Raw genomic sequence first — 72089 nt, forward strand, 5'->3', positions numbered from 1 at the left:
GGGATCGGGGGTTTAGAGAGGGACAGGTCCCTAATGGTGATCGGGGGTTTAGAGAGGGACAGGTCTCTAATGGGGATCAGGGGTTTAGAGAGGGACAGGTCACTAATGGGGATCAGGGGTTTAGAGAGGGACAGGTCTCTAATGGGGATCAGGGGTTCAGAGAGGGACAGGTCCCTAATGGGGATCGGGGGTTTAGAGAGGGACAGGTCCCTAATGGTGATCGGGGTTTAGAGAGGGACAGGTCACTAATGGTGATCGGGGGTTTAGAGAGGGACAGGTCACTAATGGTGATCGGGGGTTTAGAGAGGGACAGGTCTCTAATGGGGATCAGGGGTTTAGAGAGGGACAGGTCACTAATGGTGATCGGGGGTTTGGAGAGGGACAGGTCACTAATAAATCGGGGGTTTAGAGAGGGACAGGTCACTAATGGTGATCGGGGGTTTAGAGAGGGAGAGATCTCTAATGGGGATCGGGGGTTTAGAGAGGGACAGGTCTCTAATGGTGATCGGGGGTTTAGAGAGGGACAGGTCACTAATGGTGATCGGGGATTTAGAGAGGGACAGGTCTCTAATGGGGATCGGGGTTTAGAGAGGGACAGGTCTCTAATGGTGATCGGGGGTTTAGAGAGGGACAGGTCTCTAATGGGGATCAGGGGTTTCGAGAGGGACAGGTCTCTAATGGTGATCGGGGGTTTAGAGAGGGACAGGTCCCTAATGGTGATCGGGGGTTTAGAGAGGGACAGGTCCCTAATTTTGATCAGGGGTTTAGAGAGGGACAGGTCTCTAATGGGGATCAGGGGTTTCGAGAGGGACAGGTCACTAATGGTGATCGGGAGTTTAGAGAGGGACAGGTCCCTAATGGTGATCGGGGGTTTAGAGAGGGACAGGTCTCTAATGGTGATCGGGGGTTTAGAGAGGGACAGGTCTCTAATGGGGATCGGGGGTTTAGAGAGGGACAGGTCTCTAATGGTGATCGGGGGTTTAGAGAGGGACAGGTCTCTAATGGGGATCAGGGGTTTAGAGAGGGACAGGTCACTAATGGTGATCGGGAGTTTAGAGAGGGACAGGTCCCTAATGGTGATCGGGGGTTTAGAGAGGGACAGGTCCCTAATGGTGATCGGGTGTTTCGAGAGGGACAGGTCTCTAATGGTGATCGGGGGTTTCGAGAGGGACAGGTCTCAAATGGTGATCAGGGGTTTAGAGAGGGACAGGTCCCTCATGGTGATCGGGGGTTTAGAGAGGGACAGGTCTCTAATGGGGATCTGGGGGTTTAGAGAGGGACAGGTCCCTAATGGGGATCGGGGGTTTAGAGAGGGACAGGTCTCTAATGGGGATCAGGGGGTTTAGAGAGGGACAGGTCTCTAATGGTGATCGGGAGTTTAGAGAGGGACAGGTCTCCAATGGTGATCGGGAGTTTAGAGAGGGACAGGTCTCTAATGGTGATCGGGGGTTTAGAGAGGGACAGGTCTCTAATGGTGATCGGGAGTTTAGAGAGGGACAGGTCGCTAATGGGGATCGGGAGTTTAGAGAGGGACAGGTCTCTAATGGGGATCAGGGGTTTAGAGAGGGACAGGTCTCTAATGGGGATCGGGAGTTTAGAGAGGGACAGGTCCCTAATGGTGATCGGGGGTTTAGAGAGGGACAGGTCTCTAATGGGGATCAGGGGTTTAGAGAGGGACAGGTCTCTAATGGGGATCGGGGGTTTCGAGAGGGACAGGTCTCTAATGGTGATCGGGGGTTTAGAGAGGGACAGGTCCCTAATGGAGATCGGGAGTTTAGAGAGGGACAGGTCCCTAATGGTGATCGGGGGTTTAGAGAGGGACAGGTCTCTAATGGGGATCAGGGGTTTAGAGAGGGACAGGTCTCTAATGGAGATCGGGGGTTTAGAGAGGGACAGGTCCCTAATGGGGATCGGGGGTTTAGAGAGGGACAGGTCTCTAATGGTGATCGGGAGTTTAGAGAGGGACAGGTCTCTAATGGGGATCGGGGGTTTAGAGAGGGACAGGTCCCTAATGGAGATCGGGAGTTTAGAGAGGGACAGGTCCCTAATGGTGATCGGGTGTTTAGAGAGGGACAGGTCTCTAATGGGGATCGGGAGTTTAGAGAGGGACAGGTCCCTAATGGTGATCGGGAGTTTAGAGAGGGACAGGTCTCTAATGGTGATCGGGAGTTTAGAGAGGGACAGGTCCCTAATGGGGATCGGGAGTTTAGAGAGGGACAGGTCCCTAATGGTGATCGGGGGTTTAGAGAGGGACAGGTCTCTAATGGGGATCAGGGGTTTAGAGAGGGACAGGTCTCTAATGGTGATCGGGGGTTTAGAGAGGGACAGGTCTCTAATGGGGATCCGGGGTTTAGAGAGGGACAGGTCCCTAATGGGGATCTGGGGTTTAGAGAGGGACAGGTCTCTAATGGTGATCAGGGGTTTAGAGAGGGACAGGTCACTAATGGGGATCGGGAGTTTAGAGAGGGACAGGTCTCTAATGGGGATCAGGGGTTTAGAGAGGGACAGGTCCCTAATGGGGATCTGGGGGTTTAGAGAGGGACAGGTCCCTAATGGGGATCGGGGGTTTAGAGAGGGACAGGTCTCTAATGGTGATCGGGAGTTTAGAGAGAGAAAGGTCCCTAATGGGGATCTGGGGGTTTAGAGAGGGACAGGTCTCTAATGGGGATCGGGGGTTTAGAGAGGGACAGGTCTCTAATGGTGATCGGGGGTTTAGAGAGGGACAGGTCCCTAATGGGGATCGGGGGTTTAGAGCGGGACAGGTCCCTAATGGGGATCGGGGGTTTAGAGAGGGATAGGTCCCTAATGGTGATCGGGAGTTTAGAGAGGGACAGGTCCCTAATGGGGATCTGGGGGTTTAGAGAGGGACAGGTCTCTAATGGTGATCGGGGGTTTAGAGAGGGACAGGTCCCTAATGGGGATCGGGGGTTTAGAGATGGACAGGTCCCTAATGGGGATCGGGGGTTTAGAGAGGGACAGGTCTCTAATGGTGATCGGGGGTTTAGAGAGGGACAGGTCTCTAATGGTGATCGGGAGTTTAGAGAGGGACAGGTCTCTAATGGGGATCGGGGGTTTAGAGAGGGACAGGTCTCTAATGGTGATCGGGAGTTTAGAGAGGGACAGGTCCCTAATGGTGATCGGGAGTTTAGAGAGGGACAGGTCCCTAATGGTGATCAGGGGTTTAGAGAGGGACAGGTGTCTAATGGGGATCGGGGGTTTAGAGAGGGACAGGTCTCTAATGGGGATCGGGAATTTAGAGAGGGACAGGTCTCTAATGGTGATCGGGAGTTTAGAGAGGGACAGGTCCCTCATGGTGATCGGGAGTTTAGAGAGGGACAGGTCACTAATGGGGATCGGGGGTTTAGAGAGGGACAGGTCTCTAATGGTGATCGGGAGTTTCGAGAGGGACAGGTCCCTAATGTGGATCGGGAGTTTAGAGAGGGACAGGTCCCTAATGGTGATCGGGGGTTTAGAGAGGGACAGGTCTCGAATGGGGATCAGGGGTTTAGAGAGGGACAGGTCTCTCATGGTGATCGGGAGTTTAGAGAGGGACAGGTCTCTAATGGTGATCAGGGGTTTAGAGAGGGACAGGTCTCTAATGGGGATCGGGAGTTTAGAGAGGGACAGGTCTCTAATGGGGATCGGGAGTTTAGAGAGGGACAGGTCCCTAATGGGGATCGGGAGTTTAGAGAGGGACAGGTCTCTAATGGGGATCGGGGGTTTAGAGAGGGACAGGTCAATAATGGTGATCGGGGGTTGAGAGAGGGACAGGTCCCTAATGGGGATCGGGAGTTTAGAGAGGGACAGGTCTCTAATGGTGATCGGGAGTTTAGAGAGGGACAGGTCTCTAATGGTGATCGGGAGTTTAGAGAGGGACAGGTCACTAATGGAGATCGGGGGTTTAGAGAGGGACAGGTCCCTAATGGGGATCGGGGGTTTAGAGAGGGACAGATCGCTAATGGGGATCGGGAGTTTAGAGAGGGACAGGTCTCTAATGGGAATCGGGGGTTTAGAGAGGGACAGGTCCCTAATGGGGATCGGGGGTTTAGAGAGGGACAGGTCCCTAATGGGGATCGGGGGTTTAGAGAGGGACAGGTCTCTAATGGGGATCGGGGGTTTAGAGAGGGACAAGTCCCTAATGGGGATCGGGGGTTTAGAGAGGGACAGGTCTCTAATGGTGATCGGGAGTTTAGAGAGGGACAGGTCACTAATGCGGATCGGGAGTTTAGAGAGGGACATGTCTCTAATGGTGATCGGGAGTTTAGAGAGGGACAAGTCTCTAATGGGGATCGGGAGTTTAGAGAGGGACAGGTCTCTAATGGGGATCGGGGGTTCAGAGAGGGACAGGTCCCTAATGGGGATCGGGAGTTTAGAGAGGGACAGGTCTCTAATGGGGATCGGGAGTTCAGGGAGGGACAGGTCTCTAATGGTGATCGGGGGTTTAGAGAGGGACAGGTCCCTAATGGGGATCGGGAGTTTAGAGAGGGACAGGTCTCTAATGGTGATCAGGGGTTTAGAGAGGGACAGGTCACTAATGGGGATCGGGAGTTTAGAGAGGGACAGGTCCCGAATGGTGATCGGGGGTTTAGAGAGGGACAGGTCCCTAATGGGGATCGGGAGTTTAGGGAGGGACAGGTCTCTAATGGTGATCGGGAGTTTACAGAGGGACAGGTCCCTAATGGTGATCGGGGGTTTAGAGAGGGACAGGTCCCTAATGGGGATCGGGAGTTTAGAGAGGGACAGGTCCCTAATGGTGATCGGGGGTTTAGAGAGGGACAGGTCCCTAATGGTGATCGGGGGTTTAGAGAGGGACAGGTCTCTAATGGGGATCAGGGGTTTAGAGAGGGACAGGTCTCTAATGGTGATCGGGAGTTTAGAGAGGGACAGGTCCCTAATGGGGATCGGGGGTTTAGAGAGGGACAGGTCCCTAATGGTGATCTGAGGTTTAGGGAGGGACAGGTCCCTAATGGGGATCGGGAGTTTAGAGAGGGACAGGTCCCTAATGGGGATCGGGAGTTTAGAGAGGGACAGGTCTCTAATGGTGATCTGGGGTTTAGAGAGGGACAGGTCTCTAATGGGGATCGGGAGTTTAGAGAGGGACAGGTCTCTAATGGGGATCAGGGGTTCAGAGAGGGACAGGTCTCTAATGGGAATCGGGGGTTTCGAGAGGGACAGGTCACTAATGGGGATCGGGGGTTTTGAGAGGGACAGGTCTCTAATGGTGATCTGGGGTTTAGAGAGGGACAGGTCTCTAATGGGGATCGGGAGTTTAGAGAGGGACAGGTCTCTAATGGGGATCGGGGGTTTAGAGAGGGACAGGTCACTAATGGGGATCGGGGGTTTAGAGAGGGACAGGTCTCTAATGGTGATCGGGGGTTTAGAGAGGGACAGGTCTCTAATGGTGATCGGGGGTTTAGAGAGGGACAGGTCTCGAATGGGGATCGGGGGTTTAGAGTGGGACAGGTCTCTAATGGGGATCGGGAGTTTAGAGAGGGACACGTCTCTAATGGGGATCGGGGGTTTAGAGAGGGACAGGTCTCTAATGGGGATCGGGGGTTTAGAGAGGGACAGGTCCCTAATGGTGATCGGGGGTTTAGAGAGGGACAGGTCTCTAATGGGGATCGGGGGTTTAGAGTGGGACAGGTCTCTAATGGGGATCGGGAGTTTAGAGAGGGACAGGTCTCTAATGGGGATCGGGGGTTTAGAGAGGGACAGGTCCCTAATGGTGATCGGGAGTTTAGAGAGGGACAGGTCTCTAATGGGGATCGGGGGTTTAGAGAGGGACAGGTCTCTAATGGTGATCGGGGGTTTAGAGAGGGACAGGTCTCTAATGGTGATCGGGGGTTTAGAGAGTGACAGGTCTCTAATGGGGATCTGGGGTTTCGAGAGGGACAGGTCCCTAATGGTGATCGGGGGTTCAGAGAGGGACAGGTCTCTAATGGGGATCGGGGGTTTAGAGAGGGACAGGTCCCTAATGGTGATCGGGAGTTTAGAGAGGGACAGGTCTCTCATGGGGATCGGGGGTTTAGAGAGGGACAGGTCTCTAATGGGGATCGGGGGTTTAGAGAGGGACAGGTCTCTAATGGGGATCGGGGGTTTAGAGAGGGACAGGTCCCTAATGGTGATCGGGGGTTTAGAGAGGGACAGGTCTCTAATGGGGATCGTGGGTTTAGAGAGGGACAGGTCTCTAATGGTGATCGGGGGTTTAGAGAGGGACAGGTCCCTAATGGGGATCGGGGGTTTAGAGAGGGACAGGTCTCTAATGGGGATCGCGGGTTTAGAGAGGGACAGGTCACTAATGGTGATCGGGGGTTTAGAGAGGGACAGGTCCCTAATGGTGATCGGGGGTTTAGAGAGGGACAGGTCCCTAATGGTGATCGGGGGTTTAGAGAGGGACAGGTCTCAAATGGTGATCGGGGGTTTAGAGAGGGACAGGTCCCTAATGGTGATCGGGAGTTTAGAGAGCGACAGGTCTCTAATGGTGATCGGGGGTTTAGAGAGGGACAGGTCCCGAATGGGGATCGGGGGTTTAGAGAGGGACAGGTCTCTAATGGTGATCAGGGGTTTAGAGAGGGACAGGTCTCTCATGGGGATCGGGGGTTTAGAAAGGGACAGGTCTCTAATGGTGATCGGGGGTTTAGAGAGGGACAGGCCTCTAATGGTGATCGGGGGTTTAGAGAGGGACAGGTCACTAATGGTGATCAGGGGTTTAGAGAGGGACAGGTCCCTAATGGGGATCAGGGGTTTAGAGAGGGACAGGTCTCTAATGGGGATCGGGGGTTTAGAGAGGGACAGGTCCCTAATGGTGATCGGGGGTTTAGAGAGGGACAGGTCTCTAATGGGGATCGGGAGTTTAGAGAGGGACAGGTCTCTAATGGGGATCGGGGGTTTAGAGAGGGACAGGTCTCTAATTGTGATCAGGGGTTTAGAGAGGGACAGGTCCCGAATGGTGATCGGGGGTTTAGAGAGGGACAGGTCTCTAATGGTGATCGGGGGTTTAGAGAGGGACAGGTCCCTAATGGTGATCGGGGGTTTAGAGAGGGACAGGTCCCTAATGGGGATCAGGGGTTTAGAGAGGGACCAGTCTCTAATGGTAATCGGGGGTTTAGAGAGGGACAGGTCTCTAATGGTGATCAGGGGTTTAGAGAGGGACAGGTCTCTAATGGTGATCGGGGGTTTAGAGAGGGACAGGTCTCTAATGGGGATCGGGGTTTTAGAGAGGGACAGGTCTCTAATGGGGATCATGGGTTTAGAGAGGGACAGGTCTCTAATGGGGATCGGGAGTTTAGAGAGGGACAGGTCTCTCATGGGGATCGGGAGTTTAGAGAGGGACAGGTCTCTAATGGTGATCGGGGGTTTAGAGAGGGACAGGTCTCTCATGGTGATCGGGAGTTTAGAGAGGGACAGGTCTCTAATGGGGATCAGGGGTTCAGAGAGGGACAGGTCTCTAATGGGGATCGGGGGTTTCGAGAGGGACAGGTCTCTAATGGGGATCGGGGGTTTAGAGAGGGACAGGTCACTAATGGGGATCGGGGGTTTAGAGAGGGACAGGTCTCTAATGGTGATCGGGGGTTTAGAGAGGGACAGGTCTCTAATGGTGATCGGGGGTTTAGAGAGGGACAGGTCTCGAATGGGGATCGGGGGTTTAGAGTGGGACAGGTCTCTAATGGGGATCGGGAGTTTAGAGAGGGACAGGTCTCTAATGGGGATCGGGGGTTTAGAGAGGGACAGGTCTCTAATGGTGATCGGGGGTTTAGAGAGGGACAGGTCCCTAATGGTGATCGGGGATTTAGAGAGGGACAGGTCTCTAATGGGGATCGGGGGTTTAGAGTGGGACAGGTCTCTAATGGGGATCGGGAGTTTAGAGAGGGACAGGTCTCTAATGGGGATCGGGGGTTTAGAGAGGGACAGGTCCCTAATGGTGATCGGGAGTTTCGAGAGGGACAGGTCTCTAATGGGGATCGGGGGTTTAGAGAGGGACAGGTCTCTAATGGTGATCGGGGGTTTAGAGAGGGACAGGTCTCTAATGGTGATCGGGGGTTTAGAGAGTGACAGGTCTCTAATGGGGATCTGGGGTTTCGAGAGGGACAGGTCCCTAATGGTGATCGGGGGTTCAGAGAGGGACAGGTCTCTAATGGGGATCGGGGGTTTAGAGAGGGACAGGTCCCTAATGGTGATCGGGAGTTTAGAGAGGGACAGGTCTCTCATGCGAATCGGGGGTTTAGAGAGGGACAGGTCTCTAATGGGGATCGGGGGTTTAGAGAGGGACAGGTCTCTAATGGGGATCGGGGGTTTAGAGAGGGACAGGTCCCTAATGGTGATCGGGGGTTTAGAGAGGGACAGGTCTCTAATGGGGATCGTGGGTTTAGAGAGGGACAGGTCTCTAATGGTGATCGGGGGTTTAGAGAGGGACAGGTCACTAATGGGGATCGGGGGTTTAGAGAGGGACAGGTCTCTAATGGGGATCGGGGGTTTAGAGAGGGACAGGTCACTAATGGTGATCGGGGGTTTAGAGAGGGACAGGTCCCTAATGGTGATCGGGGGTTTAGAGAGGGACAGGTCCCTAATGGTGATCGGGGGTTTAGAGAGGGACAGGTCTCAAATGGTGATCGGGGGTTTAGAGAGGGACAGGTCTCTAATGGTGATCGGGGGTTTAGAGAGGGGCAGGTCCCTAATGATGATCGGGAGTTTAGAGAGCGACAGGTCTCTAATGGTGATCGGGGGTTTAGAGAGGGACAGGTCCCTAATGGGGATCGGGGGTTTAGAGAGGGACAGGTCTCTAATGGTGATCAGTGGTTTAGAGAGGGACAGGTCTCTAATGGGGATCGGGGGTTTAGAGAGGGACAGGTCTCTAATGGTGATCGGGGGTTTAGAGAGGGACAGGTCACTAATGGTGATCAGGGGTTTAGAGAGGGACAGGTCCCTAATGGGGATCAGGGGTTTAGAGAGGGACAGGTCTCTAATGGGGATCGGGGGTTTAGAGAGGGACAGGTCCCTAATGGTGATCGGGGGTTTAGAGAGGGACAGGTCTCTAATGGGGATCGGGAGTTTAGAGAGGGACAGGTCTCTAATGGGGATCGGGGGTTTAGAGAGGGACAGGTCTCTAATTGTGATCAGGGGTTTAGAGAGGGACAGGTCCCGAATGGTGATCGGGGGTTTAGAGAGGGACAGGTCTCTAATGGTGATCGGGGGTTTAGAGAGGGACAGGTCCCTAATGGTGATCGGGGGTTTAGAGAGGGACAGGTCCCTAATGGGGATCAGGGGTTTAGAGAGGGACCAGTCTCTAATGGTAATCGGGGGTTTAGAGAGGGACGGGTCTCAAATGGTGATCAGGGGTTTAGAGAGGGACAGGTCTCTAATGGTGATCGGGGGTTTAGAGAGGGACAGGTCTCTAATGGGGATCGGGGGTTTAGAGAGGGACAGGTCTCTAATGCGGATCAGGGGTTTAGAGAGGGACAGGTCTCTAATGGGGATCGGGAGTTTAGAGAGGGACAGGTCTCTAATGGGGATCGGGAGTTTAGAGAGGGACAGGTCTCTAATGGTGATCGGGGGTTTAGAGAGGGACAGGTCTCTAATGGTGATCGGGGGTTTAGAGAGGGACAGGTCTCTAAAGGTGATCGGGGGTTTAGAGAGGGGCAGGTCCCTAATGGTGATCGGGAGTTTAGAGAGGGGCAGGTCCCTAATGGTGATCGGGAGTTTCGAGAGCGACAGGTCTCTAATGGTGATCGGGGGTTTAGAGAGGGACAGGTCCCTAATGGGGATCGGGGGTTTAGAGAGGGACAGGTCTCTAATGGTGATCAGGGGTTTAGAGAGGGACAGGTCTCTAATGGGGATCGGGGGTTTAGAAAGGGACAGGTCTCTAATGGTGATCGGGGGTTTAGAGAGGGACAGGTCTCTAATGGTGATCGGGGGTTTAGAGAGGGACAGGTCACTAATGGTGATCAGGGGTTTAGAGAGGGACAGGTCCCTAATGGGGATCAGGGGTTTAGAGAGGGACAGGTCTCTAATGGTGATCGGGGGTTTAGAGAGGGACAGGTCCCTAATGGTGATCGGGGGTTTAGAGAGGGACAGGTCTCTAATGGGGATCGGGAGTTTAGAGAGGGACAGGTCTCTAATGGGGATCGGGGGTTTAGAGAGGGACAGGTCGCTAATTGTGATCAGGGGTTTAGAGAGGGACAGGTCCCGAATGGTGATCGGGGGTTTAGAGAGGGACAGGTCTCTAATGGTGATCGGGGGTTTAGAGAGGGACAGGTCCCTAATGGTGATCGGGGGTTTAGAGAGGGACAGGTCCCTAATGGGGATCAGGGGTTTAGAGAGGGACTAGTCTCTAATGGTGATCGGGGGTTGAGAGAGGGACAGGTCTCTAATGGTGATCAGGGGTTTAGAGAGGGACAGGTCTCTGATGGTGATCGGGGGTTTAGAGAGGGACAGGTCTCTAATGGGGATCGGGGGTTTAGAGAGGGACAGGTCTCTAATGGGGATCAGGGGTTTAGAGAGGGACAGGTCTCTAATGGGGATCGGGAGTTTCGAGAGGGACAGGTCTCTAATGGGGATCGGGAGTTTAGAGAGGGACAGGTCTCTAATGGTGATCGGGGGTTTAGAGAGGGACAGGTCTCTAATGGTGATCGGGGGTTTAGAGAGGGACAGGTCTCTAATGGGGATCGGGGGTTTAGAGAGGGACAGGTCTCTAATGGGGATCGGGGGTTTAGAGAGGGACAGGTCCCTAATGGTGATCGGGGATTTAGAGAGGGACAGGTCTCTAATGGTGATCGGGAGTTTAGAGAGGGACAGGTCTCTAATGGTGATCGGGAGTTTAGAGAGGGACAGGTCTCTAATGGGGATCGGGAGTTTAGAGAGGGACAGGTCTCTAATGGTGATCGGGAGTTTCGAGAGGGACAGGTGTCTAATGGTGATCAGGGGTTTAGAGAGGGACAGGTCTCTAATGGGGATCGGGGTTTTAGAGAGGGACAGGTCTCTAATGGTGATCGGGAGTTTAGAGAGGGACAGGTCCCTAATGGTGATCGGGAGTTTAGAGAGGGACAGGTCCCTAATGGTGATCGGGAGTTCAGAGAGGGACAGGTCTCTAATGGTGATCGGGAGTTTAGAGAGGGACAGGTCTCTAATGGTGATCGGGAGTTTAGAGAGGGACAGGTCTCTAATGGTGATCGGGAGTTTAGAGAGGGACAGGTCCCTAATGGTGATCGGGGGTTTAGAGAGGGACAGGTCACTAATGGTGATCGGGGGTTTTGAGAGGGACAGGTCCCTAATGGGGATCGGGGGTTTAGAGAGGGACAGGTCTCTAATGGTGATCAGGGGTTTAGGGAGGGACAGGTCTCTAATGGTGATCAGGGGTTTAGAGAGGGACAGGTCCCGAATGTTGATCGGGGGTTTAGAGAGGGACAGGTATCTAATGGGGATCAGGGGTTCAGGGAGGGACAGCTCTCCAATGGGGATCAGGGGTTTAGGGAGGGACAGGTCTCTAATGGTGATCGGGAGTTTAGAGAGGGACAGGTCCCTAATGGGGATCAGGGGTTTAGAGAGGGACAGGTCTCTAATGGTGATCGGGGGTTTAGAGAGGGACAGGTCTCTAATGGTGATCGGGGGTTTAGAGAGGGACAGGTCTCTAATGGTGATCGGGAGTTTAGAGAGGGACAGGTCTCCAATGGCGATCGGGGGTTTAGAGCGGGACAGGTCACTAATGGGGATCTGGGTTTAGAGAGGGACAGGTCCCTAATGGTGATCGGGAGTTTAGAGAGGGACAGGTCTCTAATGGGGATCGGGGGTTTAGAGAGGGACAGGTCCCTAATGGGGATCGGGGGTTTAGAGAGGGACAGGTCCCTCATGGTGATCGGGAGTTTAGAGAGGGACAGGTCTCTAATGGGGATCGGGGGTTTAGAGAGGGGCAGGTCCCTAATGGTGATCGGGGGTTTAGAGAGGGACAGGTCTCTAATGGTGATCGGGAGTTTCGAGAGGGACAGGTCTCTCATGGGGATCGGGGGTTTAGAGTGGGACAGGTCTCTAATGGGGATTGGGAGTTTAGAGAGGGACAGGTCTCTAATGGGGATCGGGGGTTTAGAGAGGGACAGGTCCCTAATGGTGATCGGGAGTTTAGAGAGGGACAGGTCTCTAATGGGGATCGGGGGTTTAGAGAGGGACAGGTCTCTAATGGTGATCGGGGGTTTAGAGAGGGACAGGTCTCTAATGGTGATCGGGGGTTTAGAGAGGGACAGGTCTCTAATGGGGATCTGGGGTTTAGAGAGGGACAGGTCTCTAATGGTGATCGGGGGTTTAGAGAGGGACAGGTCTCTAATGGTGATCTGGGGTTTAGAGAGGGACAGGTCTCTAATGGTGATCTGGGGTTTAGAGAGGGACAGGTCTCTAATGGTGATCGGGGGTTTAGAGAGGGACAGGTCCCTAATGGTGATCGGGGGTTCAGAGAGGGACAGGTCTCTAATGGGGATCGGGGGTTTAGAGAGGGACAGGTCCCTAATGGTGATCGGGAGTTTAGAGAGTGACAGGTCTCTAATGGTGATCAGGGGTTTAGAGAGGGACAGGTCTCTAATGGGGATCGGGGGTTTAGAGAGGGACAGGTCTCTAATGGGGATCGGGGGTTTAGAGAGGGACAGGTCCCTAATGGTGATCGGGGGTTTAGAGAGGGACAGGTCTCTAATGGGGATCGTGGGTTTAGAGAGGGACAGGTCTCTAATGGTGATCGGGGGTTTAGAGAGGGACAGGTCCCTAATGGGGATCGGGGGTTTAGAGAGGGACAGGTCTCTAATGGGGATCGGGGGTTTAGAGAGGGACAGGTCACTAATGGTGATCGGGGGTTTAGAGAGGGACAGGTCCCTAATGGGGATCGGGGGTTCAGAGAGGGACAGGTCCCTCATGGTGATCGGGGGTTTAGAGAGGGACAGGTCTCAAATGGTGATCGGGGGTTTAGAGAGGGACAGGTCTCTAATGGTGATCGGGGGTTTAGAGAGGGGCAGGTCCCGAATGGTGATCGGGAGTTTAGAGAGCGACAGGTCTCTAATGGTGATCGGGAGTTTAGAGAGCGACAGGTCTCTAATGGTGATCGGGGGTTTAGAGAGGGACAAGTCCCTAATGGTGATCGTGGGTTTAGAGAGGGACAGGTCTCTAATGGTGATCAGGGGTTTCGAGAGGGACAGGTCTCTCATGGGGATCGGGGGTTTAGAAAGGGAAAGGTCTCTAATGGGGATCGTGGGTTTAGAGAGGGACAGGTCTCTAATGGTGATCGGGGGTTTAGAGAGGGACAGGTCCCTAAGGGGGATCGGGGGTTTAGAGAGGGACAGGTCTCTAATGGGGATCGGGGGTTTAGAGAGGGACAGTTCACTAATGGTGATCGGGGGTTTAGAGAGGGACAGGTCCCTAATGGTGATCGGGGGTTCAGAGAGGGACAGGTCCCTCATGGTGATCGGGGGTTTAGAGAGGGACAGGTCTCAAATGGTGATCGGGGGTTTAGAGAGGGACAGGTCTCTAATGGTGATCGGGGGTTTAGAGAGGGGCAGGTCCCTAATGGTGATCGGGAGTTTAGAGAGCGACAGGTCTCTAATGGTGATCGGGGGTTTAGAGAGGGACAAGTCCCTAATGGTGATCGTGGGTTTAGAGAGGGACAGGTCTCTAATGGTGATCAGGGGTTTCGAGAGGGACAGGTCTCTCATGGGGATCGGGGGTTTAGAAAGGGACAGGTCTCTAATGGTGATCGGGGGTTTAGAGAGGGACAGGTCTCTAATGGTGATCGGGGGTTTAGAGAGGGACAGGTCACTAATGGTGATCAGGGGTTTAGAGAGGGACAGGTCCCTAATGGGGATCAGGGGTTTAGAGAGGGACAGGTCTCTAATGGGGATCGGGGGTTTAGAGAGGGACAGGTCCCTAATGGTGATCGGGGGTTTAGAGAGGGACAGGTCTCTAATGGGGATCGGGAGTTTAGAGAGGGACAGGTCTCTAATGGGGATCGGGGGTTTAGAGAGGGACAGGTCTCTAATTGTGATCAGGGGTTTAGAGAGGGACAGGTCCCTCATGGTGATCGGGGGTTTAGAGAGGGACAGGTCTCTAATGGTGATCGGGGGTTCAGAGAGGGACAGGTCCCGAATGGTGATCGGGGGTTTAGAGAGGGACAGGTCCCTAATGGGGATCAGGGGTTTAGAGAGGGACAGGTCTCTAATGGTGATCGGGGGTTTAGAGAGGGACAGGTCTCTAATGGTGATCGGGGGTTTAGAGAGGGACAGGTCCCGAATGGGGATCGGGGGTTTAGAGAGGGACAGGTCTCTAATGGGTATCAGGGGTTTAGAGAGGGACAGGTCTCTAATGGGGATCGGGAGTTTAGAGAGGGACAGGTCTCTAATGGTGATCGGGGGTTTAGAGAGGGACAGGTCCCTAATGGTGATCGGGGGTTCAGAGAGGGACAGGTCTCTAATGGGGATCGGGGGTTTAGAGAGGGACAGGTCCCTAATGGGGATCGGGGGTTTAGAGAGGGACAGGTCCCTAATGGTGATCGGGGGTTTAGAGAGGGACAGGTCTCTAATGGGGATCGTGGGTTTAGAGAGGGACAGGTCTCTAATGGTGATCGGGGGTTTAGAGAGGGACAGGTCCCTAATGGGGATCGGGGGTTTAGAGAGGGACAGGTCTCTAATGGGGATCGGGGGTTTAGAGAGGGACAGGTCACTAATGGTGATCGGGGGTTTAGAGAGGGACAGGTCCCTAATGGGGATCGGGGGTTCAGAGAGGGACAGGTCCCTCATGGTGATCGGGGGTTTAGAGAGGGACAGGTCTCAAATGGTGATCGGGGGTTTAGAGAGGGACAGGTCTCTAATGGTGATCGGGGGTTTAGAGAGGGGCAGGTCCCTAATGGTGATCGGGAGTTTAGAGAGCGACAGGTCTCTAATGGTGATCGGGAGTTTAGAGAGCGACAGGTCTCTAATGGTGATCGGGGGTTTAGAGAGGGACAAGTCCCTAATGGTGATCGTGGGTTTAGAGAGGGACAGGTCTCTAATGGTGATCAGGGGTTTCGAGAGGGACAGGTCTCTCATGGGGATCGGGGGTTTAGAAAGGGAAAGGTCTCTAATGGGGATCGTGGGTTTAGAGAGGGACAGGTCTCTAATGGTGATCGGGGGTTTAGAGAGGGACAGGTCCCTAATGGGGATCGGGGGTTTAGAGAGGGACAGGTCTCTAATGGGGATCGGGGGTTTAGAGAGGGACAGGTCACTAATGGTGATCGGGGGTTTAGAGAGGGACAGGTCCCTAATGGTGATCGGGGGTTCAGAGAGGGACAGGTCCCTCATGGTGATCGGGGGTTTAGAGAGGGACAGGTCTCAAATGGTGATCGGGGGTTTAGAGAGGGACAGGTCTCTAATGGTGATCGGGGGTTTAGAGAGGGGCAGGTCCCTAATGGTGATCGGGAGTTTAGAGAGCGACAGGTCTCTAATGGTGATCGGGGGTTTAGAGAGGGACAAGTCCCTAATGGTGATCGTGGGTTTAGAGAGGGACAGGTCTCTAATGGTGATCAGGGGTTTCGAGAGGGACAGGTCTCTCATGGGGATCGGGGGTTTAGAAAGGGACAGGTCTCTAATGGTGATCGGGGGTTTAGAGAGGGACAGGTCTCTAATGGTGATCGGGGGTTTAGAGAGGGACAGGTCACTAATGGTGATCAGGGGTTTAGAGAGGGACAGGTCCCTAATGGGGATCAGGGGTTTAGAGAGGGACAGGTCTCTAATGGGGATCGGGGGTTTAGAGAGGGACAGGTCCCTAATGGTGATCGGGGGTTTAGAGAGGGACAGGTCTCTAATGGGGATCGGGAGTTTAGAGAGGGACAGGTCTCTAATGGGGATCGGGGGTTTAGAGAGGGACAGGTCTCTAATTGTGATCAGGGGTTTAGAGAGGGACAGGTCCCTCATGGTGATCGGGGGTTTAGAGAGGGACAGGTCTCTAATGGTGATCGGGGGTTCAGAGAGGGACAGGTCCCGAATGGTGATCGGGGGTTTAGAGAGGGACAGGTCCCTAATGGGGATCAGGGGTTTAGAGAGGGACAGGTCTCTAATGGTGATCGGGGGTTTAGAGAGGGACAGGTCTCTAATGGTGATCGGGGGTTTAGAGAGGGACAGGTCCCGAATGGGGATCGGGGGTTTAGAGAGGGACAGGTCTCTAATGGGTATCAGGGGTTTAGAGAGGGACAGGTCTCTAATGGGGATCGGGAGTTTAGAGAGGGACAGGTCTCTAATGGGGATCGGGAGTTTAGAGAGGGACAGGTCTCTAATGGTGATCGGGGGTTTAGAGAGGGACAGGTCTCTAATGGTGATCGGGGGTTTAGAGAGGGACAGGTCTCTAATGGGGATCGGGGGTTTAGAGAGGGACAGGTCTCTAATGGGGATCGGGGGTTTAGAGAGGGACAGGTCCCTAATGGTGATCGGGGATTTAGAGAGGGACAGGTCTCTAATGGTGATCGGGAGTTTAGAGAGGGACAGGTCTCTAATGGTGATCGGGAGTTTGGAGAGGGACAGGTCTCTAATGGGGATCGGGAGTTTAGAGAGGGACAGGTCTCGAATGGTGATCGGGAGTTTAGAGAGGGACAGGTCTCTAATGGTGATCGGGAGTTTAGAGAGGGACAGGTCTCGAATGGTGATCGGGAGTTTAGAGAGGGACAGGTCTCTAATGGGGATCGGGGGTTTAGAGAGGGACAGGTCCCTCATGGTGATCGGGAGTTTAGAGAGGGACAGGTCTCTAATGGGGATCGGGGGTTTAGAGAGGGACAGGTCCCTAATGGTGATCGGGGGTTTAGAGAGGGACAGGTCTCTAATGGTGATCGGGAGTTTAGAGAGGGACAGGTCTCTCATGGGGATCGGGGGTTTAGAGTGGGACAGGTCTCTAATGGGGATCGGGAGTTTAGTGAGGGACAGGTCTCTAATGGGGATCGGGGGTTTAGAGAGGGACAGGTCCCTAATGGTGATCGGGAGTTTAGAGAGGGACAGGTCTCTAATGGGGATCGGGGGTTTAGAGAGGGACAGGTCTCTAATGGTGATCGGGGGTTTAGAGAGGGACAGGTCTCTAATGGTGATCGGGGGTTTAGAGAGGGACAGGTCTCTAATGGGGATCTGGGGTTTAGAGAGGGACAGGTCCCAAATGGTGATCGGGGGTTCAGAGAGGGACAGGTCTCTAATGGGGATCGGGGGTTTAGAGAGGGACAGGTCCCTAATGGTGATCGGGAGTTTAGAGAGGGACAGGTCTCTAATGGTGATCAGCGGTTTAGAGAGGGACAGGTCTCTAATGGGGATCGGGGGTTTAGAGAGGGACAGGTCTCTAATGGGGATCGGGGGTTTAGAGAGGGACAGGTCCCTAATGGTGATCGGGGGTTTAGAGAGGGACAGGTCTCTAATGGGGATCGTGGGTTTAGAGAGGGACAGGTCTCTAATGGTGATCGGGGGTTTAGAGAGGGACAGGTCCCTAATGGGGATCTGGGGTTTAGAGAGGGACAGGTCTCTAATGGTGATCGGGGGTTTAGAGAGGGACAGGTCCCTCATGGTGATCGGGGGTTCAGAGAGGGACAGGTCTCAAATGGTGATCGGGGGTTTAGAGAGGGACAGGTCTCTAATGGTGATCGGGGGTTTAGAGAGGGGCAGGTCCCGAATGGTGATCGTGGGTTTAGAGAGGGACAGGTCTCTAATGGTGATCAGGGGTTCAGAGAGGGACAGGTCCCTAATGGTGATCGTGGGTTTAGAGAGGGACAGGTCTCTAATGGTGATCAGGGGTTTCGAGAGGGACAGGTCTCTAATGGTTATCGGGGGTTTAGAGAGGGACAGGTCTCTAATGGTGATCGGGGGTTTAGAGAGGGACAGGTCTCGAATGGTGATCGGGGGTTTAGAGAGGGACAGGTCACTAATGGTGATCAGGGGTTTAGAGAGGGACAGGTCCCTAATGGGGATCAGGGGTTTAGAGAGGGACAGGTCTCTAATGGGGATCGGGGGTTTAGAGAGGGACAGGTCCCTAATGGTGATCGGGGGTTTAGAGAGGGACAGGTCTCTCATGGGGATCGGGAGTTTAGAGAGGGACAGGTCTCTAATGGGGATCGGGGGTTTAGAGAGGGACAGGTCTCTAATTGTGATCAGGGGTTTAGAGAGGGACAGGTCCCTAATGGTGATCGGGGGTTTAGAGAGGGACAGGTCCCTAATGGGGATCGGGGGTTTAGAGAGGGACAGGTCTCTAATGGGTATCAGGGGTTTAGAGAGGGACAGGTCTCTAATGGGGATCGGGAGTTTAGAGAGGGACAGGTCTCTAATGGGGATCGGGAGTTTAGAGAGGGACAGGTCTCTAATGGTGATCGGGGGTTTGGAGAGGGACAGGTCTCTCATGGTGATCGGGGGTTTAGAGAGGGACAGGTCTCTAATGGGGATCGGGGGTTTAGAGAGGGACAGGTCTCTAATGGGGATCGGGGGTTTAGAGAGGGACAGGTCCCTAATGGTGATCGGGGATTTAGAGAGGGACAGGTCTCTAATGGTGATCGGGAGTTTAGAGAGGGACAGGTCTCTAATGGTGATCGGGAGTTTAGAGAGGGACAGGTCTCTAATGGGGATCGGGAGTTTAGAGAGGGACAGGTCTCTCATGGTGATCGGGGGTTTAGAGAGGGACAGGTCTCTAATGGTGATCGGGGGTTTAGAGAGGGACAGGTCCCTAATGGTGATCGGGGGTTTAGAGAGGGACAGGTCCCTAATGGTGATCGGGGGTTTAGAGAGGGACAGGTCTCTAATGGTGATCGGGAGTTTAGAGAGGGACAGGTCTCTCATGGGGATCGGGGGTTTAGAGTGGGACAGGTCTCTAATGGGGATCGGGAGTTTAGAGAGGGACAGGTCTCTAATGGGGATCGGGGGTTTCGAGAGGGACAGGTCTCTAATGGTGATCGGGAGTTTAGAGAGGGACAGGTCACTGATGGGGATCAGGGGTTTAGAGAGGGACAGGTCCCTAATGGTGATCGGGAGTTTAGAGAGGGACAGGTCTCTAATGGGGATCGGGGGTTTAGAGAGGGACAGGTCTCTAATGGTGATCGGGGGTTTAGAGAGGGACAGGTCTCTAATGGTGATCGGGGGTTTAGAGAGGGACAGGTCTCTAATGGGGATCTGGGGTTTAGAGAGGGACAGGTCCCAAAAGGTGATCGGGGGTTCAGAGAGGGACAGGTCTCTAATGGGGATCGGGGGTTTAGAGAGGGACAGGTCCCTAATGGTGATCGGGAGTTTAGAGAGGGACAGGTCTCTAATGGTGATCAGGGGTTTAGAGAGGGACAGGTCTCTAATGGGGATCGGGGGTTTAGAGAGGGACAGGTCTCTAATGGGGATCGGGGGTTTAGAGAGGGACAGGTCCCTAATGGTGATCGGGGGTTTAGAGAGGGACAGGTCTCTAATGGGGATCGTGGGTTTAGAGAGGGACAGGTCTCTAAAGGTGATCGGGGGTTTAGAGAGGGACAGGTCCCTCATGGGGATCGGGGGTTTAGAGAGGGACAGGTCTCTAATGGGGATCGGGGGTTTAGAGAGGGACAGGTCACTAATGGTGATCGGGGGTTTCGAGAGGGACAGGTCCCTAATGGTGATCGGGGGTTTAGAGAGGGACAGGTCTCTAATGGTGATCAGGGGTTTAGAGAGGGACAGGTCCCTCATGGTGATCGGGGGTTTAGAGAGGGACAGGTCTCAAATGGTGATCGGGGGTTTAGAGAGGGACAGGTCTCTAATGGTGATCGGGGGTTTAGAGAGGGGCAGGTCCCGAATGGTGATCGGGAGTTTAGAGAGCGACAGGTCTCTAATGGTGATCGGGGGTTTAGAGAGGGACAGGTCCCTAATGGTGATCGTGGGTTTAGAGAGGGACAGGTCTCTAATGGTGATCAGGGGTTTCGAGAGGGACAGGTCTCTAATGGGGATCGGGGGTTTAGAAAGGGACAGGTCTCTAATGGTGATCAGGGGTTTAGAGAGGGACAGGTCTCTAATGGGGATCGGGGGTTTAGAAAGGGACAGGTCTCTAATGGTGATCGGGGGTTTAGAGAGGGACAGGTCTCGAATGGTGATCGGGGGTTTAGAGAGGGACAGGTCACTAATGGTGATCAGGGGTTTAGAGAGGGACAGGTCCCTAATGGGGATCAGGGGTTTAGAGAGGGACAGGTCTCTAATGGGGATCGGGGGTTTAGAGAGGGACAGGTCCCTAATGGTGATCGGGGGTTTAGAGAGGGACAGGTCTCTCATGGGGATCGGGAGTTTAGAGAGGGACAGGTCTCTAATGGGGATCGGGGGTTTAGAGAGGGACAGGTCTCTAATTGTGATCAGGGGTTTAGAGAGGGACAGGTCCCTAATGGTGATCGGGGGTTTAGAGAGGGACAGGTCCCTAATGGTGATCGGGGGTTTAGAGAGGGACAGGTCCCTAATGGGGATCAGGGGTTTAGAGAGGGACAGGTCTCTACTGGTGATCGGGGGTTTAGAGAGGGACAGGTCTCTAATGGTGATCAGGGGTTTAGAGATGGACAGGTCTCTAATGGTGATCGGGGGTTTAGAGAGGGACAGGTCCCTAATGGGGATCGGGGGTTTAGAGAGGGACAGGTCTCTAATGGGTATCAGGGGTTTAGAGAGGGACAGGTCTCTAATGGGGATCGGGAGTTTAGAGAGGGACAGGTCTCTAATGGGGATCCGGAGTTTAGAGAGGGACAGGTCTCTAATGGTGATCGGGGGTTTAGAGAGGGACAGGTCTCTAATGGTGATCGGGGGTTTAGAGAGGGACAGGTCTCTAATGGGGATCGGGGGTTTAGAGAGGGACAGGTCTCTAATGGGGATCGGGGGTTTAGAGAGGGACAGGTCCCTAATGGTGATCGGGGATTTAGAGAGGGACAGGTCTCGAATAGTGATCGGGAGTTTAGAGAGGGACAGGTCTCTAATGGTGATCGGGAGTTTAGAGATGGACAGGTCTCTAATGGTGATCGGGAGTTTAGAGAGGGACAGGTCTCTCATGGTGATCGGGAGTTTAGAGAGGGACAGGTCCCTAATGGTGATCGGGGGTTTAGAGAGGGACAGGTCACTAATGGTGATCGGGGGTTTAGAGAGGGACAGGTCCCTAATGGGGATCGGGGGTTTAGAGAGGGACAGGTCTCTAATGGTGATCAGGGGTTTCAGGGAGGGACAGGTCTCTAATGGTGATCAGGGGTTCAGAGAGGGACAGGTCCCTAATGGTGATCGGGGGTTTAGAGAGGGACAGGTCTCTAATGGGGATCAGGGGTTTAGGGAGGGACAGGTCTCTAATGCGGATCAGGGGTTTAGGGAGGGACAGGTCTCTAATGGGGATCGGGGGTTCAGAGAGGGACAGGTCACTAATGGTGATCGGGGGTTTAGAGAGGGACAGGTCTCTAATGGGGATCGGGGGTTTAGAGAGGGACAGGTCACAAATGGGGATCGGGGGTTTAGAGAGGGACAGGTCTCTAATGGGGATCAGGGGTTTAGAGAGGGACAGGTCTCTAATGGTGATCGGGGGTTTCGAGTGGGACAGGTCACGAATGGGGATCAGGGGTTTAGAGAGGGACAGGTCTCTAATGGGGATCAGGGGTTTAGAAAGGGACAGGTCCCTAATGGGGATCAGGGGTTTAGAGAGGGTCAGGTCTCTAATGGTAATCGGGGGTTTAGAGAGGGACAGGTCTCTAATGGTGATCAGGGGTTTCGAGAGGGACAGGTCTCTAATGGGGATCGGGGGTTTAGAGAGGGACAGGTCTCTAATGGGGATCAGGGGTTTAGAGAGGGACAGGTCTCTAATGGGGATCAGGGGTTTAGAGAGGGACAGGTCTCTAATGGTGATCGGGAGTTTAGAGAGGGACAGGTCCCTAATGGGGATCAGGGGTTTAGAGAGGGACAGGTCTCTAATGGTGATCGGGGGTTCAGAGAGGGACAGGTCTCTAATGGAGATCGGGGGTTTAGAGAGGGACAGGTCCCGAATGGGGATCGGGAGTTTAGAGTGGGACAGGTCTCTAATGGTGATCAGGGGTTGAGAGAGGGACAGGTCTCTAATGGTGATCGGGAGTTTAGAGAGGGACAGGTCTCTAATGGCGATCGGGGGTTTAGAGAGGGACAGGTCACTAATGGGGATCTGGGTTTAGAGAGGGACAGGTCCCTAATGGTGATCGGGAGTTTAGAGAGGGACAGGTCTCTAATGGGGATCGGGGGTTTAGAGAGGGACAGGTCCCTAATGGGGATCGGGGGTTTAGAGAGGGACAGGTCCCTCATCGTGATCGGGAGTTTAGAGAGGGACAGGTCTCTAATGGTGATCGGGAGTTTAGAGAGGGACAGGTCTCCAATGGGGATCAGGGGTTTAGAGAGGGACAGGTCTCTAATGGGGATCGGGGGTTTAGAGAGGGACAGGTCCCTAATGGGGATCGGGAGTTTAGAGAGGGACAGGTCTCTAATGGGGATCGGGGGTTTAGAGAGGGACAGGTCTCTAATGGGGATCGGGAGTTTAGAGAGGGACAGGTCTCTAATGGGGATCAGGGGTTTAGAGAGGGTCAGGTCACTAATGGTGATCGGGAGTTTAGAGAGGGACAGGTCTCTAATGGGGATCGGGGGTTCAGAGAGGGACAGGTCACTAATGGGGATCAGGGGTTCAGAGAGGGACAGGTCCCTAATGGTGATCAGGAGTTTTGAGAGGGACAGGTCCCTAATGGTGATCGGGGGTTTCGAGAGGGACAGGTCTCTAATGGTGAGGAGGAGTTTAGAGAGGGACAGGTCTCTAATGGGGATCGGGGGTTTAGAGAGGGACAGGTCTCTAATGGGGATCGGGGGTTTAGAGAGGGACAGGTCTCTAATGGGGATCGGGGGTTTAGAGAGGGACAGGTCTCTAATGGTGATCGGGGGTTTAGAGAGGCACAGGTCTCTAATGGTGATCAGGAGTTTAGAGAGGGACAGGTCTCTAATGGTGATCGAGGGTTTAGAGAGGGACAGGTCTCTAATGGGGATCGGGAGTTTAGAGAGGGACAGGTCTCTAATGGGGATCAGGGGTTTAGAGAGGGACAGGTCTCTAATGGGGATCAGGGGTTTAGAGAGGGACAGGTCTCTAATGGTGATCGGGGGTTTAGAGAGGGACAGGTCTCTAATGGTGATCGGGGGTTTAGAGAGGGACAGGTCACTGATGGGGATCGGGGGTTTAGAGAGGGATAGGTCTCTAATGGGGAGCGGGGGTTTAGAGAGGGACAGGTCTCTAATGGTGATCGGGGGTTTAGAGAGGGAAAGGTCTCGAATGGGGATCGGGAGTTTAGAGAGGGACAGGTCTCTAATGGGGATCGGGAGTTTAGAGAGGGACAGGTCTCTAATGGTGATCGGGAGTTTAGAGAGGGACAGGTCTCTTATGGGGATCGGGAGTTTAGAGAGGGACAGGTCTCTAATGGGGATCAGGGGTTTAGAGAGGGACAGGTCTCTAATGGTGATCGGGGGTTTAGAGAGGGACAGGTCACTAATGGGGATCGGGGGTTTAGAGAGGGACAGGTCTCTAATGGGGATCGGGAGTTTAGAGAGGGACAGGTCTCTAATGGGGATCAGGGGTTTTAGAGAGGGACAGGTCTCTAATGGTGATCGGGGGTTTAGAGAGGGACAGATCACTAATGGTGATCGGGGGTTTAGAGAGGGTCAGGTCTCTAATGGTGATCGGGGGTTTAGAGAGGGACAGGTCTCTAATGGGGATCAGGGGTTTAGAGAGGGACAGGTCTCTAATGGGGATCGGGAGTTTAGAGAGGGACAGGTCTCTAATGGGGATCGGGAGTTTAGAGAGGGACAGGTCTCTAATGGTGATCGGGGGTTTAGAGAGGGACAGGTCTCTAATGGAGATCGGGAGTTTAGAGAGGGACAGGTCACTAATGGTGATCGGGGGTTTAGAGAGGGACAGGTCTCTAATGGTGATCGGGAGTTTAGAGAGGGACAGGTCACTAATGGGGATCGGGGGTTTAGAGAGGGACAGGTCTCTAATGGTGATCGGGGGTTTAGAGAGGGACAGGTCTCTTATGGTGATCGGGGGTTTAGAGAGGGACAGGTCTCTAATGGTGATCGGGGGTTTAGAGAGGGACAGGTCTCTAATGGGGATCGGGGGTTTAGAGAGGGACAGGTCTCTAATGGTGATCGGGGGTTTAGAGAGGGACAGGTCTCTAATGGGGATCGGGGGTTTAGAGAGGGACAGGTCTCTAATGGTGATCGGGGGTTTAGAGAGGGACAGGTCTCTAATGGGGATCAGGGGTTTAGAGAGGGACAGGTCCCTAATGGGGATCAGGGGTTTAGGGAGGGACAGGTCCCTAATGGGGATCGGGAGTTTAGAGAGGGACAGGTCTCTAATGGTGATCGGGGGTTTAGAGAGGGACAGGTCACTAATGGTGATCGGGGGTTTAGAGAGGGACAGGTCTCTCATGGTGATCGGGAGTTTAGAGAGGGACAGGTCTCTAATGGGGATCGGGAGTTTAGAGAGGGACAGGTCACTAATGGGAATCTGGGGTTTAGAGAGGGACAGGTCTCTAATGGTGATCGGGGGTTTAGAGAGGGACAGGTCTCTAATGGTGATCGGGGGTTTAGAGAGGGACAGGTCTCTAATGGTGATCGGGGGTTTAGAGAGGGACAGGTCTCTAATGGGGATCGGGGGTTTAGAGAGGGACAGGTCTCTAATGGTGATCGGGGGTTTAGAGAGGGACAGGTCCCTAATGGTGATCGGGGGTTTAGAGAGGGACAGGTCTCTAATGGTGATCGGGGGTTTAGAGAGGGACAGTCTCTAATGGGGATCGGGAGTTTAGAGAGGGACAGGTCTCTAATGGTGATCGGGGGTTTAGAGAGGGACAGGTCACTAATGGTGATCGGGAGTTTAGAGAGGGACAGGTCTCTAATGGTGATCGGGGGTTTAGAGAGGGACAGGTCACTAATGGTGATCGGGAGTTTAGAGAGGGACAGGTCTCTAATGGTGATCGGGAGTTTAGAGAGGGACAGGTCTCTAATGGTGATCGGGGGTTTAGAGAGGGACAGGTCTCTAATGGTGATCGGGAGTTTAGAGAGGGACAGGTCCCTAATGGTGATCAGGGGTTTAGAGAGGGACAGGTCTCTAATGGGGATCGGGAGTTTAGAGAGGGACAGGTCTCTAATCGTGATCAGGGGTTTAGAGAGGGACAGGTCCCTAATGGGGATCAGGGGTTTAGAGAGGGACAGGTCTCTAATGGGGATCGGGGGTTTAGAGAGGGACAGGTCACTAATGGTGATCAGGGGTTTAGAGAGGGACCGGTCTCTAATGGTGATCAGGGGTTTAGAGAGGGACAGGTCCCTAATGGTGATCAGGGGTTTAGAGAGGGACAGGTCCCTAATGGTGATCAGGGGTTTAGAGAGGGACAGGTCACTAATGGTGATCGGGGGTTTAGAGAGGGACAGGTCCCTAATGGGGATCAGGGGTTTCGAGAGGGACAGGTCACTAATGGGGATCAGGGGTTTAGAGAGGGACAGGTCTCTAATGGTGATCGGGGGTTTAGCGAGGGACAGGTCCCTAATGGTGATCAGGGGTTTAGAGAGGGACCGGTCACTAATGGGGATCAGGGGTTTAGAGAGGGACAGGTCCCTAATGGTGATCGGGGGTTTAGAGAGGGACAGGTCCCTAATGGTGATCAGGGGTTTAGAGAGGGACCGGTCTCTAATGGTGATCGGGGGTTTAGAGAGGGACAGGTCTCTAATGGGGATCTGGGTTTAGAGAGGGACAGGTCTCTAATGGTGATCGGGAGTTTAGAGAGCGACAGGTCTCCAATGGTGTTCGGGAGTTTAGAGAGGGACAGGTCTCTAATGGGGATCAGGGGTTTAGAGAGGGACAGGTCTCTAATGGTGATCGGGGGTTCAGAGAGGGACAGGTCTCTAATGGTGATCAGGGGTTTAGAGAGGGACAGGTGTCTAATGGGGATCAGGGGTTTAGAGAGGGACAGGTCCCTAATGGTGATCAGGGGTTTAGAGAGGGACAGGTCACTAATGGTGATCGGGGGTTTAGAGAGGGACAGGTCCCTAATGGTGATCAGGGGTTTAGAGAGGGACAGGTCACTAATGGGGATCAGGGGTTTAGAGAGGGACAGGTCTCTAATGGGGATCGGGGGTTTAGAGAGGGACAGGTCTCTAATGGTGATCGGGGGTTTAGAGAGGGACAGGTCCCTAATGGTGATCGGGGGTTTAGAGAGGGACAGGTCTCTAATGGTGATCGGGGGTTTAGAGTGGGACAGGTCTCTAATGGTGATCAGGGGTTTAGAGTGGGACAGGTCCCTAATGGGGATCGGGGGTTTAGAGAGGGACAGGTCTCTAATGGTGATCAGGGGTTTAGAGTGGGACAGGTCCCTAATGGGGATCGGGGGTTTAGAGAGGGACAGGTCACTAATGGTGATCAGGGGTTTAGAGTGGGACAGGTCCCTCATGGGGATCGGGGGTTTAGAGTGGGACAGGTCTCTAATGGGGTTCGGGGCTTAGGGTGGGACAGGTCCCTAATGGGATCGTGGGTTCGGGCGGGACGGGTCCATTGACTCCACGTGCTCTGAAATTAGCCATGAGTCTACAATGTGGTACTTTATCGAAGGTGTTTTGAAAATCCAAATATATTATATCTACTCCATTACTCTTGTCTACTCTTTCTGTTACTTCAAAGAATTCAATCAGTTTGGTCAAACATGACCTTCCCTTTCTGAAATCAGTGTTGACTATTCTTTATTATGTTTTCCGTTTCTCGGTGCCTTTCTATTATATCTTTGAGTAAAGATTCCACTATCTTTCCTACCACCAACGTTAATCTAACTGGTCTATAGTTCCCTGGACTTGTTCTATCTCCCCTTTATCGCATTAACTGTCCACCAGTCCTCTGGCACTGTTCCCTTTTCTAGTTATTTTTATATATAACAGTGCCTCTGCTATCTCGTCCCTAATTTATTTTAATATTCGTGGATACAATCCACCTGGACCAGGGGTTTTATCCTCCCTAAGTTTGATTTGTTTATCAATTATCTCCCCCCTCTCTATCTTAAATGTTATAATATCTTTTTTGATCTCTTCTTCTAATGTCCTGCCCACCGTGTTAGTCTCTCTGGTAAATACAGAGGCAAAATAACTATTTCATATTTCTGCCGTTTCGCTGTCATTTCACTGTGGGTTTATCTTGTGCATCCCTTAATGGGCCTATCCCTATCCTGATTTTTCTTTTGTTATTTATATGTCTGTCGAATAGTTTACTATTTCTTGTTATATTCCTTGATAATTTAATCCCGTAGTTCCTCTTTGATTTCCGAAATGTTTTTTTGACTTCTTTCCCAACCTCTTCATATTCCCTTTTGTCATCCTCTCTTGTATTGTTCATGTACTGAGAGTATGACTTTTTCTTTCGTGTCAAAGTTAAACATATCTCTTTGTTCATCTATGGTGTTTCATTGTTGGCTATTTTGTTCTTGCTATTTCGAGGAATATATTTCACCTGAACTCTACTGTGGAGTGGAGGTGATCTCAGCGAGATACTGTGAGAAACACTGAGGACTGGTACAGATAGGAATTGGGGCCCTTCATTCTTACAGTTTCCTGTCAAAACCAGTCATGTGACAACAGCCGAAACAGTGACAGATAAGGAGATAAAGAAGCTGTGTTCCGAGAAAATTATAAATATGTAATGAAATGTTTTGAACAAGCTCGACTGGTGCTGCTCCTGATCCCCGATGGGTCTCCTGCTGGTGAGTGTACAGAGTATCCTTGATTGCGTTCTTCAAGCCTGCTGTCCCATAAAATCTCTATCAAGTTGCTTTGACACCCGGGTCTTCCGGAGTACAGAAACTGTGACAACAGTGTACAGCTCTTAATTACACAAACACTGATTCCTCAGGTTACAAGTGCAACCAATAAGTCACAAAACCCAACCAGATGTACTTCTGATCTGAATCCAAAATCTGCTATAGGTGGGAGATTATTCTGCAGCACAGGGTACAGACGATCGAAGGGCCACGCTCACTGGTGGATTAATTTTAGGGGAAAAATTCAACACTGGAGGTGCGTAAAATGGGCAGGAGCAGGTTGGCTACCTGTTACACACCACTCCTGATTTTATTCATTGAAGTCAATCAGGCTGGTTGTAATAGGGGGGGGTCCATTACTGCCTGTTTCGGGCTGGTTGTATTAGGGGTGGGTCCATTGCGGCCTGTTTCGGGCTGGTTGTATTAGGGGGGGTCCATTACCGCCTGTTTCCGGCTGGTTGTATTATGGGTGGGTCCATTACGGCCTGTTTCGGGCTGGTTGTATTAGGGGGGGTCCATTACGGCCTGTTTCGGGCTGGTTGTATTAGGGGGGGTCCATTACGGCCTGTTTCGGGCTGGTTGTATTAGGGGGGGTCCATTACGGCCTGTTTCAGGCTGGTTGTATTAGGGGGGAGTCCATTACGGCCTGTTTCGGGCTGGTTGTATTAGGGGCGGGTCCATTACGGCCTGTTTCGGGCTGGTTGTAATAGGGGGGAGTCCATTACGGCCTGTTTCGGGCTGGTTGTATTAGGGGCGGGTCCATTACGGCCTGTTTCGGGCTGGTTGTAATAGGGGGGAGTCCATTACAGCCTGTTTCGGGCTGGTTGTATTAGGGGCGGGTCCATTACGGCCTGTTTCGGGCTGGTTGTATTAGGGGGGGAGTCCATTACTGCCTGTTTCGGGCTGGTTGTATTAGGGGGGGTCCATTACGGCCTGTTTCGGGCTGGTTGTATTAGGGGGAGTCCATTACGGCCTGTTTCGGGCTGGTTGTATTAGGGGGGGGTCCATTACTGCCTGTTTCGGGCTGGTTGTAATAGGGGGGAGTCCATTACGGCCTGTTTCAGGCTGGTTGTATTAGGGGGGAGTCCATTACGGCCTGTTTTGGGCTGGTTGTATTAGGGGCGGGTCCATTACGGCCTGTTTCGGGCTGGTTGTAATAGGGGGGAGTCCATTACGGCCTGTTTCGGGCTGGTTGTATTAGGGGCGGGTCCATTACGGCCTGTTTCGGGCTGGTTGTATTAGGGGGGAGTCCATTACGGCCTGTTTTGGGCTGGTTGTAATAGGGGTCGGTCCATTACGGCCTGTTTCGGGCTGGTTGTATTAGGGGGGAGTCCATTACGGCCTGTTTCAGGCTGGTTGTATTAGGGGCGGGTCCATTACGGCCTGTTCCAGGCTGGTTGTATTAGGGGGGAGTCCATTACGGCCTGTTTCGGGCTGGTTGTAATAGGGGTCGGTCCATTACGGCCTGTTTCGGGCTGGTTGTATTGGGGGAGTCCATTACGGCCTGTTTCAGGCTGGTTGTATTAGGGGGGAGTCCATTATGGCCTGTTTTGGGCTGGTTGTATTAGGGGGGAGTCCATTACGGCCTGTTCCAGGCTGGTTGTATTAGGGGCGGGTCCATTACGGCCTGTTCCAGGCTGGTTGTATTCGGGGGGAGTCCATTACGGCCTGTTTCGGGCTGTTTGTATTAGGGGGGAGTCCATTACGGCCTGTTTCAGGCTGGTTGTATTAGGGGGGAGTCCATTACTGCCTGTTTCGGGCTGTTTGTATTTGGGGGAGTCCATTACTGCCTGTTTCGGGCTGGTTGTATTCGGGGGAGTCCATTACGGCCTGTTTCGGGCTGGTTGTATTCGGGGGGTCCATTACTGCCTGTTTCGGGCTGGATTTATTAGGGGGGGGTCCATTACTGCCTGTTTCGGGCTGGTTGTATTAGGGGGGGGTCCATTACTGCCTGTTTCAGACTGGTTGTATTGGGGGGGTCCATTACGGCCTGTTTCGTGCTGGTTGTATTGGGGGGGTCCATTACTGCCTGTTTCGGGCTGGTTGTATTAGGGGTGGGTCCATTACTGCCTGTTTCGGGCTATTTCTTTTAGGGGTGTGTCCATTACGGCCTGTTATGGGCTGGTTATATTCGGGACGGGTCTATTAACAACCGTTTCAGGCCCTCGCCCGTGTTAAATTTAACCCCAAGCATTCCGGAGAAGAATTCCCATTAAAAAGAGTGACCTTGTCATTCATTAAACTGAGACCAGTGATCGGCGCTGTATCAATCAAGACTAACATGTACACTACAAGCAGAAAGCTAGAACAGGAACAATTAAAGACTAGTAACTAGTTTGAGCCCCTAACCAGTAACACTAATGTCTGCAAGAGAAAGAAGGCAGATTTGCAAAGTGTGTAACTAGTTGCATAACTTACCAACAAGACCAAAAGCTGCAAGAACAGGGTTGGAAGTTTGGACAGTGCGCTCAGTAACCACATATCCCATCTTATCCATCAAGTCGCAAAGTCTGGGACTGCCACAACTCTCCCTCCCACCTTGGTTATACCCACAGAGAATTAGTGGGAGTCCCTAACAGTTGCATTCGATCAAACACGTAGAATCAACAATTGTTTCTCCAAAGATTTATTATGCAATACAATTTAGACTGACAGGATATTCCGAGACAAAATATACTGGTTGAAAAGCAAAGGGCACAGATTTAAGAAATTGAAATCAAGGAAGTGAATATCAGGTGGGCCTGTAACTGGCGGCGGATGTGATACCATCCGAAAGGAATTTAGATTTGAAGTGACAGTGTATTTAATGATTTGTCCAGTTGTGTATTAACATTATATCAATGGTCTGCCATGTGACAGTGTAGGTGATCGCCATGATATGACTTACAGCGAGTTGTTCTGATCTGGAATTCACTGCCTGAAAGGGTGTTGGGAACAGACTCAATAATAACTTTCAAAAGGGAATTGGATAAATACTTGGAGGGAAAAAAGTTACAGGGCTCTGGGGAAAGAGCAGGGGAGTGGGACTGATTAGATAGCTCTTTCAAAGAGCCGGTACAGGCACGATGGGCCAAATGGCCTCATTCTGTGCTGTACCATGCTATGATACTATGATACGGGAGGGCAGTCAGTTTGGGGCAAGGTCAGTGATATGACTGGATAGGAAGTGACAAGGTTGCTGGTTTCTGTTCCATTTTATTGATCATTGGTACTGAATTTCAGGCCAGGCCTGTAAAAGGTGTTCGATGCCCTGCTGCCCAATGTGAATATCGAGCTGGGCCTGTAACGGGTGTTCGATGCCCTGCTGCCCAATGTGAATATCGGGCTGGGCGTACAACGGATGTTCGATGCCCTGCTGCCCAATGTGAATATCGAGCTGGGCCTGTAACGGGTGTTCGATGCCCTGCTGCCCAATATGAATATCGGGCTGGGCCTGTAACGGGTGTTCGATGCCCTGCTGCCCAATGTGAATATCGGGCTGGGCCTGTAACGGGTGTTCGATGCCCTGCTGCCCAATGTGAATATCGGGCTGGGCCTGTAACGAGTGTTCGATGCCCTGCTGCCCAATGTGAATATCGGGCTGGGTGTATAACATGTGTTCGATGCCCTGCTGCCCAACATGAATATCGGGCTGGGCCTGTAATGGGTGTTCGATGCCTTACTGCCCAATGTGAATATCGGGCTGGGCGTATAATGGGTGTTCGATGCCCTGCTGCCCAATGTGAATATCGGGCTGGGCGTATAATGCGTGTTCGATGCCCTGCTGCCCAATATGAATATCGGGCTGGGCCTGTAATAGGTGTTCGATGCCCTGCTGGTTTCTGTTCCATTTTATTGATCATTGGTACTGAATTTCAGGCCAGGCCTGTAAAAGGTGTTCGATGCCCTGCTGCCCAATGTGAATATCGGGCTGGGCCTGTAACGGGTGTTCGATGCCCTGCTGCCCAATGTGAATATCGGGCTGGGCCTGTAACGAGTGTTCGATGCCCTGCTGCCCAATGTGAATATCGGGCTGGGCGTATAACGCGTGTTCGATGCCCTGCTGCCCAATATAAACATCGGGCTGGGCCTGTAATGGGTGTTCGATGCCCTGCTGCCCAATGTGAATATCGGGCTGGGCGTATAACGAGTGTTCGATGCCCTGCTGCCCAATATGAATATCGGGCTGGGCCTGTAACGGGTGTTCGATGCCCTTCTGCCCAATGTGAATATCGGGCTGGGCGTATAACGAGTGTTCGAAGCCCTGCTGCCCAATGTGAATATCGGGCTGGGCGTATAACGAGTGTTCGAAGCCCTGCTGCCCAATGTGAATATCGGGCTGGGCGTATAAAGAGTGTTCGATGCCCTGCTGCCTAATATGAATATCGGGCTGGGCCTGTAATGGGTGTTCGATGCCCTGCTGCCCAATGTGAATATCGGGCTGGGCGTATAATGAGTGTTCGAAGCCCTGCTGCCCAATATGAATATCGGGCTGGGCGTATAACGAGTGTTCGATGCCCTGCTGCCCAATGTGAATATCGGGCTGGGCGTACAACGGGTGTTCGATGCCCTGCTGCCCAATGTGAATATCGGTCTGGGCGTATAACGGGTGTTCGATGCCCTGCTGCCCAATGTGAATATCGGGCTGGGCCTGTAACGGGTGTTCAATGCCCTGCTGCCCAATGTGAATATCGGGCTGGGCGTATAACGGGTGTTCGATGCCCTGCTGCCCAATATGAATATCGGGCTGGGCCTGTAATGGGTGTTCGATGCCCTGCTGCCCAATGTGAATATCGGGCTGGGCCTGTAATGGGTGTTCGATGCCCTGCTGCCCAATGTGAATATCGGTCTGGGCCTGTAACGGGTGTTCGATGCCCTGCTGTCCAATGTGAATATCGGGCTGGGCTTATAACGAGTGTTCAAAGCCCTGCTGCCCAATATGAATATCGGGCTGGGCCTGTAATGGGTGTTCGATGCCCTGCTGCCCAATGTGAATATCGGGCTGGGCGTACAACGGATGTTCGATGCCCTGCTGCCCAATGTGAATATCGGGCTGGGCGTATAACGCGTGTTCGATGCCCTGCTGCCCAATATAAACATCGGGCTGGGCCTGTAATGGGTGTTCGATGCCCTGCTGCCCAATGTGAATATCGGGCTGGGCGTATAACGAGTGTTCGATGCCCTGCTGCCCAATATGAATATCGGGCTGGGCCTGTAACGGGTGTTCGATGCCCTTCTGCCCAATGTGAATATCGGGCTGGGCGTATAACGAGTGTTCGAAGCCCTGCTGCCCAATGTGAATATCGGGCTGGGCGTATAACGAGTGTTCGAAGCCCTGCTGCCCAATGTGAATATCGGGCTGGGCGTATAACGAGTGTTCGATGCCCTGCTGCCTAATATGAATATCGGGCTGGGCCTGTAATGGGTGTTCGATGCCCTGCTGCCCAATGTGAATATCGGGCTGGGCGTATAATGAGTGTTCGAAGCCCTGCTGCCCAATATGAATATCGGGCTGGGCGTATAACGAGTGTTCGATGCCCTGCTGCCCAATGTGAATATCGGGCTGGGCGTACAACGGTTGTTCGATGCCCTGCTGCCCAATGTGAATATCGGTCTGGGCGTATAACGGGTGTTCGATGCCCTGCTGCCCAATGTGAATATCGGGCTGGGCCTGTAACGGGTGTTCAATGCCCTGCTGCCCAATGTGAATATCGGGCTGGGCGTATAACGGGTGTTCGATGCCCTGCTGCCCAATATGAATATCGGGCTTGGCCTGTAATGGGTGTTCGATGCCCTGCTGCCCAATGTGAATATCGGGCTGGGCCTGTAATGGGTGTTCGATGCCCTGCTGCCCAATGTGAATATCGGTCTGGGCCTGTAACGGGTGTTCGATGCCCTGCTGTCCAATGTGAATATCGGGCTGGGCTTATAACGAGTGTTCAAAGCCCTGCTGCCCAATATGAATATCGGGCTGGGCCTGTAATGGGTGTTCGATGCCCTGCTGCCCAATGTGAATATCGGGCTGGGCGTACAACGGATGTTCGATGCCCTGCTGCCCAATGTGAATATCGAGCTGGGCCTGTAACGGGTGTTCGATGCCCTGCTGCCCAATATGAATATCGGGCTGGGCCTGTAACGGGTGTCCGATGCCCTGCTGCCCAATGTGAATATCGGGCTGGGCCTGTAACGGGTGTTCGATGCCCTGCTGCCCAATGTGAATATCGGGCTGGGCCTGTAACGAGTGTTTGATGCCCTGCTGCCCAATGTGAATATCGGGCTGGGTGTATAACGTGTGTTCGATGCCCTGCTGCCCAATATGAATATCGGGCTGGGCCTGTAATGGGTGTTCGATGCCCTGCTGCCCAATGTGAATATCGGGCTGGGCGTATAATGGGTGTTCGATGCCCTGCTGCCCAATGTGAATATCGGGCTGGGCGTATAATGCGTGTTCGATGCCCTGCTGCCCAATATGAATATCGGGCTGGGCCTGTAATAGGTGTTCGATGCCCTGCTGGTTTCTGTTCCATTTTATTGATCATTGGTACTGAATTTCAGGCCAGGCCTGTAAAAGGTGTTCGATGCCCTGCTGCCCAATGTGAATATCGGGCTGGGCCTGTAACGGGTGTTCGATGCCCTGCTGCCCAATGTGAATATCGGGCTGGGCCTGTAACGAGTGTTCGATGCCCTGCTGCCCAATGTGAATATCGGGCTGGGCGTATAACGCGTGTTCGATGCCCTGCTGCCCAATATAAACATCGGGCTGGGCCTGTAATGGGTGTTCGATGCCCTTCTGCCCAATGTGAATATCGGGCTGGGCGTATAACGAGTGTTCGAAGCCCTGCTGCCCAATGTGAATATCGGGCTGGGCGTATAACGAGTGTTCGAAGCCCTGCTGCCCAATGTGAATATCGGGCTGGGCGTATAACGAGTGTTCGATGCCCTGCTGCCTAATATGAATATCGGGCTGGGCCTGTAATGGGTGTTCGATGCCCTGCTGCCCAATGTGAATATCGGGCTGGGCGTATAATGAGTGTTCGAAGCCCTGCTGCCCAATATGAATATCGGGCTGGGCGTATAACGAGTGTTCGATGCCCTGCTGCCCAATGTGAATATCGGGCTGGGCGTACAACGGGTGTTCGATGCCCTGCTGCCCAATGTGAATATCGGTCTGGGCGTATAACGGGTGTTCGATGCCCTGCTGCCCAATGTGAATATCGGGCTGGGCGTATAACGGGTGTTCGATGCCCTGCTGCCCAATATGAATATCGGGCTGGGCCTGTAATGGGTGTTCGATGCCCTGCTGCCCAATGTGAATATCGGGCTGGGCCTGTAATGGGTGTTCGATGCCCTGCTGCCCAATGTGAATATCGGTCTGGGCCTGTAACGGGTGTTCGATGCCCTGCTGTCCAATGTGAATATCGGGCTGGGCTTATAACGAGTGTTCAAAGCCCTGCTGCCCAATATGAATATCGGGCTGGGCCTGTAATGGGTGTTCGATGCCCTGCTGCCCAATGTGAATATCGGGCTGGGCCTGTAATGGGTGTTCGATGCCCTGCTGCCCAATGTGAATATCGGGCTGGGCCTGTAATGGGTGTTCGATTCCCTGCTGCCCAATGTGAATATCGGGCTGGGCCTGTAACGGGTGTTCGATGCCCTGCTGCCCAATGTGAATATCGGGCTGGGCCTGTAACGGGTGTTCGATGCCCTGCTGTCGAATGTGAATATCGGGCTGGGCCTGTAACGGATGTTCGATGCTCTGCTGTCCAATGTGAATATCGGGCTGGGCATGTAATGGGTGTTCGATGCCCTACTGCCCAATGTGAATATCGGGCTGGGCCTGTAATGGGTGTTCGATGCCCTGCTGCCCAATGTGAATATCGGGCTGGGCCTGTAATGGGTGTTCGATGCCTTGCTGCCCAATGTGAATATCGGGCTGGGCCTGTAATGGGTGTTCGATGCCCTGCTGCCCAATGTGAATATCGGGCTGGGCCTGTAACGGGTGTTCGATGCCCTGCTGCCCAATGTGAATATCGGGCTGGGCCTGTAACGTGTGTTCGATGCCCTGCTGTCCAATGTGAATATCGGGCTGGGCCTGTAATGGGTGTTCGATGCCCTGCTGCCCAATTTGAATTTCGACCCCATCTTCAATAACCTGCTGCGTTAGAAACCTTCGGTATTTCTTTAGGTGAACACGATGGCACAGAATTTCATCTAAAGGGCTACAAGAGATTCAGAAAGGGGAGAGTTGGTCAAACTGTAGAAGTGTTGCTGTATTTTTCAAAGAGACTCGAACCTCTCTAGAGAGATGTGGGCCCGGGATTTGCTCCACAAATAACGGAGAGCTGACCAGTGCTCACCCTGTTGTTTAAGGGCAAATGGAAGAGGAGCTTCTGGTGAGTTGATATGTGCAATCAAGCGTGGAAATCTGGACATTGCTCTACCAGATGCGCTGCTCCTCTGAAAGCTGCACGGGAAGGACAGCTCGCCGGCTGTAATGAATGGACCAGCACAAAGTTGCTCTGCTGCCCAGCTGGAAACATACTAATCTACAGAGAGAAAGGTAAGCTGAGTTTTTTTAGATCTAAGCTAACTTTTAATGGCCATGGTAAATATTAATGACTGTCAAACAACTTGGTAAATGGCGAATGAATTTCAATATAAGTAAGTGTGAGGTGGTAACATTTTGGTAGGAAGAATAAGGAGGCCACAAACTCCAGCATGGACTTGTTGGGCCGAATGGCCTGTTTTTGTGCTGTACATTCGATGTAATTCTATGTAACCTCTCTGGCACTGAAAATTAACTTTTAAAAATGTGGAGTCTCATCCCTTCCGATTTTAATTGTAGTTGGTCGAATTCCTACCCCCATGAGTTCCAACCTCACTCTGGAGATTTCAGCACATAATCTAACTTGACACTTCCTTGGAGTATTGATGAAATGTTAAATCAAGCTTCCATCTCTCTGCTCAGCTAAAGAGGAGCCGAGCATATGTCCAATATTAACCCCTCAAACAACATTACCAAAATTGGTTAATAATCTTTTCTCTGTTGGTGCCTTTATGTGCACAGGATGGTCCTACAGAGCCTGCGATTCACAAGTAATTCATTGATTGTGAATCACTTTGGAATGCCCTGGGAATGTGAAAGGCTCAGTGGGAGAGTTCTTACACTCTTAAGGTTATGGAGCTGTGCTGAGGGATCGGCACGGCCATTTAAAGCATAGAATATTCTACCCAAGGATTGCAAAGTCACAAAAAACCCACCCTGAAAGTGCAGCAAAACTGGCGGAGCTTATTTCCTTATTTTCGAAGGCGGGCACATATTCGATAGGGGGATGGAGCGAGTGTGGACCCATAGACTCCACTGAGATCCAAAGGGCAATCTCCTTCTGGTGTTTCGATGTGAAAACATTGCATGAGGACGGTGAAGAATAAGAAGAGCTCCATCTGAGCCAGGTTTACTCCAATGCACATACGGTGACCTGGGAATGGGAAAGAGAGAAGGTCAGGAGATGTAGTTCCGTGGAGGAGCTGAGTCACAATTATTCCCACCCCAGCTCTCTTACATGTCCTTTTATCGACATACTCACCTCTCTGTATCTCTTGCTTGCTTTGTCTCTTACATAGAATTATCCGGAATTTACAGCACAGAAACAGGTGATTCAGCAGATACTCCACACGAGTCTCCTCCCTCCCGACTTCATCTCACCCTATCTGCATATCCTTCTATTCCTTTCTCCCTCATGTGTTTATCGAGCTTCCCCTGAAATGTATCTATGCTATTCACCACAACTACTCCCTGTGGTAGTGAGTTCCACATTCTCACCACTCCCTAAAGAAGTTTCTCCTAAATTCCCTATTGGATTTATTAGTGACTATCTTATATTTATGGACCCTAATTTTGGTCTGCCCCACAAGTGGAAACATCTTCTCCAACTCTACCCTATCGATCCCCTTCATAAGGTAAGGAACTCTATCAGGTCACCCCTCAGCCTTCTAGAGAAAACAGCCACAGCCCAGTTCAATTTTTCCTGATAAGGATATCCTCTCAGTTCTGGTATCATCCTTGTAAATCTTTTTTACACCTTCTCCAGAGCCACCATATCCTTTTTATAATATGGAGACCAGAACTGTGAACAGTACTCCAAGTGTGGTCTAACCAAGGTTAGATACAAGTTTAAAAATATAAGAACATAAGAAATAGGAGCAGGGGTAGACCATACGGCCCCTCGAGCCTGCTCCACCATTCAATAAGGTCATGGCTGATCTTCAACCTCAACTCCACTTTCCCGCCCAATCCCCATATCCCTTGATCCCCTAGAGTCCGAAAATCTATTGATCTCAGTCTTGAATATACTCAACGACTGAACATCCACAGCCCTCTGGGGTGGAGAATTCCAAAGATTCACAACCCCGAGTGTAAAAAGTTTTCCTCATCTCAGTCTTAAATGGCCGACCCCATAACTTCACTGCTTTTCAATTCTTTCCCTCTAGAAATGTGCCCCTGGGCTAATTTCTAGTTTCTGATTTTTTATCACTCTCAAACACAAACTATATAAAACACCACGGATATAAACACCTCTAACACATTCTGAGCCCACCTGTTTCTCCCTGTTTCTTTCTCAATTACATTCCTCCCACTTTCTGCTCCTTAGCTTTCATAAGAACATAAGAACATAAGAAATAGGAGCAGGAGTAGGCTAATCGGCCCCTCGAGCCTGCTCCGCCATTCAATAAGATCATGGCTGATCTGATCCCAACCACAAATCTAAAGAACACAAGAAGTCGGAGCAGGACCCGGCTACACAGCCCCTGGGCCCTCTCCGCCACCCACAGGGCATTGACCGATCCGAACTCAGCTTCATGTCCAATTTCCTGCCCGCTCCCCATAACCCCTAATTCCCTTTACTTCTAGGAAACTGTCTATTTCTGTTTTAAATTTATCTAATGATGTAGCTTCCACAGCTTCCTGGGGCAGCAAATTCCACAGACCTACCACCCTCTGAGTGAAGAAGTTTCTCCTCATCTCAGTTTTGAAAGAGCAGCCCCTTATTCTAAGATTATGACCCCTAGTTCTAGTTTCACCCATCTTTGGGAACATCCTTACTGCATCCACCCGATCAAGACCCTTCACAATCTTATATGTTTCAATAAGATCGCCTCTCATTCTTCTGAACTCCAATGAGTAGAGTCCCAATCTACTCAACCTCTCCTCATATGTCCGCCCCCTCATCCCCGGGATTAACCGAGTGAACCTTCTTTGTACTGCCTCGAGAGCAAGTATGTCTTTTCTTAAGTATGGAGACCAAAACTGTATGCAGTATTCCAGGTGCGGTCTCACCAATACCTTATATAACTGCAGCAATACCTCCTTGTTTTTATATTCTATCCCCCTAGCAATAAAAGCCAACATTCCGTTGGCTTTCTTGATCACCTGCTGCACCTGCATACCAACTTTTTGATTTTCTTGCACTAGGACCCCCAGATCCCTTTGTACTGCAGTACTTTCCAGTCTCTCGCCATTAAGAAAATAACTTGCTCTCTGATTTTTCCTGCCAAAGTGCATAACCTCACATTTTCCAATATTATATTGCATCTGCCAAATCTCCGCCCACTCACCCAGCCTGTCTATATCCCCTTGCAGGTTTTTTATGTCCTCCTCACTCTCTACTTTCCCTCCCATCTTTGTATCATCTGCAAATTTTGATATGTTGCACTCGGTCCCCTCCTCCAAATCGTTAATATAGATTGTAAAGAGTTGGGGACCCAGCACCGACCCCTGCGGAACACCACTGGTTACTGGTTGCCAGTCCGAAAATGAACCATTTATCCCAACTCTCTGCTTCCTGTTCGATAACCAATCCTCCACCCATGCCAGAATATTACCCCCAATCCCGTGATTTTTTATCTTAAGTAATAATCTTTTATGTGGCACCTTGTTGAATGCCTTCTGGAAGTCTAAATACACTATGTCCACTGGTTCCCCTTTATCCACCCTATACGTTATATCCTCGAAGAACTCAAGCAAATTTGTCAGACATGACTTCCCCTTCATAAAGCCATGCTGACTTTGTCCTATTAAATTATGCTTATCTAAATGTTCCGTTACTGTCTCCTTAATAATAGACTCCAAAATTTTACCCACCACAGATGTTAAGCTAACTGGCCTATAATTTCCAGCCTTCTGCCTACTACCCTTTTTAAATAACGGTGTTACATTAGCAGTTTTCCAATCTGCCGGGACCTCTCCTGAGTCCAGGGAATTTTGGAAAACTATCACCAAAGCATCCACAATCCCGACTGCCACTTCCCTCAAGACCCTCGGATGGAAGCCATCAGGTCCAGGGGATTTATCCGCCTTGAGTCCCATTATTTTACTGAGTACCATCTCCTGAGTGATTTTAATCGTATTTAGCTCCTCCCCCCCGAGAGTCCCCTGTTTGTCCAGTGTTGGGATATTCTTAGTGTCCTCTACTGTAAAGACTGAAACAAAATATTTGTTCAGCATTTTTGCCATCTCCATGTTTCCCACCATTAATTTCCCGGTCTCATCCTCTAAGGGACCTACGCTTGCCTTAGCCACCCTTTTTCTTTTTATATAACTATAGAAACTCTTGCTATCTGTTTTTATATTTTTTGCTAATTTCTTTTCATAATCTAACTTCCCTTTCTTAATCAATCCTTTAGTTACTTTTTGCTGTCTTTTGAAGAATTCCCAATCTTCTATCCTCCCACTAAGTTTGGCTACCTTATATGTCCTTGTTTTTAGTCGGATACTATCCTTGATTTCTTTACTTAGCCACGGATGGCTGTCGTTTCTTTTACACCCTTTTTTCCTCAGTGGAATATATTTATTTTGAAAGTTGTAAAATAACTCCCTAAATGAACACCACTGCTCATGTACCGTCTTACCTTTTAATCTATTTTCCCAGTCCACTTTAATCAATTCCGCTCTCATACCATCATAGTCTCCTTTATTCAAGCTCAGTACGCTTGTTTGAGAATCAACCTTCTCACCCTCTAATTGGATATGGAATTCATCCATGTTGTGGTCGCTCGTTCCAAGGGGATCCTTAACTAGGACATTATTAATTAATCCTGACTCATTACACAGGACCAGGTCCAAGGTTGCCTGCCCCCTTGTAGGATCAGTTACATCCTGCTCAAGAAATCCATCCCTGATGCACTCAATGAACTCGTCCTCAAGGCTGCTCTGCCCAATTTGATTTGTCCAGTTAATATGATAATTAAAATCCCCCATAATTATGGCTGTTCCCTTATTACATGCCCCGACTATTTCCTGATTAATACTTCTTCCAGCAGAGTTGCAACTATTAGGAGGCCTATATACTACGCCCACTAATGTTTTTTTTCCCTTATTATTCCTTATCTCCACCCAAACTGTTTCATTATCTTGATGCTTTGTCCCAATATCATTTCTCTGTATTACAGTGATTCCTTCCTTTATTAACATAGCCACCCCACCTCCCCTTCCTTCCTGCCTGTCCTTCCTGATTGTTAAATACCCTGGCATATTTAATTCCCAGTCGTTGTCACCCTGCAGCCATGTTTCTGTAATGGCCACAAGATCATACCCATACGTAGTTATTTGTGCCGTTAACTCGTCCATTTTATTACGAATGCTACGTGCATTCAGATAAAGAACTTTCAAATCTGTTTTGTGACGCTTAGTTCCTGCTTTTTCCTTTTTTAACACTTTACCTATTACTCCATACCTTCTGTCCCTTCCTGTTACACTTTCCTCTCTCTCCCTGCTCAGGTTCCCAACCCCCTGCCACTTTAGTTTAAACCCTCCCCAACAGCACTAGCAAACACTCCTCCTAGGACAGCGGTCCCGGCCCTGCCCAGGTGCAGACCATCCGGTTTGTACTGGTCCCACCTCCCCCAGAACCGTTTCCAGTGTCCCAGGAATTTGAATCCCTCCCCCTTGCACCATTCCTCTAGCCACGTATTCATTTGAAATATCCTCCTATTTCTACTCTGACTAGCACGTGGCACTGGCAGCAATCCTGAGATTACTACCTTTGAGGTCCTATTTTTTAATTTACCTCCTAACTCCCTATATTCTGCTTTTAGGACCTCATCCCCTTTTTTACCTATATCGTTGGTGCCTATGTGCACCACGACAGCTGGCTGTTCGCCCTCCCCCTCCAAAATGTTCTGTAGCCGCTCCGAGACATCCTTGATCCTTGCACCAGGGAGGCAACACACCATCCTGGAGTCTCGGTTGCGGCCGCAGAAACGCCTGTCTATTCCCCTTACAATTGAGTCCCCTATCACTATAGCTCTGCCACTCTTTTTCCTCCCAGCCTGTGCAGCAGAGCTACCCATGGTGCCAGGAAGTTGGCTGCTGCTGCCTTCCCCTGATAAGTCATCCCCCCCAACAGCATCCAAAGTGGCATATCTGTTTGAGAGGGGGATGGACACAGGGGACCCCTGCACTACCTGCCTGCATCTCTTACTCTTCCTGGTGGTCACCCATTCACTTCCTGCCTGTATACCCTTTACCTGCGGTGTGACCAACTCGCTAAACGTGCTATCCACGAGTTTCTCTGCATCGCGGATGCTCCACAGTGAGTCCACCCGCAGCTCCAGCTCCGAGATACGATCGGTCAGTAGCTGCAGGTGGACACACTTCCCGCACACATGGTCGGCAGGGACACTGGTACTTTCACTTCCCTGATTTCATCCAACACCATCCTGTCCCAGGTTTATCTTTACACCCTCCAGGTATCACTTTCTTTCTCTCTGTCTCTAATTTTTTGATTGTATTCTCTTGCTCCCTTCCTTTTGTTTCTTACTATTCCGTTTTTCCATCTCTCTGTTCCGCTGTGTCTCCCAGCACCCGTTCTCTCTCGTTTCCTTTCTTTTTAGGTGGCCTTTGCTTCTGTCTTTTACTCTGCTCCTCTCCTTTGCCTCCCTCTGCTATTATCTCTATTCTTTCTCTGTCTCCCTCATTCGTTACTCCACATTAAATCACGTACCTGTAGAAAATGGAAGATGTGCATCAACTGGACGGAATTGTCCATTTTCAGCCAGGTACCGGTTCGGGTTAAAGAGGGTGGGAGATTCCCATTGTGTCCCATCCATGAGCACGCCAGTGAGGGACGGGATGACCGTAGTGCCCTGTGTGAGATACAGCCTTCAGTCTAAGACATCTTAGGCAATTTGAGAGAAACAGAGCCAACGAAAAACTTCAAACACTCAATAACAACTCCCTCAACAGCTCAGTGTTAGCCGATGCTCAGTGGTAACACTCTCGTCTCTGAGTCAGGAAGGTCGTGGGTTCAAGTCCCATGCCAGAGATTTGAGCTCATAATCCAGACTGACACTTCAGTACAGGACTGAGGGAGCGCTGCACTGTCGGAGGGTCAATACTGAGGGAGCGCTGCACTGTCGGAGGGTCAGTACTGAGGGAGCGCTGCACTGTCGGAGGGTCAGTACTGAGGGAGTGCTGCACTGTCGGAGGGTCAGTACTGAGGGAGTGCTGCACTGTCGGAGGGTCAGTACTGAGGGAGTGCTGCACTGTCGGAGGGTCAATACTGAGGGAGCGCTGCACTGTCGGAGGGTCAGTACTGAGGGAGCACTGCACTGTCGGAGGGTCAGTACTGAGGGAGCGCTGCACTGTCGGAGGGTCAGTACTGAGGGAGCGCTGCACTGTCGGAGGGTCAGTACTGAGGGAGCGCTGCACTGTCGGAGGGTCTGTACTGAGGGAGCGCTGCACTGTCGGAGGGTCAGTACTGAGGGAGCGCTGCACTGTCGGAGGGTCAGTACTGAGGGAGTGCTGCACTGTCGGAGGGTCAGTACTGAGGGAGCGCTGCACTGTCGGAGGGTCAGTACTGAGGGAGCGCTGCACTGTCGGAGGGTCAGTACTGAGGGAGTGCTGCACTGTCGGAGGGTCAGTACTGAGGGAGTGCTGCACTGTCGGAGGGTCAGTACTGAGGGAGTGCTGCACTGTCGGAGGGTCAGTACTGAGGGAGTGCTGCACTGTCGTGGGGTTAGTATTGAGGGAGTGCTGCACTGTTGAGGTGGAGTGCTGCATTGTTGGAGGTGCCTTCTGCCCTTTCAGATGGATGTAAAAGATCTGATCGCATTGTTTGACGACGAGTAAAGGAATTCTCTCTGGTGTTCTGGCCAATATTTATCCCTCAACCAAAACCCCTAAAAATCAGGTGATCCAGTCATTATCACATTGCTGTTTATGGGATCTTGCTGTGCGAATATTGGCTTCTATCTTTCTTACGTTACACCAGTGACTACACTTCAAAAGTTCTTCATTGGCTGTAAAAGTGCTTTGGGACATCCTGAGATTGTGAAGGTGCTGCTTTGAGGCATAGCATAACTACCAGAAGTGGCATTAACTACACCTCCTGAGGAATAATTAAATATTATTTCCACGACAGACGACGATGGAGATGGGAGTTGATCATCTTCTCGCTCCCGAGGAAGAAACAGCTTCTCAACGCAGAACAAAAAATGATTTGAGTTCTTCAAAATTGAATCCCGAATTGAATGACATCTTTCACTCTCTCAATGGTTCAGTGGGCAGATGCGGAGTATCCAGCTTAGAAAATTCAATGGCAGATACCTGGTCTGCGTTGAGTGCTCACACCGGGGAGCCAACCTTTAGCGCAATGGTAGATTTACAGCTTCTGAATGTGTCGGGTTTGAACCCCACTTCAGACAGTCCCGTGAGTGGATACTGGAACTCTGGCTCTGAATTCTAAGTTGACATCCAGTGGGATACTTGTGGCTGGTGGGTTTTGGTACCCCACTCATACGAACAGCAGGAGGCCATTCAGCCCCTCTAAGCTCTTCTACCATTCAATTGCAACATGGCTGATCAGTATCTTAACTCCATCTACCTGCTTTGGTTCCTTAATACCCTCTCCTAACAAAAATAAATGGATTATGGTTTGTTTTATGAAAACAAAGAAAATAATAATTTTCTCTGTTCGAGACATGAAGATCCTCCAGTCTCTCCACGTAACGGAAGTCCCTCATCCCTGGTCCCATTCTGGTAAATCTCCTCTGTACCCTCTCCAAGGCCTACCGTTCAATTAGATTGATTTAACCATTTGTTACCCAAATAACTGATGGCTTTCTTTCAAAATTACTCCCCTGTTCAAATTGGATGGTAAGATCAGGAAGGCAGAGTACCAAAAACTGGAAGAGGAAGCTCCAATTTTAACCCCCTGCCTCAGGCAGGATTTGAACGCTGGTATCAGAGAGAAGCGTGGGGACCTTGTGATGTCAAGCGTACAAGTCAACATTTGAATCTAAAGGTCCCACTCTCTGCCACGCCAAATCCCCTGGCAGTTTCTACTCTAACTGTTAAAGGTTGGAAGGCAGCACCTGAAACATTGGGACAACTTTCCCGGGATTGGATTTATATCTCTGGCCTGGATTGTATCACTGATTACATCGTTGGGATTATCCCTATTCACCCCATCCCACCCTACCACATCCTCAAGATGCATTGACTCAGGAATCGTAGGGTTTTCACCTTTGGGATCCGATATCCTTTAAGCTCCACATCCTTGGTGGTCTGCCGTGGAACGTTCAAAGGAATGACGTTGCCCAGTCTCAGCACCTCGTGTATCACGGCGTTTGTGTACGGCAGTTTCACCCGATCTGTCCAAGATGGCTGCTTGTCAGGCCCAATCATGATGTCAATCTCATGGTGAACCTTGTCTGTAACACATACAGGACAGGAAGAAAATCATCAAAACTAACACCCAATCATAATATCCAATAGTGTCATATTTCATTTCAAATAATGGCCCTTCATGTTTGACACCATTACCTTATTATCATAGGATGATGCAGGCACAGGAGGAGGCCATTCAGCCCATCGTGCCTGTGAAAGAACTACCAATTAGTCCCATTCTCTGCTCCTTCCCCACAGCCCTGTAAATTTCTCCTTTTCAAGTATTTATCCAATTTGAAAGTTATGATTGAATCTGCTTCCATCGCCCTTTGAAGCAGCACATTCCAGATCATTACATTTAGTTGCATGAATAAATTGCATGAATAAATTTCTCCTGATCTCCCCATTGGCTCTTTTGCCAATTATCTTAAATCTGTGTCCTCTGATTGTAGACTCTCTTGCCAGTGGAAACACTGTTTATTCTGTCAAAATCCTTCATAATTTTTCATACCTATATTAAATCTCCCCTTAACCGTCTCTACACTGAGGAGAACAATCTCAGCTTCTCCAATCTCTCCACAGAACTGAAGTCCCTCATCCCTGGTATCATCCCACTTACCCTCCTCTGTACCCTCTCCAAGGGCTACCATTCAATACGGGGTCAGTGCCAGAGGACTGGAGGATTGCAAATCTTACCCCCCTGTTCAAAAAAGGGGAGAGGGATAAACCCGGTAATTCCAGGCCGGTCAGCCTAACGTCGGTGGTGGGGAAACTTTTAGAGACAATAATTCAGGACAAAATTAATTGGTATTTAGAAAAGTATGGACCAATAAATGAAAGTCAGCATGGATTTGTTAAAGGAAAATCATGTTTGACTGACTTGATTGAGTTCTTTGATGAAGTAACGGAGAGGGTTGATGAGAGTAGTGTGGTTGATGTGTATATGGACTTTCAAAAGGCATTTGATAAAGTGCCTCATAATAGACTTGTTTAAAGGGACAGTGGCTGCGTGGATACAAAATTGTCTAAGGGACAGAAAGCAGAGAGTAGTGGTGAACGGTTGTTTCTCAGACTGGAGGGAAGTATACAATGGTGTTCCCCAGGGGTCAGTATTAATGTATATTAATGACCTTGACTTGGGTATAGGGGGCATAATTTCAAAGTTTTCAGATAACTCAAAACTCGGAAATGTAGTAAACAATGTGGAGGATAGTAACAGACTTCAGGAGGACACAGACAGACTGGTGAAATGGGCAGACACACGGCAGATAAAAATTAACACAGAGAAGTGTGAAGTGATACATTTTGGTAGGAAGAATGAGGAGAGGCAAAATAAACTAAATGGTACAATTTTAAAGGGGATGCAGGAACAGAGAGACCTGGGGGTGTATGTACACAAATCATTGAAGGTGGCAGGACAAGTTGAGAAGGCTGTTAAAAAGGCATATGGGATCCTGGGCTTTATTAACAGAGGCACAGAGTACAAAAACAAGGAAGTTATGCTCAACCTTTATAAATCACTGGTTAGGCCCCAGCTGGAGTATTGTGTCCAATTCTGTGCACCACACTTTAGGAAGGATGTCAAGGCCTTAGAGAGGGTGCAGAGGAGATTTACTAGAATGGTACCAGGGATGAGGGACTTCAGTTATGTGGAGAGACTGGAGAAGCTGGGATTGTTCTCATTACAACAGAGAGGGTTAAGGGTAAATTTAATAGAGGTGTTCAAAATCATGGACAGTTTTGATAGAGCAAATAAGGAGAAACTGTTTCCAGTGGCAGAAGGGTCGGTAACCAGAGGACACAGATTTAAGGTGATCGACAAAAGAGACAGAGGTGACATGAGGAAAATTTTACGCAGTGAATTATTATGATCTGGAATGCACTGTCCGATACGGGGATGGAAGCAGATTCAATAGTAACTTTCAAAAGGGAATTGGATAAATATTTGGGGAAAGAGCAGGGGAATGGGAACAATTTTATGGCTCTTTCATAGACTCAGCGCAGGCACGATGGGACGAACAGTCTCCTCCTGTGCTGTAACCACTCTGATACAATGAAATACTTAGAAGCTGTAACATGGAAACAGGCCATTTGGCTCAACCAGTCCAAATCTGAATTTACCTGCACACCAGCAAATAGTTCCAATCACCTTTACACTCCCAGTTCCTATATCCATTCCATCCCTTTTTCATTATCCACCTATCCAATCTCACCTTGACTTGGAACAGTTTCTGCATCAACCACTAACCCCAGAAATGAATCCCACAGTCTCACAACCTCCTGTGTGATGAAGTCACCATCACTCTCTGCTCTAAATCTCTTACATTTAATCTTGTGACTATGGCCCCTTGTTCTAGACCCATCAATGTTCCCTCAGATAGTTTCTTTCCTGTAACACAATACTTTAAGGCCAATTTCTCATTAACAACAACCTGCATTTATATAGTGCCTTTAACGTAGTAAAATGTCCCAGGGCGCTTCACAGGAGCGATTATCAAACAAACTATGACACTGAGCCATATAAGGAGATATCAGGACAGGTTTGGTCAATGTGGTAGCTTTAAGGAGCATCTTAAAGGAGGAGAGAGAGGTAGAGAGACGGAGAGGTTTGGGGAGAGTATCCCCGAGCTCAGGGTCCAGACAGCTGAAGGCAGGCATTGGATGAGGAAATGTATACTACACGTTCACTGAGGTCCCGACACATTGTGCGTCCAGGAAATGTTTGTTTTATAACCTTAAATGATACAAACGACAATAACTTTATTTTTAATCCATTACTCTCTAGTTTGCTGTGACGGGGACTCCTATAGTTCCAACAGAGCTGCTGTCCTGGAGATAGTGTCAGCCATCTCTCAACGGGGAGCACTCGCGTTTGAGTCAGAAGGTCATGAGTGCAAGTCCCACTCCAGGGACATGGTCAAATAATCCAGACTGACACTTCAGTGCAGTACTGAGGGAGTGCTGAACTGTCGGAGGGTCAGTACTGAGGGAGTGCTGCACTGTCGTGGGGTTAGTATTGAGGGAGTGCTGCACTGTCGGAGGGTCAGTACTGAGGGAGTGCTGCACTGTCGGAGGGTCAGTACTGAGGGAGCGCTGCACTGTCGGAGGGTCAGTACTGAGGGAGTGCTGCACTGTCGGAGGGTCAGTACTGAGGGAGTGCTGCACTGTCGGAGGGTCAGTACTGAGGGAGCGCTGCACTGTCGGAGGATCAGTACTGAGGGAGTGCTGCACTATCGGAGGGTCAGTACTGAGGGAGTGCTGCACTGTCGGAGGGTCAGTACTGAGGGAGTGCTGCACTGTCGGAGGATCAGTACTGAGGGAGTGCTGCACTATCGGAGGGTTAGTACTGAGGGAGTGCTGCACTGTCGGAGGGTCAGTACTGAGGGAGTGCTGCACTGTCGGAGGATCAGTACTGAGGGAGTGCTGCACTATCGGAGGGTTAGTACTGAGGGAGTGCTGCACTGTCGGAGGGTCAGTACTGAGGGAGTGCTGCACTGTCGGAGGGTCAGTACTGAGGGAGCGCTGCACTGTCGGAGGATCAGTACTGAGGGAGTGCTGCACTATCGGAGGGTCAGTAATGAGGGAGCGCCGCACTGTCGGAGAGTCAGTACTGAGGGAGTGCTGCACTGTCGGAGGGTCAGTACTGAGGGAGTGCTGCACTGTCGGAGGGTCAGTACTGAGGGAGCGCTGCACTGTCGTGGGGTTAGTATTGAGGGAGTGCTGCACTGAGAGAGTGCTGCACTGTTGAGGTGGAGTGCTGCATTGTTGGAGGTGCCTTCTGCCCTTTCAGATGGATGTAAAAGATCTGATCGCATTGTTTGACGACGAGTAAAGGAATTCTCTCTGGTGTTCTGGCCAATATTTATCCCTCAACCAAAACCCCTAAAAATCAGGTGATCCAGTCATTATCCAGTCATTGGAGATAAGGAATAATAAGGGAAAAAAAACATTAGTGGGCGTAGTATATAGGCCTCCTAATAGTTGCAACTCTGCTGGAAGAAGTATTAATCAGGAGATAGTCGGGGCATGTAATAAGGGAACAGCTATAATTATGGGGGATTTTAATTATCATATTAACTGGACAAATCAAATTGGGCAGAGCAGCCTTGAGGACGAGTTCATTGAGTGCATCAGGGATGGATTTCTTGAGCAGTATGTAACTGATCCTACAAGGGGGCAGGCAACCTTGGACCTGGTCCTGAGTAATGAGTCAGGATTAATTAATAATGTCCTAGTTAAGGATCCCCTTGGAACGAGCGACCACAACATGGTTGAATTCCATATCCAATTAGAGGGTGAGAAGGTTGATTCTCAAACAAGCGTACTGAGCTTGAATAAAGGAGACTATGATGGTATGAGAGCGGAATTGATTAAAGTGGACTGGGAAAATAGATTAAAGGGTAAGACGGTACATGAGCAGTGGTGTTCATTTAGGGAGTTATTTTACAACTTTCAAAATAAATATATTCCACTGAGGAAAAAAGGGTGTAAAAGAAATGACAGCCATCCGTGGCTAAGTAAAGAAATCAAGGATAGTATCCGACTAAAAACAAGGACATATAAGGTAGCCAAACTTAGTGGGAGGATAGAAGATTGGGAATTCTTCAAAAGACAGCAAAAAGTAACTAAAGGATTGATTAAGAAAGGGAAGTTAGATTATGAAAAGAAATTAGCAAAAAATATAAAAACAGATAGCAAGAGTTTCTATAGTTATATAAAAAGAAAAAGGGTGGCTAAGGCAAACATAGGTCCCTTAGAGGATGAGACCGGGAAATTAATGGTGGGAAACATGGAGATGGCAAAAATGCTGAACAAATATTTTGTTTCAGTCTTTACAGTAGAGGACAATAAGAATATCCCAACACTGGACAAACAGGGGACTCTCGGGGGGGAGGAGCTAAATATGATTAAAATCACTCAGGAGATGGTACTCAGTAAAATAATGGGACTCAAGGCGGATAAATCCCCTGGACCTGATGGCTTCCATCCTAGGGTCTTGAGGGAAGTGGCAGTAGGGATTGTGGATGCTTTGGTGATAGTTTTCCAAAATTCCCTGGACTCAGGAGAGGTCCCGGCAGATTGGAAAACTGCTAATGTAACACCGTTATTTAAAAAGGGTAGTAGGCAGAAGGCTGGAAATTATAGGCCAGTTAGCTTAACATCTGTGGTGGGTAAAATTTTGGAGTCTATTATTAAGGAGACAGTAACGGACATTTAGATAAGCATAATTTAATAGGACAAAGTCAGCATGGCTTTATGAAGGGGAAGTCATGTCTGACAAATTTGCTTGAGTTCTTCGAGGATATAACGTATAGGGTGGATAAAGGGGAACCAGTGGACATAGTGTATTTAGACTTCCGGAAGGCATTCGACAAGGTGCCACATAAAAGATTATTACTTAAGATAAAAAATCACGGGATTGGGGGTAATATTCTGGCATGGGTGGAGGATTGGTTATCGAACAGGAATCAGAGAGTTGGGATAAATGGTTCATTTTCGGACTGGCAACCAGTAACCAGTGGTGTTCCACAGGGGTCGGTGCTGGGTCCCCAACTCTTTACAATCTATATTAACGATTTGGAGGAGGGGATCGAGTGCAACATATCAAAATTTGCAGATGATACAAAGATGGGAGGGAAAGTAGAGAGTGAGGAGGACATAAAAAACCTGCAAGGGGATATAGACAGGCTGGGTGAGTGGGCGGAGATTTGGCAGATGCAATATAATATTGGAAAATGTGAGGTTATGCACTTTGGCAGGAAAAATCAGAGAGCAAGTTATTTTCTTAATGGCGAGAGACTGTAAAGTACTGCAGTACAAAGGGATCTGGGGGTCCTAGTGCAAGAAAATCAAAAAGTTGGTATGCAGGTGCAGCAGGTGATCAAGAAAGCCAACAGAATGTTGGCTTTTATTGCTAGGTGGATGTAATATAAAAACAGGGAGGTATTGCTGCAGTTATATAAGGTATTGGTGAGACCGCACCTGGAATACTGCATACAGTTTTGGTCTCCATACTTAAGAAAAGACATACTTGCTCTCGAGGCAGTACAAAGAAGGTTCACTCGGTTAATCCCGGGGATGAGGGGGCGGACATATGAGGAGAGGTTGAGTAGATTGGGACTCTACTCATTGGAGTTCAGAAGAATGAGAGGCGATCTTATTGAAACATATAAGATTGTGAAGGGTCTTGATCGGGTGGATGCAGTAAGGATGTTCCCAAAGATGGGTGAAACTAGAACTAGGGGGCATAATCTTAGAATAAGGGGCTGCTCTTTCAAAACTGAGATGAGGAGAAACTTCTTCACTCAGAGGGTGGTAGGTCTGTGGAATTTGCTGCCCCAGGAAGCTGTGGAAGCTACATCATTAGATAAATTTAAAACAGAAATAGACAGTTTCCTAGAAGTAAAGGGAATTAGGGGTTATGGGGAGCGGGCAGGAAATTGGACATGAAGCTGAGTTCGGATCGGTCAATGCCCTGTGGGTGGCGGAGAGGGCCCAGGGGCTGTGTGGCCGGGTCCTGCTCCGACTTCTTGTGTTCTTTAGATTCGTGGTTGGGATCAGATCAGCCATGATCTTATTGAATGGCGGAGCAGGCTCGAGGGGCCGATTGGCCTACTCCTGCTCCAATTTCTTATGTTCTTATGTTCTTATCACATTGCTGTTTATGGGATCTTGCTGTGCGAATATTGGCTTCTATCTTTCTTACGTTACACCAGTGACTACACTTCAAAAGTTCTTCATTGGCTGTAAAAGTGCTTTGGGACATCCTGAGATTGTGAAGGTGCTGCTTTGAGGCATAGCATAACTACCAGAAGTGGCATTAACTACACCTCCTGAGGAATAATTAAATATTATTTCCACGACAGACGACGATGGAGATGGGAGTTGATCATCTTCTCGCTCCCGAGGAAGAAACAGCTTCTCAACGCAGAACAAAAAATGATTTGAGTTCTTCAAAATTGAATCCCGAATTGAATGACATCTTTCACTCTCTCAATGGTTCAGTGGGCAGATGCGGAGTATCCAGCTTAGAAAATTCAATGGCAGATACCTGGTCTGCGTTGAGTGCTCACACCGGGGAGCCAACCTTTAGCGCAATGGTAGATTTACAGCTTCTGAATGTGTCGGGTTTGAACCCCACTTCAGACAGTCCCGTGAGTGGATACTGATGCAGGGCTATGGGGAAAGAGCAGGGGAACGGGTCGAATCGGGCAGCTCTTTCCTCGAGCCAGTGGAGGCACTGAATCTGTGCTGTGTGAGACTTTGATTTTCCAAATAACATCCCCACCACCACTCTTGTGTTGAAGGTTGGTTAACTCATTGCACACTGTGCCTTTCTTAGTGGAAATCTCGGCATCACACGATCTGACACCTTTTTCCATTCCTACATTGAGGAAGAAATGCTGAACATTTTATTTGGATCCACTTGGAAGTCTCGTCTTTTCCAAATAAATGAGGCCCAGTTTCCTCATCCTTCACTGATAACTTTGATTCCTGACTCTCAGAGCTCCCCGCTGTCTGTCGCCATGGGTTATGTCGTACCTTGGATGGATGGATATGTCATCATGTAGAGTAACAGCCACCGTAACACTGATGCGACGGTTTCGGTTCCACCCACCATGAGGTCAGTAGCGCTCGCGATCAGGCTCTTCTGGTTGAAGGAGGAAGTTCCATCGCCACTAGTCTACCAAAGGAAACCAGAGAACGTGACAACCGCAGAGGAGGAAAAGGACACTGTCATTCACTTTGTTATTGTCAGAGGACCACTGGAAATCACTGAAGGAGGAAGCACTATGCCACCCATTAGACCAGCTCCTCCACAGAGCATGGTACCCACCCCGATACATACATACCTCCCATTAGACCAGCTCCTCCACAGAGCATGGTACCCACCCCGATACATACATGCCACCCATTAGACCAGCTCCCTCCACAGAGCATGGTACCCACCCCGATACCTACATACCACCCATTAGACCAGCTCCCTCCACAGAGCATGGTACCCACCCCGATACATACATACCACCCATTAGACCAGCTCCCTCCACAGAGCATGGTACCCACCCCGATACATACATACCACCCATTAGACCAGCACCTCCACAGAGCATGGTACCCACCCCGATACATACATACCACCCATTAGACCAGCTCCCTCCACAGAGCATGGTACCCACCCCGATACATACATACCACCCATTAGACCAGCTCCTCCACAGAGCATGGTACCCACCCCGATACATACATACCTCCCATTAGACCAGCTCCCTCCACAGAGCATGGTACCCACCCCGATACATACATACCACCCATTAGACCAGCTCCCTCCACAGAGCATGGTACCCACCCCGATACATACATACCACCCATTAGACCAGCTCCTCCACAGAGCATGGTACCCACCCCGATACATACATACCACCCATTAGACCAGCTCCCTCCACAGAGCATGGTACCCACCCCGATACCTACATACCACCCATTAGACCAGCTCCTCCACAGAGCATGGTACCCACCCCGATACATACATACCACCCATTAGACCAGCTCCTCCACAGAGCATGGTACCCACCCCGATACATACATACCACCCATTAGACCAGCTCCTCCACAGAGCATGGTACCCACCCCGATACATACATGCCACCCATTAGACCAGCTCCTCCACAGAGCATGGTACCCACCCCGATACATACATACCACCCATTAGACCAGCTCCCTCCACAGAGCATGGTACCCACCCCGATACATACATACCTCCCATTAGACCAGCTCCTCCACAGAGCATGGTACCCACCCCGATACATACATACCACCCATTAGACCAGCTCCCTCCACAGAGCATGGTACCCACCCCGATACATACATACCACCCATTAGACCAGCTCCTCCACAGAGCATGGTACCCACTCCGATACATACATACCACCCATTAGACCAGCTCCCTCCACAGAGCATGGTACCCACCCCGATACATACATACCACCCATTAGACCAGCTCCCTCCACAGAGCATGGTACCCACCCCGATACATACATACCACCCATTAGACCAGCTCCCTCCACAGAGCATGGTACCCACCCCGATACATACATACCACCCATTAGACCAGCTCCCTCCACAGAGCATGGTACCCACCCCGATACATACATACCACCCATTAGACCAGCTCCTCCACAGAGCATGGTACCCACCCCGATACATACATACCACCCATTAGACCAGCTCCCTCCACAGAGCATGGTACGCACCCCGATACATACATACCACCCATTAGACCAGCTCCTCCACAGAGCATGGTACCCACCCCGATACATACATACCACCCATTAGACCAGCTCCTCCACAGAGCATGGTACCCACCCCGATACATACATACCACCCATTAGACCAGCTCCCTCCACAGAGCATGGTACCCACCCCGATACATACATACCTCCCATTAGACCAGCTCCTCCACAGAGCATGGTACCCACCCCGATACATACATACCACCCATTAGACCAGCTCCTCCACAGAGCATGGTACCCACCCCGATACATACATACCACCCATTAGACCAGCTCCCTCCACAGAGCATGGTACCCACCCCGATACATACATACCTCCCATTAGACCAGCTCCTCCACAGAGCATGGTACCCACCCCGATACATACATACCACCCATTAGACCAGCTCCTCCACAGAGCATGGTACCCACCCCGATACATACATACCACCCATTAGACCAGCTCCTCCACAGAGCATGGTACCCACCCCGATACCTATGTTCCTGAACCCATTCCAGCTCCTGAAGAAAAGTTCTACCAAGTATCAAGCAAACCCCTGGAATTGTTCTCGAACCATGCAACCTGTGTTATGTCTCATTCACCAGATGTCTTCCAGTAAAGGACAATATAATTGCAGCTGCTGTGGAGCTATCCTGTTCAACACATTATTCATTTCCCTATCTTTCTACAGTCAATGTGTTGAGGTGGACACTCATCAGCATGGCTACCAGCTCAATGGGCAACCACGTGTGACCTGGCTGACTTTCTGCCTCAGGACTGTGACCTCTAGTACCAGGCTCACTTCTTTTCGTGAAGTGCAGCATCAAAATGCGTTCATCTTCACCGTGTGACATATATTTTCTTAGTGGGAGACAGTAACTAGTCCACCTCATCCCTGGTACCATTCTAGTAAATCTCCTCTGCACCCTCTCTAAGGCCTCGACATCCTTCCTAAAGTGTGGTGCACAGAATTGGACACAATACTCCAGCTGGGGCCTAACCAGTGATTTATAAAGGTTTAGCATAACTTCCTTGCTTTTGTACTCTATGTCTCTATTTATAAATCCAAATTAGCTTTCAATATCTCTAAATCCTCCTCCCACCATGCTTCATTCCAAACCCTAATCCTTTGACTCTAGCCCTCAATGAATTCGCCTCCCTTCTCCGCACTATTGGCTGTGGACCATTCTCTTGTCTGGATCCTATGCCTTTCAGTTTCCTTCCTCAACCTCTCTCTTCTCCTTTATAAATTCCCCCTCAATACCCATGTTGATCACTGCTTCCAATCTCTGCTTCCTTGGCTCAGCATTCTTATAATACCACGGGTATATGTGTATGTGTCTGTGTCTGTGTATGTGTGTATGTGTATGTGTGTCTGTGTCTGTGTCTGTGTATGTGTGTATGTGTCTGTGTGTATGTGTCTGTATGTATGTGTGTATGTGCCTGTGTGTATGTGTATGTGTGTCTGTGTGTATGTCTCTGTGTGTCTGTGTGTATGTGTGTATGTGCCTGTGTGTATGTGTATGTGTGTATGTGCATGTGTGTATGTGTATGTGTATGTGTACATGTGTATGTGTCTGTGTATGTATCCCTCTGCTAAACATTGTGATAGATATTCGATTTGCGGTTGGGTGTCCCCTTACATTTTCCATCTTGTTTAAGTAGCAATCTGTGAAATCTCGTGGGGTCTCGGGGTTTCTGCTCTGTTGATGTTGCTTCACCTGCTCCAAGAGGATGGACTCCAGTTGATCCCATTCTTCAAACAGCCTCTGGTGTGCTCCTGGCATGAACTGCATCACCATCGGGAAAAGGTTGAACAGCTGAACAGCGATTACAGAGAAAGAGAAAGCACAGGTGATAAAGATTGATCTTGTGGCCTCTGAAGGGAATTTATTCATGGTTTACTCTCCGACAGACCACCCATCGAACACACCACCCATCGACCACACCACCCTTCGACCACCACCCATCGACCACACCACCCTTCGATCACACCACCCTTCGACCACCACCCTTCGACCACCACCCTTCGACCACACCACCCATCGACCACACCACCCTTCGACCACCACCCATCGATCACACCACCCATCGATCACACCACCCATTGCCCACCACACATCGAACACACCACCCATCGATCACACCACCCTTCGACCACCACCCTTCGACCACCACACATCGAACACACCACCCATCGACCTCACCACCCTTCGACCACCACACATCGAACACACCACCCATCGATCACACCACCCTTCGACCACACCACCCATCGACCACACCACCCATCGACCACACCACCCATCGACCACCACCCATCGATCACACCACCCTTCGACCACACCACCCATCGACCACACCACCCATCGACCACACCACCCATCGACCACCACCCATCGATCACACCACCCTTCGACCACCACCCATCGACCACACCACCCATCGATCACACCACCCTTCGACCACCACCCATCGATCACACCACCCATCGACCACCACCCATCGACCACACCACCCTTCGACCACCACCCATCGACCACACCACCCTTCGACCACCACCCATCGACCACACCACCCTTCGACCACCACCCATCGACCACACCACCCTTCGACCACCACCCATCGACCACACCACCCTTCGACCACCACCCATCGACCACACCACCCTTCGACCACCACCCATCGACCACACCACCCTTCGACCACCACCCATCGACCACCTCCCATCGACCACACCACCCATCGATCACACCACCCTTCGACCACCACCCATCGATCACACCACCCATCGACCACCACCCATCGACCACCTCCCATCGACCACACCACCCATCGATCACACCACCCTTCGACCACCACCCATCGATCACACCACCCTTCGACCACCACCCATCGACCACCTCCCATCGACCACACCACCCATCGATCACACCACCCTTCGACCACCACCCATCGAACACACCACCCATCGACCACCACCCATCGATCACACCACCCATCGACCACCACCCATCGAACACACCACCCATCAACCACCACCCATCGATCACACCACCCATCGACCACCACCCATCGATCACACCACCCTTCGACCACCACCCATCGAACACACCACCCATCGACCACACCACCCATCGACCACACCACCCTTCGACCACCACCCATCGAACACACCACCCATCGACCACCACCCATCGACCACCACCCATCGACCACCACCCATCGACCACACCACCCTTCGACCACACCACCCATCGACCACACCACCCATCGACCACCACCCATCGATCACACCACCCTTCGACCACCACCCATCGAACACACCACCCATCGACCACCACCCATCGACCACCACCCATCGACCACCACCCATCGACCACACCACCCTTCGACCACACCACCCATCGATCACACCACCCTTCGACCACCACCCATCGAACACACCACCCATCGACCACACCACCCATCGACCACACCACCCATCGAACACACCACCCATCGACCACACCACCCATCGACCACCACCCATCGACCACCACCCATCGACCACCACCCATCGACCACACCACCCTTCGACCACACCACCCATCGACCACACCACCCATCGACCACCACCCATCGACCACACCACCCATCGACCACACCACCCATCGACCACCACCCATCGACCACACCACCCATTGCCCACACCACCCATCGACCACACCACCCTTCGACCACCACCCATCGACCACACCACCCTTCGACCACCACCCATCGACCACACCACCCATCGACCACACCACCCATCGACCACCACCCATCGACCACACCACCCATCGACCACACCACCCATCGACCACCACCCATCGACCACACCACCCATCGACCACACCACCCATCGACCACCACCCATCGACCACACCACCCATCGACCACACCACCCATCGACCACCACCCATCGACCACACCACCCATCGACCACACCACCCATCGACCACCACCCATTGCCCACACCACCCATCGACCACACCACCCATCGACCACCTCCCATCGACCACACCACCCTTCGACCACCACCCATCGACCACACCACCCTTCGACCACCACCCATCGACCACACCACCCATCGACCACCACCCATCGACCACACCACCCATCGATCACACCACCCTTCGACCACCACCCATCGACCACACCACCCATCGATCACACCACCCTTCGACCACCACCCATCGATCACACCACCCATCGACCACCACCCATCGACCACACCACCCATCGATCACACCACCCTTCGACCACCACCCATCGATCACACCACCCATCGACCACCACCCTTCGACCACCACCCATCGACCACCTCCCATCGACCACACCACACATCGATCACACCACCCATCGACCACCACCCATCAACCACACCACCCTTCGACCACCACCCATCGACCACACCACCCTTCGACCACCACCCATCGAACACACCACCCTTCGACCACCACCCATCGATCACACCACCCTTCGACCACCACCCATCGAACACACCACCCTTCGACCACCACCCATCGACCACACCACCCATCGACCACACCACCCATCGACCACACCACCCATCGACCAAACCACCCATCGAACACCACCCATTGATCACACCACCCATCGTCCACCACCCATCGCCCAAACCACCCATCGACAACCACCCATCGAACACCACCCATTGATCACACCACCCATCGACCACCACCCATCGCCCAAACCACCCATCGACCACCACCCATCGAACACCACCCATCAAACACACCACCCATCGACCACCACCCATCGCCCAAACCACCCATCGACCACCACCCATCGTCCACCACCCATCGCCCAAACCACCCATCGACCACCACCCATCGAACACCACCCATCAAACACACCACCCATCGACCACCACCCATCGTCCACCACCCATCGCCCAAACCACCCATCGACCACCACCCATCGAACACCACCCATCAAACACACCACCCATCGACCACCACCCATCGACCACCTCCCATCGACCACCACCCATCAAACACACCACCCATCGAACACCACCCATCGACCACCACCCATCGACCACACCACCCATCGAACACCTCCCATCGACCACCTCCCATCGACCACACCACCCATCGACCACCACCCATCGACCACACCACCCATCGACCACCACCCATCGACCACACCACCCATCGACCACCACCCATCGACCACACCACCCATCGACCACCACCCATCGACCACCACCCATCGACCACCACCCATCGACCACACCACCCATCGACCAAAGCACCCATCGGCCACCACCCATCGACCACCACCCATCGACCACACCACCCATCGACTACCACCCATCGACCACCACCCATCGACCACCACCCATCGACCACCACCCATCGACCACCACCCATCGACAACACCACCCATCAAACACACCACCCATCGAACACCACCCATCGAACACCACCCATTGATCACACCACCCATCGACCACCACCCATCGTCCACCACCCATCGACCACCTCCCATCGACCACCACCCATCAAACACACCACCCATCGAACACCACCCATCGAACACCACCCATCGAACACCACCCATTGATCACACCACGCATCGAACACCACCCATCGAACACCACCCATCGAACACCACCCATTGATCACACCACCCATCGACCACCACCCATCGTCCACCACCCATCGACAACACCACCCATCAAACACACCACCCATCGAACACCACCCATCGAACACCACCCATTGATCACACCACCCATCGACCACCTCCCATCGACCACCTCCCATCGACCACCACCCATCAAACACACCACCCATCGAACACCACCCATCGAACACCACCCATCGACCACCACCCATCGTCCACCACCCATCGCCCACACCACCCATCGACCACCTCCCATCGACCACCACCTATCAAACACACCACCCATCGAACACCACCCATCGACCACCACCCATCGACCACACCACCCATCGAACACCAACCATCGACCACACCACCCATCGTCCACCACCCATCGCCCACACCACCCATCGACCACCTCCCATCGACCACCACCCATCCAACACACCACCCATCGACCACCACCCATCGACCACCACCCATCGACCACACCACCCGTCGACCACCACCCATCGACCACCACCCATCGACCACCACCCATCGACTACCACCCATTGACCACCTCCCATCGACCACCTCCCATCGACCACACCACCCATCGACCACACCACCCATTGACCAGCACCACCCATTGCCCACCTCCCATCGACCACCACCCATCGACCACACCACCCATCGACCACCACCCATCGACCACCACCCATCGACCACCACCCATCGATCACACCACCCATTGCCCACCTCCCATCGACCACCACCCATCGACCACACCACGCATCGACCACCTCCCATCGACCACACCACCCATCGACCACACCTCCCATCGACCACACCACCCATCGACCACACCACCCATCAACCACCACCCATCGATCACACCACCCATCGACCGCACCACCCATCGACCACCACCCATCGACCACCACCCATCGACCACACCTCACATCGACCACCACCCATCGACCACCACCCATCAACCACACCACCCATCGACCACCACCCATCAACCACACCACCCATCGACCACCACCCATCGACCACACCACCCATCGACCACCACCCATCGACCACACCGCCCATCGACCACACCACCCATCGACCACCACCCATCGACCACACCACCCATCGACCACACCACCCATCGACCACACCACCCATTGACCACCACCCATTGACCACACCACCCATCGACCACCTCCCATTGACCACAGCACCCATCGACCACACCACCCATCGACCACACCACCCATCGACCACCACCCATCGACCACCACCCATCGACCACACCTCCCATCGACCACCACCCATCGACCACACCGCCCATCGACCACCACCCATCGACCACACCACCCATCGACCACCTCCCATCGACCACACCACCCATTGACCACCACCCATTGACCACACCACCCATTGACCACACCACCCATTGACCACCACCCATCGACCACACCACCCATCGACCACACCACCCATTGACCACCACCCATCGACCACCTCCCATTGACCACACCACCCTTCGACCACACCACCCATTGACCACACCACCCATTGACCACACCACCCATTGACCACCACCCATCGACCACACCACCCATCGACCACACCACCCATTGACCACCACCCATCGACCACCACCCATCGACCACACCACCCATCGACCACACCACCCATTGACCACCACCCATCGACCACCTCCCATTGACCACACCACCCATCGACCACACCACCCATCGACTATCCTCTCATTGACCACACCACCCATCGACCACACCTCCCATCGACCACCACCCATCGACCACCACCCATCGATCACACCACCCATCAACTACCACCCCTCGACCACACCACCCATCGACCACCACCCCTCGATCACACCACCCATCGACCACCACCCATTGACCACACCACCCCTCGATCACACCACCCATCGACCACCACCCATCGATCACACAACCCATCGACCACCACCCATCGACCACACCACCCATCGACCACCACCCATCGATCACACCACCCATCGACCACCACCCATCGATCACACCACCCTTCCACCACCACCCCTCGATCACACCACCCATCGACCACCACCCATCGACCACACCACCCATCGACAACACCACCCATCGACCACCACCCATCGATCACACCACCCATCAACCACACCACCCATCGACCACCACCCATCGATCACACCACCCATCAACCACACCACCCATCGACCACCACCCATCGATCACACCACCCATCGACCACACCACCCATCGACCACCACCCATTGATCACACCACCCATCGACCACCACCCATCGACCAGACCACCCATCGACCACCACCCATCCACCACCACCACCCATGGATCACACCACCCATCGACCACACCACCCATCGACCACCACCCATCGACCACACCACCCATCGACCACCACCCATTGACCACACCACCCATCGACCACCACCCATTGACCACACCACCCATCGACCACCACCCATTGACCACCACCCATCGACCACCACCCATCCACCACCACCACCCATGGATCACACCACCCATCGACCACACCACCCATTGACCACCACCCATCGATCACACCTCCCATCGACCACCACCCATTGACCACACCACCCATCGACCACACCACCCATTGACCACCACCCATCGACCACACCACCCATCGACCACCTCCCATCGACCACACCACCCATCGACCACCACCCATCGACCACACCACCCATCGACCACCACCCATCGACCACCACCCATCGACCACCACCCATCGACCACACCACCCATCGACCACCACCCATCGACCACACCACCCATTGACCACCACCCATCGACCACCACCCATCGACCACCACCCATCGACCACACCACCCATCGACCACCACCCATCGACCACACCACCCATTGACCACCACCCATAGGCCACCACCCATCGACCACCACCCATCGATCACACCACCCATCGACCACCACCCATCGACCACACCACCCATTGACCACCACCCATAGACCACCACCCATCGATCACACCACCCATCGACCACCACCCATCGACCACACCACCCATCGACCACCACCCATCGACCACACCACCCATCGACCACCACCCCTCGACCACACCACCCATCGACCACACCACCCATTGACCACACCACCCATCGACCAAAGCACCCATCGACCACCACCCATCGACCACCACCCATCGAACACACCACCCATTGATCACACCACCCATCGAACACACCACCCATTGATCACACCACCCATCGACCTCACCACCCATCGACCACCACCCCTCGACCACACCACCCATCGACCACACCTCCCATCGACCACCACCCATCGATCACACCTCCCATCGACCACCACCCATCGACCACCACCCATCGACCACACCACCCATCAACCACCACCCATCGACCACCACCCATTGACCACACCACCCATCGACCACACCACCCATCGACCACCACCCATCGACCACACCTCCCATCGACCACCACCCATTGACCACCACCCATCGACCACACCACCCATCGACCACCACCCATCGACCACCACCCATCGACCACACCACCCATCGACCACACCACCCATCGACCACACCTCCCATCGACCACCACCCATCGACCACCACCCATCGACCACACCTCCCATCGACCACACCACCCATCGACCACCACCCATTGACCACCACCCATCGACCACACCACCCATCGACCACCACCCATCGACCACACCACCCATCGACCACCACCCATCGACCACCACCCATCGACCACACCACCCATCGACCACCACCCATCGACCACACCACCCATTGACCACCACCCATCGACCACCACCCATCGACCACCACCCATCGACCACACCACCCATCGACCACCACCCATCGACCACACCACCCATTGACCACCACCCATAGACCACCACCCATCGACCACCACCCATCGATCACACCACCCATCGACCACCACCCATCGACCACACCACCCATTGACCACCACCCATAGACCACCACCCATCGATCACACCACCCATCGACCACCACCCATCGACCACACCACCCATTGACCACACCACCCATCGACCACACCACCCATCGACCACCACCCATCGACCACACCACCCATTGACCACCACCCATCGACCACCACCCATCGACCACCACCCATCGACCACACCTCCCATCGACCACCACCCATCGACCACCACCCATCGACCACACCACCCATCGACCACCACCCATCGACCACCACCCATCGACCACCACCCATCGACCACCACCCATCGACCACCACCCATCGACCACACCACCCATCGACCACCACCCATCGACCACACCACCCATCGACCACCACCCATCGACCACACCACCCATTGACCACCACCCATAGACCACCACCCATCGACCACCACCCATCGACCACCACCCATCGACCACACCACCCATTGACCACCACCCATAGACCACCACCCATCGACCACCACCCATCGACCACCACCCATCGACCACACCACCCATCGAACACACCACCCATCGACCACACCACCCATTGACCACCACCCATCGAACACACCACCCATCGACCACACCACCCATTGACCACCACCCATCGAACACACCACCCATCGATCACACCACCCATCGACCACCACCCATCGACCACCACCCATCGACCACCACCCATCGACCACACCACCCATCGACCACCACCCATCGACCACCACCCATTGACCACACCACCCATCGACCACACCACCCATCGACCACCACCCATCGACCACACCTCCCATCGACCACACCACCCATTGACCACCACCCATCGACCACACCTCCCATCGACCACACCACCCATCGACCACCACCCATCGACCACCACCCATCGACCACACCACCCATCGACCACCACCCATCGACCACCACCCATCGACCACCACCCATCGACCACACCACCCATCGACCACACCACCCATTGACCACCACCCATCGACCACACCACCCATCGACCACCACCCATCGACCACATGACCCATCGACCACCACCCATCGACCACACCTCCCATCGACCACCATCCATTGACCACCACCCATCGACCACCACCCATCGACCACACCACCCATCGACCACACCACCCATCGACCACCACCCATCGACCACCACCCATTGACCACACCACCCATCGACCACACCACCCATCGACCACCACCCATCGACCACACCTCCCATCGACCACCATCCATTGACCACCACCCATCGACCACACCACCCATCGACCACACCACCCATCGACCACACCACCCATCGTCCACACCACCCATCGACCACACCTCCCATCGACCACCACCCATCGACCACACCACCCATCGACCACACCACCCATCGTCCACACCACCCATCGTCCACACCACCCATCGACCACACCACCCATCGACCACCACCCCTCGATCACACCACCCATCGACCACACCACCCATTGACCACCACCCATCGAACACACCACCCATCGACCACACCACCCATCGACCACCACCCCTCGATCACACCACCCATCGACCACACCACCCATCGACCACCACCCATCGACCACCACCCATCGACCACCACCCATCGACCACACCACCCATCGACCACCACCCATCGACCACCACCCATTGACCACACCACCCATCGACCACACCACCCATCGACCACCACCCATCGACCACACCTCCCATCGACCACACCACCCATTGACCACCACCCATCGACCACACCTCCCATCGACCACACCACCCATCGACCACCACCCATCGACCACCACCCATCGACCACACCACCCATCGACCACCACCCATCGACCACCACCCATCGACCACCACCCATCGACCACACCACCCATCGACCACACCACCCATTGACCACCACCCATCGACCACACCACCCATCGACCACCACCCATCGACCACATGACCCATCGACCACCACCCATCGACCACACCTCCCATCGACCACCATCCATTGACCACCATCCATTGACCACCACCCATCGACCACACCACCCATCGTCCACACCACCCATCGACCACACCACCCATCGACCACCACCCCCCATCGACCACCATCCATTGACCACCACCCATCGAACACACCACCCATCGACCACATGACCCATGGACCACCACCCATCGACCACACCTCCCATCGACCACCATCCATTGACCACCACCCATCGACCACACCACAGATGCTCGAGATTTGAAATCAAAGCAGAAAGTGCTGGAAACACTCAGAGGTACAGGAAAAATCTATGGAGAGAGGAATATAATGTTAATCTTTACATCTTTGGACGCTGTGTCATGGATCTGGACATGTTAACATTACTTTCCTCTCTTACTGCAGTTATACAGGGTCTTGGTGAGACCACACCTGGAGTATTGTGTGCAGTTTTGGTCTCCTTACCTAAGAAAGGATATACTTGCCATAGAGGGAGTGCAGCGAAGGTTCACCAGACTGATTCGTGGGATGGCAGGACTGCCGTCTGAGGAGAGATTGGTTCGACTCGGCCTGTATTCACTCGAGTTTAGAAGAATGAGAGGGGATCTCATTGAAACATATAAATTCTGACAGGGCTCGACAGACTGGATGCAGGGAGGATGCTTCCCCTGGCTGGGGGTCCAGAAGGAGGGGTTACAGTCTCAGGATATGGGGTAGGACACTTAGGACTGAGATGAGAAGTTTCTTCACTGAGAGGGTGGTGAATCTTTGGAATTCTCTACCCCAGAGGGCTGTGGAGACTCAGTCATTGAGTAGATTCAAAACAGAGATCGATAGATTTCTAGATATTAAAGGCATCAAGGGATATGGGGATAGTGCAGGAAAATGGAGTTGAGGTAGAAGATCAGCCATGATCTTGTTGAATGGTGGAGCAGGCTCGAGGGGCAGTGTGGTGGGGTGGGGGGTGGGGTGAGGGATGGGGTGGGGGGTGGGGTGGGAGTGAGGTGGGGTGGGGTGGGGGGTGGGGTGAGGTGAGGGATGGGGTGGGGTGGGGTGGGGGATGGGGGTGGTGGAGGGGGGGGTTGGGGGGGGTGAAGGGTGGGGGTGGTGGAGGGAGGGGGTTGGGGGGGGGGTGGGGGTGGAGGGAGGGGGGTGGTGGAGGGGGGTGGGGGTGGGGGGATGTTCCCAGATGCTGCACTCTGGGTAATGTTAACCGCTCTTAGCCTCGCAATTGATCGATTTAATTTACTAACTCGAGCAATGTGAGGAATCTTGATCCTCAGGCAATCACATTCCTCAAAAACCGCAATGGTCTCGGTCCTTTCCAGTTGCACCGTCCTCCTCTCACCCCCCGGACCTCACTCCACCTTCCTCCATTGCACAATGGCAACCTTCACCACCCGATCCTCAGGATCTTCTCTCATTAACAATCTCCTGCCTAATGCTGCTGCTTCACCAGCAACAGGAGGCCATTCAGCCCATCAAACCCATTACACAGGAACAGGATTAAGCCATTCAGCCCCTCGAGCCTGCTATATAGGAACAGGAGGATGCCATTCAGCCCTTTGAGTCTGTTAAACAGGAACAGGAGGCCATTCAGCCCCTCAAGCCCGTTGTATAGGAACAGGAGGAGGCCAATCAGCCCCTCGAGCCAGTTATACAGGAACAGGAGGATGCCATTCAGCCCTTTGAGTCTGTTAAACAGGAGGAGGCCATTCAGCCCCTCAAGCCCGTTGTATAGGAGCAGAAGAAGGCCATTCAGCCCCTCAAGCCTGTTGCATAGGAACAGGAGGAGGCCATTCAGACACTCGAGCCTGTAACATAGCAACACGAGGAGGCCATTCAGACCCTCGAGCCTGTAACATAGCAACACGAGGAGGCCATTCAGCCCCCCGAGCCTGTAACATAGCAACACGAGGAGGCCATTCAGCCCCCCGAGCCTGTAACATAGCAACACGAGGAGGCCATTCAGCCCCCCGAGCCTGTAACATAGCAACACGAGGAGGCCATTCAGACCCTCGAGCCTGTTGCATAGGAACAGGAGGAGGCCATTCAGCCCCTCAAGCCTGTTGCATAGGAACAGGAGGAGGCCATTCAGACCCTCGAGCCTGTAACATAGCAACACGAGGAGGCCATTCAGCCCCTCAAGCCTGTTGCATAGGAACAGGAGGAGGCCATTCAGACCCTCGAGACTGTAACATAGCAACACGAGGAGGTCATTCAGACCCTCGAGCCTGTGTAACACATGGGCCTATACTCGCTGGAGTTTAGAGGAATGAGAGGTGATGTCATTGAAACATATAAGATTCTGAGTGGGCTTTACAGGGTAGAGGTTGTTTCCCCTGGTTGGAGAGTCTAGAACTAGGGGACATAGTCTCAGGATAAGGGGTCAGCCATTTAAGACTGAGATGAGGAGGAATTTCTTCACTCAGAGGTTTGTGAATCTTTGGAATTCTCTACCCCAGAGGGCTGTGGATGCTCAGTCATTGAGTATATTCAAGGCTGAGAGTGATAGATTTTTGGACTCTCGGGGAATGAAGAGATATGGGGATTGGGCGGGAAAGTGGAGTTGAGGTCGAAGATCAGACATGATCTGATTGAATGGTGGAGCAGGCTCGAGGGGTCGAATGGGCTACTCCTATTTCTTATGTTTCTTATGTTCTTAGCACGAGGAGGCCATTCAGCCCCTCGAGCCTGTTACACACAAACATGAGAAGGCCATTCATCCCCTCGAGCCTGCTCAGCTATTCATTTAGATCATGACTGATCTGTACTTCAACTTCATTTACCCGCCTTTGCACCATAACCCATGATACCCTTACCCAACCAGAATCTATTGATTTCAATCTTAAACATTTCAATTGGCCCCCAGCATCCACAACCTTTTGGGTGAAGACAGTTCCAAATTTTCATTACTCTTTATGTGGGAAAGTAGCAAGTTGGATTCAAAAGTGGCTCAGTGGCAGGAAGCAAAGGTGATGGTCGATGGGTGTTTTTGTGACTGGAAGGTGTTTCCAGTGGGGTTCTGCAGGGCTCAGTACGAGGTCCCTTGCTTTTTGTGGTATATATTAATGATTTAGACTTAAATGTAGGGGGCACGATTAAGAAGTTTGCAGATGATACAAAAATTGGCCGTGTGGTTGATAGTGAGGAGGAAAGCTGTAGACTGCAGGAAGATATCAATGGACTGGTCAGATGGGCAGAAAAGTGGCAAATGGAATTCAATCCGGAGAAGTGTGAGGTAATACATTTGAGGAGGGCAAACAAAGCAAGGGAATACCCAATAAATGGGAGGATACTGAGAGGTGTGGAGGAAGTGAGGGACCTTGGAGTGCATGGCCACAGATCTCTGAAGGTAACAGGACAGGTAGATAAGGTGGTTAAGAAGGCATATGGGATACTTTCCTTTATTAGCCGAGGCATAGAATATAAGAGCAGGGAGGTTATGCTGGAACTGTATAAAACACTAGGCCACAGCTTGAGTACTGCGTACAGTTCTGGTCACCACATTACAGGAAAGATGTGATTGCACTAGAGAGGGTACAGAGGAGATTTACAAGGATGTTGCCAGGACTGGAGAATTTTAGCTATGAGGAAAGATTGGATAGGCTGGGGTTGTTTTCATTGGAACAGAGGGGGCTGAGGGGGAATTTAATTGAGGTGTACAAAATTATGAGGGGCCTGGATAGAGTGGATAGGAAGGACCTATTTCCCTGAGCGGAGAGGTCAATAACCAGGGGGCATAGATTTAAAGTGATTGGTAGAAGGATTAGAGGGGAGCTGAGGAAATTGTTTTTCACCCAGAGGGTGGTGGGGGTCTGGAACTCACTGCCTGAGAGGGTGGGAGAGGCAGAAACCCTCAACTCATGCTGGATGTGCACCTGAAGTGCTGTAACCTGCAGGGCTACGGACCAAGTGCTGGAAAGTGGGATTAGGCTGGGTGGCTCATTTTCAGCTGGCGTGGACACGATGGGCCGAATGGCCTCCATCTGTGGCATAAATTTTCTATGATTCTATGATTTTATGAAAGATACTATTACAACGTTCGTAAAGAGGATATAGGTATGGGAAGACAATTAGCAGAGACTCTATGGTTATAATTGAGGACTTAAAACTGTAATGGGAGTTGTCTACAGGTCGCCTGATAGCGGCAATGAAGTGGCAGAATGTATTAATTCAGAGATTGGAGAGGCTTATAGCAAAAGCAGAGTTGTTTTAATGGAAGACTTTAATTCTCATATAGATTGGGACGAGCAAAGTAGCTCAAGTCAGAAAGGTAGTGAATTTCTTGAGTACATTCAGGATAGTTTTCTGGAGCAATATTTTCCAGAACCAACAAGGGGACAGGCCATACGAGATTTAATAGTGAGTGATGAGCCAGACTTAGATAATAATCTAACAGTAAGGGAACATTTATTGAACGGTGATCATAATAATATTGAATTCAATGTTGGGTTTGAAAAGGAGAAACTTAACACAGTTACTGAGATTCTAGATTTTGGTGAGGTTAACTTTAACAGAATGAGACGGAGACTGATGACAGCAAACTGGTTAAAACTGTTATCAGGTAAAATTACAGACGAACAGTGGGAGGTGTTCAAAAATGAATTTAGTTTAATACAGGACCAGTATACCCCTAAGGGGCAAGAGTTCGACTTACTGAATAAAACAGCCAGGGTCGATAAAAGAGGTGAGAAATAACATAAAAATAAAGGAAAGAGCACACAAAAGTGCAAAGAATAGTGTAGATCGAGGAGACTAGGAGAGATATAAAGAACAGCAAAGAAAGACAAATGTATAGTAAGAGCTGCAAAAAGGGAATAGGAAAAGAAACCTGTGAGGGAGATCAAGATTAACACAAAAAGCTTTTACAATGATATTAGTAGAAAAGGGGTAGTCGAGGGTAATGTGGGCCCTTTAAAAACTGATGTGGGTAATATTGCAAGTGAAAAGAAGGAAATAGTAGACTTGTTGAATAATTCTGGAAGCAGATTCAATAATAACTTTCAAAAGGGAATTGGATAAATACTTGAAGAGGAAAAACTACAGGGCTATGGGGAAAGAGCGGGGGAATGGGACTAAATGGATAGCTCTTTCAACGATGGGCCGAATGGCCTCCTCCTGTGCTATGCGTACTATGATACTATGAATTACTTTGCGTCAGTCTTCACAGTAGAGGAAGAGAATAATATATCTGATATTCCAGAGACACTAATGATGAATCAAGGACTGGAACTCACTAAAGTTAAAGTAAGGAAGGAAACAGCATTAGCAAAGATAGTGGCACTAAGGACTGACCAATCCCCAGGACCTGATGGTTTCCCCCTCAGGGTTTTAAAGGCAATAGGTGAGGAAATTGCAGATACTTTAGCCATAATCTTCCAAAGTGCACTCGATTCAGGAATTGTCCCTTCAGATTGGAAAATTGCAAATGTAACTCCATTATTTAAGAAAGGTGAGAGAAACCAGGCAATTATAGATCGGTTAGTCTAACATCTGCTGTGGGGGAGTTATTGGAATCTAGAATTAAGGCCAGAGTGACTGAGCACTAAGAGACATTTCCGCTGATTAGAGAGAGCCAACATGGGTTTGTAAAGGGGAGGTCACGCCTGATGATCCGAATTGAATTTTTTGAGGTTGTAACTGGATATCTGTGGATATAGTTTATTTGGACTTCCAGAAGGCATTCGATAAGGTTCCACATGAGAGACTGTTAGCTAAACTTAAAACTCATGGAATTGAAGGCAAATTATTGACCTGG

General features: G+C 51.7%; 1 protein-coding gene across 2 annotated transcripts; it reads right to left on the reverse strand.

Moving 5' to 3' along the window:
• Nucleotides 1–36321: 36321 nt before the first annotated feature.
• LOC137308855 (cytochrome P450 2J1-like) lies at nt 36322–56602 on the reverse strand. Of its 2 annotated transcripts, none has more exons than XM_067977310.1 (5): nt 56411–56602; nt 52962–53103; nt 45276–45463; nt 42754–42895; nt 36322–37230 (listed from the first exon to the last, which is right to left on the reverse strand). In XM_067977310.1, the coding sequence occupies exons 1-5, from the start codon at nt 56585–56587 to the stop codon at nt 37049–37051; spliced, it is 831 nt and encodes a 276-aa protein (XP_067833411.1). In that variant the 5' UTR covers nt 56588–56602; the 3' UTR covers nt 36322–37048. The 2 variants fall into 2 exon arrangements, with proteins under 2 accessions (XP_067833411.1, XP_067833408.1); XM_067977307.1 differs by having other exon boundaries at nt 56333–56602.
• Between the last annotated feature and the right edge of the window lie 15487 nt (nt 56603–72089).

The sequence above is a fragment of the Heptranchias perlo genome, unplaced genomic scaffold (assembly GCF_035084215.1).
Source record: "Heptranchias perlo isolate sHepPer1 unplaced genomic scaffold, sHepPer1.hap1 HAP1_SCAFFOLD_141, whole genome shotgun sequence".
NCBI lineage: Eukaryota > Metazoa > Chordata > Chondrichthyes > Hexanchiformes > Hexanchidae > Heptranchias > Heptranchias perlo.

Excerpts from the sequence above, each read along its gene's own strand:
- LOC137308855 (XM_067977307.1), bottom strand. The coding sequence starts at position 56,587 with ATGAATAAATTCCCTTCAGAGGCCACAAGATCAATCTTTATCACCTGT. Across the intron at positions 45,464-52,961 it reads GACATATCCATCCATCCAAG|ACAAGGTTCACCATGAGATT; the intron begins GTACGACATAAC and ends TATGTGTTACAG. Across the intron at positions 37,231-42,753 it reads ACATCTTCCATTTTCTACAG|GTCACCGTATGTGCATTGGA; the intron begins GTACGTGATTTA and ends TCCCATTCCCAG.